Source organism: Drosophila navojoa, chromosome X (genome assembly GCF_054131105.1).
Source record: "Drosophila navojoa isolate 15081-1374.11 chromosome X, UAZ_NAV_1.0, whole genome shotgun sequence".
In the NCBI taxonomy this organism is placed as follows: Eukaryota; Metazoa; Arthropoda; class Insecta; order Diptera; family Drosophilidae; genus Drosophila; species Drosophila navojoa.
In genome coordinates, this window is record NC_142895.1 from 28,068,910 (window position 1) to 28,139,357 (window position 70,448).

Consider the following 70,448-nt stretch of genomic DNA (forward strand, 5'->3'; position numbering starts at 1 on the left):
TAAATATAACATGTTTATGCGCCAGGCATGGTTAGCCCCCAGCACGCGTGGGGGCGCCCTGGCGTCACAGCGAAGTAGCGCAGACAATGAGAAGGAGTGGGAGAAAGAAAGAAAGGGGAGCAGAATCATCGGGCGTGCACTGCTCGAAAAGGCGAGTGCAGAGCCAGCCTGAGTGTCTGTCGATGAGGAATCACTTATGCGTGATAAGGCTAATTTAGCTGTAATTTGAATGAATTTCGCGCCGATTTAACGCGCCAGGCACAGCAGACGCTGCCTCGATTTCGCTCAGTGCATCGTCTCTCGGGCGGGTCATTCGAATTCGAATGAACTACTGAACTCATTCAGTGATTAGTGAACTGTGCAGACAGACTATGAATGCAGCTCTCTGCTCGGTTATGCAATCACTCATGAACAATCTGTTGTGTTCGCATTGTACTGAGCTATTCAGTTGTACAACGCCCAAAAAGGTAGCGCAATTTCAATTTAACCTTTGACACGCTTTCATAGCGCCACTGGCAAACGTCGCTGTCATGTACTTCGTGTCTGCTTCATGGGAAAGTTAATTAAAAGGATTGTGTAATTGCAATGCAAAGCATTGGCAAACTGCAAAGTCAGCCATGAGGCAGTTGGGACTATTTGAGACTGCTTAGAATCTACGACATATCTTGGGTGGGAGCAGGAGATCTTTGGCGACAGAGAATAATTTATTATTTAATGGAGCAAGTGTGAATAAATCTATTAGGCACTCAACAGTCACCTCGCTACTGAGTGAGAAACAAAATTGATTCATCTATATACAGCTGGGCCCACAAAAATAGCACTAAGGTTAACGGTTATTGTCGACTCAGTTTATACAATAGCTGGTCAATCCATTTGAAAAGCTTCATGATTTTTCCTAAGGCCGAAAAGAATCCTTAAATGCATTCCTTGGTTAATTCATTACATCGACTGACAGGTTTGTATGATATTTCAGGCGCAAATCTCCAGCTACAAGATCCTTCAGCTTTTTGGTTAAATGTTATTTCTGATAAGACAAGAATATTGTAGAATTACAAAATTCATTTAAGAATTCTGCCTAGAGAAATTGGAAAATATATTAATTCTTCAACTTTGCTTACCAGATATCGTAATAAAAATAATAAGGGAAAACATTAAGTTTCACACATACTTTGTTGGGCGTTCCTTCTTGCCGCCAATGAAACTAGAAAATTGAAATTATGAACATATACTCTTGCATACGTTCTGAGAGTGTCAACTAGAGGCGTGGCAAATGCGATTAATTTAGATGCTAGAGCTGCAATTCGGGATGTATACTTACGTTGACAAGAGAAGTGGCAAATCGGATAAATCTGTAAATTCAGAAGTTTAAAGCAAAGGTCATCAGTGACCCATAAAAAATTTGCAGACATTTTTGGGGATGCAAATAGAAATTTTGGAGCAAAAAATTACAAAAATGATATGTTTCCGCCGAGGGGGGCGAGATAAGTCGGTAACTAAAAATCCATTTTTACTTCAACGCCAGGTATAAACATAAAGTGGGAGCAAATTTTCATTAAAACGCGCCCGATTGTAGTGATGTCATTCGGTTTTCAATTTACTATATACATACCTATGTAGGTATATTCTCTGTATCTCAATTATAATACATCTAGCAATATTATTTCTGTGGACAGCCTATTTTGAATATATCTTTCTATGAATTTGGCAGAAACAAATGAATTCTGAATTGAAAGTAACGGTATTTTTCCTAATTCTCTTCACTGCATTCTATTCCGTATACACATTTTGGGATTTTATTTATTATTATTATTATTTTTTTTTGTAGCACAACGGAAAAAGTCCGTTGCATTTGGAATGCAGCACTACTATTTGCATGAGCACAACTGAATGCACATACACACACTCACGCACACACGGCTATGTGTATGTATGTATGTACATAATGGTACCTGGCCCGCTCTGCTCGATTGCATTTGTGGTGTGGAAAGAAAAAAACAATTTCTTTTCGTGAGTAGCGCAGCGCAGGACTGCAACTGGGTCTGGGTCTGGGGCTGAGGCTGGAGCTGGAGCTGGAGCTGGGGCTTGGGCGTCAGTTACTAATTCCAGCCCCGCCGCCTCGGCAACATAATTCTTGTCGCAGCCACCTGCCGGGCTGCTGGCAGGAGAAACGGCTTGAAATTTCAATTAAAAACTGTAAACTTTTGCCGGCGCTGCTGCGGAGGGGCAGTGGCGTTATTTTTGAAAAGTTATTCATAACATTGAATCAATGGTAAAAGAGCAAAGTCCAAGTCCGATGCGAAAGAGCATTGTGCATGGAAATTCAACAACGGCCACAGGGCATTTTATCAGCACTCGCCACCGTTGACTTGTATTAGGCTGGCCAGCAGGTGGAGGCAGAGGTGGCGGTGCAGCGCGGGGTGGGTGGGCAGCGTTTGGCCCACTGACAGCGATGAGCAGAATTGCTGCTGACGGAACCCGAAGCCAAACAGGCGCCAACATTATCGCCAGCCAACATTATTCATTATCGTTTGCCCCGCCAGGCGGGCGGGCCATCGCATTGCAAGTTGGTGACATTGCAACAGATACTTGTGCGAGCTCCTGGTGCTGCAGCAGCAGCAGCAGAAGCAGCAGCTGCTTCAAGTTATGCAATGCCTCTTCCTGGCCGCAGCGGGCATTCAAGCTGCACAATGGACCCTCTCCCAGCCACCCGCCGCCCGGGGCCGGCCACCTTTGCCCGCAGCCCAGGGCCTGCCTTTGAGCCACATAAAAGTCGGGCTCCAGACAAAGTTTTGCACTGTCAAATAAAAACGAAACAGCCAACAGGAAAAGCAATACCAACGACGTCGCCGTCGACTGCCGGCGCACAAAAACTTCCGTTTCATCTTGTCCGCCAGCAATTGCTGGCGCCCGTTGCGCGCCGTGTCGACCCGAGCTGGTCATCGGAATGGAAGCACTGCTCCCGCTATCAGGCCAACCAAACGGGCATACGAATTATCGATATCGATAGATGGAGATGTGAAAGAATTCCAAACTCCACAGATGACTTATCAAAGCGAACCATTAACAGTTGAGCAGGCAAGAAGTGCGTGGGCTCACATCCTAAAAAAAACTATGAATGGTGTCAAAGGGATATACTCGATACTAGGTACTCGATACCATCCTTGATATATGTATATGTATATGTAGGTTCATTTAAAAGAAATTCTAATACAAGCATTTCAGCTTTAGTCCATGTGAATGGGCTATCTTGCCTAGAAGTTATTGCTATACCAAAATTGTATGGTATATTTTTTAAACTCTTTCTATTCGCGCTCTTAAGTTTCGTTGCTCTCACATCCGCAACTGTGATTCTGATTGCTACTCGCATTGTTGCTGTTGTGACAATGCAACTGCCGCATTTATGTCTCAAGTCTTGCAGGCGAACATATCACACACCCACACACCCACACACCCGCACACCCGCACACACACCCACTGACCAGCACGTCGCCGCCTTGAAACCTGCATCCTCCGTATCCTGCCGTAACCCGCTTAGGGCTCACGCAGACAGTTGCTTTCGGTTGGCATCAGATTTTCATGGCTCGCACAGTTTGAGCTTTGCATATATTTTGCATTTATGCAAAGACGCTGGGCTCCGTCGCGTCTGTGTGCTCAGTCAGCTCCCCTTGCTGCTCATGTTGCTGCTCCCCGTCCCCTCCCGCAATACAGCATACAAAAAACGAAATGGAGCGCAGCTTGTTGCCCAAATAAAAGGCAAAGCAGCTGCTACGCCCACTGCAAAAGTTTAAACTTTTGTGTTCTATGCGGTTTTTCTGTGACATTTTTGTAGATTTAGCTTTGGGCCTGTTGAACGAGTCGACCAAACTGTGGAGACCTAACCATCCGCCCACAACCCAGCCACGCCCAGCATCATCATCCAGTTTGTTCTGTCTGCTCTGCAGTCAGCTTTATGAAATTTTCGGCTGGCAATCGCCTTTACTTTTTGTATTTTTATTTATATCTTGAGGTCGCTGCTCGCCGAGCATTTGTGGTTAATGAATACTTCTTGAGGGCTAAACGAAAACTTACATTTTTAACAGTTTGCGCCATTTGCAAAGCCGTAGATCTTACAGCAATTGAAATAAGTTTGATGGCTGACCATAATACTCCTGGCTTGACTTGCAATAAATGAAACGCTTTGAGGTTTAGGCATAAATAAGAAACAAGAGTGCTTCAGGCGGGTCTGCTCGACTAGGAGATACCTATGTAGAATTCTTAGGTTAGTTCATAAATACATAACATACATACAGTTGGCATATGAGATACGAGATCACAGCGTTCATATGGACTGACAGATGGACAGAGGAACGGACAGACAGACGGGTGAATGAAGACAAAGACTGGCAGACGGACGAGCGGAAACGTGGAGTGGCGGAGAGACATACGGCTATAAAGACGAACAGACGGATAGATGGATGGACGGACAGAAAGGCGGGCGGTAAAGTGAAGGGACGGAGGGATAGATGTACTTACGGCTGTGAAGATGGACAGAAAGCCGGATAAGTGGAGGGACGAATGGATAGATGGGCATACGGATGTAAGAAAGGTCAGACGGACGGATAGAGAAATACATGAAAGCACTGTCGGATAGATGGACGGAGGGGCGGTTACGTGAATATACGGTTATAAGGACGGACACACGGACGGATGGACAAATATCTGGGTAACACTTAAAATCAACTAAGTGCATCAAATATTAAATAACAATTTGTTAAATAAATTGTAAATTATGTAGATAACAAAATCTGTTTGTCAGCTGTGTATCATAGAAAATCTTTTCTTATTGTCTAAAAATCGTTCGCTATTTATCAATTTCTGTAATATATTGACTTCGCTGTGCCAAATAAACCAAAGCGTTATCATCAACTAGTTATATAGCTCTGTGTAGGGTATCAGCTGTAAATCAAACTTATATATGCAATAATATTATATCTTCCCAATCCAGCTCTTATACTATATATCAGCCATATCAGCAATATCTTATCAACATAGGGAAGCCTTCTCTACAATGGCAACACCAATTGCGTTTCTCTTGTTGCGCCGCATAACGACAAATGTTTATATTATTCCAGTGCACTGCCGCGGGCCGCTCTGTACAGTTCTGCTGTCAAAGAACAACTACTTGGCAAGCTTTGGGGCCGCGAGCAAGCAGCCCTTTTGACCGAATGATGGTAAATCGCTGTCCAAATTGAATATTCTGTTCGTATACCCTATGCCAAGTATCTGCAGTAGGCTATGACAAGTGAAAGCTTAAGTAGGATGATTAAAACAGATTATGGATGCTAAGGTCTCTTCTTGCCTCAATCAAGAAATGTCTTCGGTATTTATGTAATTTGTGTTAAATAAATCCAATGTACTGAGAGTAAGCTTTCTACATATAGAATTTGTATCCTTAAATCAATTGTTCTTAGCATATTATTCGCACATCCCTACTTGGACAGATCTGCAGCACGCCGCTTCTCTCTGGTCATAAGCTTAAAAGTTAACCGACAGATCGAGTTTCATATTCAAAGTGATCTTAGATCTTGAAATGCTGCTTATTTAGCTGAGATTATCGATTTGTTAATAAAAAATTCTATTAACTCAGAATATTCTTCTAACAAGTCGAATAACTGGTTTCAGTTGCTTTCTCCACTGTCTCCTGGTCTCAATTGCTTAGAATAGAATAGAAGGATTCAAAAGATTTGCTAGTCGATCGGTCTCGATTAGAGCTTTTTTACTAGTATGTATATAGAAAGCTTAATTTTATTTAGGGCTTACATTTACGAATGTTTTTCTGGTTTGCTGTTGCTATGCAGCAACTTTTATTGCAATATTGATGTAAAACTAGACTTGTTTGTAAGTACAGAAAAGATAGTTAGGTGTTAGAGACCTTGTTTCATTGTGATGTCAATTATTATATTTTGAATATGACAATATTAGACCTTTGCTTGCTTACTATAGTAATATAATTTGCCAATCAAAATTAAACAAAATCATGTGAGTTTTATTATATAAAATCCGCATTTCCATTTCCAGTTGTACTAAAGGTGGTGAAAGATCTATCCATAATAAGTTTTTGCTTTTTCAAAGGATTTGTTTGTGTTGAGCAAAGAGAATGATTGTTATGTTAATGATAGTATAAATTCAATAAAATATGTAACTGTGAGAAAAGGTTTGGCTATTGTACTAACATCTCGTAAATATATGCACTTTTATATACCTCATTTAATTATAATTATATGGGCATTATGCGATTGCTTAATTCAAAACGTGGCTGGGCTTTGCTGCTTGGCTGCTGCAACTACAACCTGATCTTTCTCGTAAGAGAACCTTGCGATCTACGCTATGTACATATATAATGGAATAAGATTGGGATCGTCTGAGCTTTGCACCTTTTACCGATCAAAGCCATTTTTCTTAATTAATCAAACGCCTAAGCTGGTTTTTTTTTTCAATTGAAAATGAGTTAGTGCAGTTGCCAATCAATGAGAGAGGGAGAGAGAAACAAATTCTGACGCCAGCCACTCGGAGGTCAGCTCCAATCGTGCTGGCTTTGAGTCGAGTGCCCAGCGCCGCTGTGAGTAGTTGATTAAGCGCAATTCAATCGCTGAGTCCAACCAAGCTCTAGTATCAGCACCGGAATCGTGGTTAACTGCAATCACCCATCGATGACGTCACATGCGCTGCTGTCGCTGACACTGCTGCTGGCGGCTGCCCAGCTGAGGGCACAGCAGATGGCAGCTAACAGCGCGGATAGTAAGTAGACCAGGCTGGGAATACGCAGTCATACAACTCTTATCCAATTCGTAGAGGTTTACTTCGGAAACTGCAATACGGCGGACTACGGCTCCGGACGTTGTGTCTACAGCAGCAATTGTGATTTCAACGATGTGAACTTGCTGAAGGCGGCTGGCAAAAGTTTTTGTCGCTCACAGCAGCGCCCTGAGTTGGTGAGTTCAGTGTCGAGAGTGACAGACAGCGGAAGCAGAAACTAGTAGCATCTATGTAATAGACATCATGAGGCTAGGTTGATATAAATTAGTCAATAGGAACTCATCAATCTACATGGACAAACGTCAATATCTGATGATGACTTTCAGTGGTAGGAAGGAAGGGAGAGAGACACGAATTCACTTGGCTGACAGCAGGAAGAAGAAACCAGTAAACGAACGAATCGGAAGAGATGATTATCAGCCGGTAGCAACAGCTACTCTATTGAAGGTTATCTAGAAACACAAAGAGTTGCCAAAACAAACTTGCAAGCTAAGCCTATACCTAATACGCGATCTATGTCTAAAGCTGGATATGATGAGCCTGTAAGGACATTGTCATCCAAGGCCATTCACACTCGACTTGCTCTATCCATTGCAGATTTGTTGTCCGCGTGAGCAAAACGGGTTGCCTTTGCTGGCGGGTCACTCGCCCAAGAATTCCTCCGCAGTGGAGCAGGGAAAGCCCTTCCCAGCTACACCCGCCACGCCCGATGCGCTGCCGAGGCACCCGCATTGCGGAACCTCATTTGCATTCAAGGTGTACGGCGGCCACGTAACGGGTCTTCTGGAGTTTCCCTGGACCACGCTACTGGAGTACACAGTGATCGCCGGCGGACAGAAGCAGCACAGCTGCGGCGCCTCGTTCATCGCCCAGCGCTGGCTGCTCACGGCAGCGCATTGCGTGCACGAGAGCTTCGTGGGCGCCCATCGCAGACTGACCAGCGCCCGGCTGGGCGAGTGGAACACGACCAGCGACCCGGACTGCCTGACGGCCTGGAATGGCCAGCGGGAGTGTGCGCCGCGCCACATCCAAGCAAGCATCGATCGGCAGCTGGTGCACCCGCAGTTCGATGTGGCCAACTTGACCCACGACATCGCACTGCTGCGTCTCGCGCAGCCCGTCGACTGGAGCCAGCTGCCGCACGTGGAGCCAGTGTGCCTGCCGCCCGTGCGAGGCTCGCGCGCCGATCAGCTGGTGGGCAGCGCTGTGGACGTGTCCGGCTGGGGTCTGACTGAGCACGGCAACATCCCGAGCGAGGTCAAGCTCAAGGCCGTGCTCTACGTGCAGCCGCAGGAGCAGTGCCGCGTGTCCTTGCGCAAACACGACTACACGCTCTCCGACGGGCAGTTCTGCGCCTCGGGCGGCATTCACGTCGACTCCTGCTCCGGCGACTCGGGCGGTCCGCTCACCGTCGAGGCGTACACGCCCCAGAGGGACCGCTTCGTCTACCAGGCCGGCATCGTATCCTATGGCAAGAGGTATTGCGGAGCGTCCGACTTCCCAGGCGTCTACACCAGAGTCAGCAGCTACGTGGACTGGATCGAGCACACCATTGAGAGCAACAGCGACGCTGCTGCAGTAGCGCGCCCATAGGCGACAGTTGTCGTATCGCTTACTTTACTATTCTCATCAGCTCAATTCTTTATAGGGATACTCGTTCACAAAGCCACAGAAGCTTGACTTGACTCCAAATATAATTTTCGTTGCTTGATTATGTAAGGAAATTAAATATTGGATTTATCCATTGACTTTATGAACGAGCATTGCATAATCGGTTAAACCCGACTATTAGATTCATTGTATGTTTTCCGCAGCTTCAAAATTCTAAGATCGAAGTTCACAATAATTTCTAAATACAAGACTTGTATGAACTATGAAAGCCAATTGGGACACACTTATGCATATCCACTTGCACTTGGAGGGTCGGCTATACCCTACTACAATGCTTCTTATATTTTTTCCACACTTTCAAGATTCACAACTTTTGGTTTTTGTTCATTATGGTCCCAAGTTCTCACTATTGTCTGACGTATCATGCAAGCTATTTTCGACTGATTATTAGTACCAGCTCCAGTTTTCGTATTTCCAGACACAGGCCTGTCTATACATTTGTAAATATATAACATTTCGATAATTTGAATATGCAAATTTAATGCCGAAATATCATAGACGAACTGATTAAGTAAGCTCTTTTATAATCAATTTCAATGCCTTCAGTGAAAATTATGTCACCAACAGAAAACGAACCTAAAATGCGACTAAAAGTGGACATATTTTGATTTCTGCGCATTGCCGTTTGTCACGATTGATAGATCTAGAGATTGCGTAAAACACACACGACAGAGTGTAATTAACAGGAGTGTGACGTCATTAACTCGACTTACGGTTTACGGTCTGCGGTCTGCGGTCTGCGGGTTGTTAATATAACTCTATGCCCTTAATTATGAGCATATATTGATTGTCACGCAGAGAAAACATTCACGGATCGATCTTATCGGGCGACTTCATAAAATTTTTTAATTTGAATAGTTTTTCGTATAAAAGCTTTGAATGAAATTAGTTGTCCGGCTGGTGGAACACCTTCAATGTCGATAAGCCCTTAGCTAAACACCTTTTCTGTGTGGGGTCATTCCGTAGATAATGCCACAAGACAAATATGATAAATTTGATAAAGAAATTGTTTCATTTGTATATAAGCGATCCGAAAATAAGTTAATTCTATTCTTCAGCTGATTATATTAAGTAAAGTACTACCCGTTGTTATGGCATTGATGAGATCGAACCCTGTGTCCCTTGCACTTTTCATACGACCTAGTTTTAGTCATTGTCTTAGAAGAAAGTTTATGACTTAGATACGAGCTACGGTCAGTCAGCAAAGGGAAAGAACAAGCAAATCATCAGTTGATTGGCTGAAAACTGAAGATTATTCAATTTGATGGAAAGTTTTGATGACATCAGCGAGCTGCCAATCATAGTAGGGTAATATCTCGATGCCAAACATACGACAGTTTCATGTCATTCCCAGCACTGTTCATAAAACATATACATGGGCTTTTATTATTTTTACCCACTCATCATGTGCTAATAGAGGGTATACTTGGCACAAGCATGCACGCAGATAAAACGAAGAAAAGACTGACTCTTTGTCTATCGACAATAGTTTCACTTGGTTTTCAGGAAATTAAGTAAGACTACAAACTGGGTGCTCTGACATTAGTTTTGTTATTTATTAATCCAGTGAATCTTGTTCAATTTACAGAGATCGATTTTGTATGATCTTAATGGATTTACATTTAGAATCTTGATCTAAGAAAGATGAGACGGAATGATCATTATTTGGTATACACATATATAGACTTCGGCTTTCAGATGAGAGGGATGTGGCGTCATTAGTTTGATTAGATTACATGATCTCCGAGCCCTAACATTGGCAAACACTTGTAGTCTCTGAACCCTGATCGAGTCACTAATATCACTGTTCACAATCTTGTATAGAGTAGTTGTACAGTCGGATATAGCCCGGAAAAGTCCATATCTTTATGAGGTATAGGTGTCGTTTATTTGTCTACATGTTCGTTACATGCATTACACTGCTTACACTGTTAATACTATTGCGTGGATGTGCATAAATTAGAATATTCAATAAATACTAAAAACAAACATAGTATAATTACTACAGTACAATTATAATAAATTAAATCGTAAGTGCCTAGCGAATAAAAAAAAAAGTAACCCGAAGAAGACGACTCTTCTCTGCCCCAGCCGACGCTCACTTGTTTCGCGCAAAGATCACGGCGCGCCGACAGCGATCGCGATGATCGCGCATTTTACCCGCCGGACAGGGTCGCTTGACCCGACTGGAGATGAGCAGCTGGCCGGTTAGCGTCTTGCTGCGGGGACTGTAGAAGATAAGGCGACGTGCCTCTGTCGTTTGGCTGTACTGGCCGAGCAGCAGTATGAGAGCACATCCCAGGGCGAGAATCAGGCGTTGCAGTTGCATGTTGATCGGTGTGGCGGAATGGCGAGAGGGCAGAGTTCACTTGGTTTGGGCTTGGCGTTTGCTTTGGCTTTGCCTATTTTCGTTTTTGCTCGGACCGGGCGTGCGGGATTGTTTTCGACGCTGGGCTGACTGTGACTGCGTACGATCGTCGCTGTTGTGGCTGTAGTCGTAATTGTAGTCGACGCTGCTCTGTCGATGTTGTCAATATTTAATGCGCCGCTGTCAGATTAGATAAGGGCATTCCACACGATCCGCTCGCTGATAAGATAAGCAGGGCGAGCTCCTCTACATACCTGCAAGTGAAAACCACATTTGTTGCCCCTGGACTGTTACTGGCAGCGGCCAGTCGCTTCTATTTTTGTATCTTAGTAATGGGCTGCCGCCTGCCACTCACACCAGCACAACGTCTGTGACGAAAGCGTGCGGGAATTCACTCGGCGAATTCCACGACAATGCGTTGCGCTGCGTCCACAAATCGTTTACGTCATGGTCCGTGACACCCAACTTCCGGCCATATTCCCACTAAATTGTTGGCACAATTCCGAATCACGCCTGAAAATATACTGCAAAGCTTTGGAATCGAAAGCTTTGCAAGCGCCAGCCTCTCCCCGTCAGCTTCGTTTCTGCCATGTGTAACTAGAAATATGCTAATCAGATCTAAGGTCGGATATTAGCATAACCAAATATATTACTTATATTAAAAAATCGCAATAGATCGCACTCTGAACTAAATACTTACTTACTTAAATACTTGATAAATACAGAATACTAAAAGTGATCTTATTATATATCTGACGTTTTCACTCAACATATAAAACTCAAGCAGATCGCTGTTTGGAATATATAATAAATACAAAAATACTAAATAAATACTACCATTTTCTCATTGTATTTTCTTTTCAATTACACTCAAGTAGAATAGAACAGAGTGACAAAAAATATTAAGTACTAAAATACTAAATTACCTCTTAAGCATTCTGTTTTCATTGAAGTTTTTTTTACAGTTAAATGGTGCAATAGATCACAGCTTGGAATAAATACTAAATATGTACTCAAATTGTCTCATTATGTGGACGTTTTCAATTACACTCAGGTAAACTAGCGCAGATCACTGTTTGGAATAAATACTAAAGTAATAAATAAACACTTGAATAATCTGGTTCTACTGACATTTTCATTTACACTCAAAAAGAATACAACAGATTAGAGCTTGGAATAATTACTCAAATGCTATAAATACTCAAGGTGATGTCTTTATTTAACTAACGTTGTCAACCAGACTCAAATAGAATACAAGTAAGAACGTTGCCCTCGGGCGTTGCCGACTACAGAATAATCATTCACATCCCATCAGTAATTTAGTAGCTAAGTTTAACTCTACTTGTCACACCTCTACTGGGCGTAGAGACCTCATTTTTGGCCAGTACCTAGAACGATCTAACGGTAACCTAACTGCAAAATTTGGATGCCTAAATGGCGTGCAGACAAGGTAATTGCACAAATTTAATATACTCATTTCACTTTCGCGAATGAGTATAAAAACACTTTATAATTCCGACTAATTACTAACAATTAACTAATTGCTAAAACTAAATACTAATCTTATTATATATGGACAAGCAATATTTCACTTAGAATATTGATTCAATACTTAATCAGCACTTACAAGCGATAGCAACTGTCTCTTAATCGAGATATTAACTCTTCCATTTTATAAAATTTGGCCTTCATTTAAATCCAAACATCAATTTGTTTTAATATTCTGGGCAAAGTTTAATTGAAATAGCACATCGCATAATGAATGAATGGAAATCATAAAAGAATCTACAAATAGTTATATTCCTATTATAAACAAGTAAGAAAGCTCTAGTCGAGACTGCTCGACTACGAGATCCCCTGAACCCTACAAGCAACTGATATTTCAATAATAGTTAGCACACACACACGCACACGCACACACACACACGCATACAAACAAACACACGCACACACATACACATACAAACAAACACACGCGTACACACACACTCACATATACAGGCGATTGCGCTTGGGTTGCATTGCAATGTTGGAAATATAATGAAAACTTATTTGTTGAATAATTTAATTTCTAGACGTACGATCGTAATGAAACTTTCAGAACGTAATCATAATGTTAAAATGTATGTGTATACCGAAGCACAAGTCTCTAGTATTCGATATACGACTTTTACAAAGACGAGGGTGAGGGGGTGAATTTAGGGGTGGGGGGTAAATTTTAATAAAAACCGAAATTGTATAAAATACATCTCTATATACATTTTAAATTTGGAGACTCTAGCTTGAAAGATGTAGGAGATATAATTATTAAAGTGATCTTCGATAATGTTTTTTATCGATAAAAAAGTATCGGAATGAGTTATCGTTTGTTAGTGATAAACTCGATATGCGCGTGATATATACGGACATTTTAAAAAAAAGTTGAAGTCTCTAGCTCTTATATCTTCTGAAATGGACGCGTTCAAACATACGGACAGACGGACGGACAGGGCTAAATCGACTCAGCTCGTCGCCCTGATCAAGAATATATATACTTTGTGGGGTCTGCCACGCCTCCTTCTGCCTGTTACATACTTTTAACAAAACCATTATACCCTGATTTCCCATTTTCAATGGGTTCAGGGTATAAAAACAAGAAAGAAAGCTCTAATCGAGACTGCTCGACTACGAGATCCCCTAAACCCTACAAGCAACTGATATTCCAATAATAATTAGCAAACACACACGCACACGCACACACACACACATACAAACAAACACACGCACACACACGCATACAAACAAACACACGCATATACACACACTCGCATATACAGGCGATTGCGCTTGGGTTGCGCTGCAGTGTTGGCAATATAATGAAAACTTATTTGTGAATAATTTAATTTCTACACGTACGATCGTAATGAAACTTTCAGAACGTAATCATAATGTTAAAATGTATGTGTATACCGAAGCACAAGTCTCTAGTATTTGATATACGACTTTTACAAAGACGAGGGTGAGGGGGTGAATTTAGGGGTGGGGGGTAAATTTTATTAAAAACCGAAATTGTATAAAATACATCTCTATATACATTTTAAATTTGGAGACTCTAGCTTGAAAGATGTAGGAGATATAATTATTAAAGTGATCTTCGATAATGTTTTTTATCGATAAAAAAGTATCGGAATGAGTTATCGTTTGTTAGTGATAAACTCGATATGCGCGTGATATATACGGACATTTTAAAAAAAAGTTGAAGTCTCTAGCTCTTATATCTTCTGAAATGGACGCGTTCAAACATACGGACAGACGGACGGACAGGGCTAAATCGACTCAGCTCGTCGCCCTGATCAAGAATATATATACTTTGTGGGGTCTGCCACGCCTCCTTCTGCCTGTTACATACATTTTAACAAAACCATTATACCCTGATTTCCCATTTTCAATGGGTTCAGGGTATAAATATGCAGAAATACTAGTTAACGAGGCAATCTAGTAATATTATGCAAAGCATTCATTGCCAACCATAATATAAACTTTATGGGTTTCAGTACACAGATCGGCACTATATTTTTTATCCGAATACAAACTGATAAGATTTCGAAGATATTTTTCTTCGGAAACAAAGTGCGTCATAAGAACTTTAATAGTCTGAGAGAATCAAGAAATTAATTGTTTCTATTGAACTCCCAAAATCTATTCTTCGTTCCCTGACTAGAATTGAGTCATTTTACATATTAAATTCTTTCATAAAAAAGTGTAACTCAACAAAATCTTCCACCATATTGTGCTACGAAATATATATTATAAAAAAGCTGAAGCTCTAGGTTCCTAACCGAGGCAAGACTGATGCTAGTAATCAGTCTAATGTATTCATTTACTAAAGAATTGAGGTGAGTACAAGATAAATGCAGCTAGCTCAATGAGCAGTTTGTATTGACTTAAGATCCAATATTTACTAAATATTATTCAGACATTCAAAACTATCGATATATTCTTGTTTTCTTGTACGCTTATCGACATACAAAAAATAAAATGAACCATAATTCCAAAATTGATTAATATCAACAATATCAAACATTCTAGCAAAATCTGAATCAGTACATAAGTTCAAATGACTATCTATATATTATCTCTTTTAAGCTTTCAAATATACTTACCAGAAAGTATACTTACCATAATATTTTAACAATCATTTAAAATAGTATTTGCCTAATCTACTAGAGTATTGAGCTAAAATATAGAATAAACGTTTATTTTTTACGGTGTGTTTATTACATTCGAATTCAAACGATCCTGAGCCCAGAGAGAATCGATTGCTCAGCTCAGCTGCTCTTTTCTGTTTTTATCTGTTTCGATCCTCCTAACTATTTCAAAATGTCAATAAAATGCTGATATGCCAGTTCAACCGTTAATTTCTCTACTGTTTTGAGATACAAGGTTCAATCGTTTCGAAAAATGAAGTTCATATGTCCTTCTCTCCACTGGTGCGGCTCAATGTCTTTGTTAAAATTATGTATGTAAACAACGCTGAATGTCTATCTCTTTTGCTAACATTATTCTCATGTTAGGTTCTGTTAATTATAACGGACATTTCTTCGGGTATGCTTTAAGTCCATATTCGGCTACCTGCGCTGCAGCGTATATGCTTATGTTATTTTTAGTCTCTAATAAACCTCTGAATCGAATAGGTTATGGGCCCAGGCAGCGAAAAGTGAAAGCTGTGCTGGTGATTGGAAAAAACATATATGAGACTCGATTAATTAGTTAAAGCGTGTGTTAAACTAATTTGTGCAAAATGAGTTCAATGTTTGCAATTGAGAAACTAGATAGTGAAAACTATAGTGCGTGGTCAGTGCAGATGAAAAGTTTGTTAATTCATTCTGACTTGTGGTCGGTGACATGTGGCCGGTTATTGAAAAATGAGAACGATACAGTGGAACAGAAAGCGTTGTTTGATAGCAAAGATGAGAAGGCTCTAGCTAGCATTTTGTTGTCTGTAAAAGCATCGCAGATAAACTGTATCAAGCATTGTGGAACCGCGAGAGAAGCTTGGATAAAATTGTCCGAGATCCACATGCCTTCGGGACCCGCGCGTAAAGTACAGTTGTTCAAGCAATTGTTATATATGAAAATGTCAGCTACAGACAGTGTACGTGAACATTTGGATAATTTTTCTAATGTCGTAGAAAAATTATATGAAATACAAGTGAAGGTGGCTGATGAAATGCTTGTAATAATATTATTAGCAAGTTTACATGAAGAGTTGGACAATTTCGTGGTCGCTATCGAAACACGGGACACATTGCCTTCATTTAGCGCTCTAAAAATCAAATTGTTGGAAGAAGGAGAGAGGCGCAACATAGGCGAAGTAGGTGCAAAGGGCGAGAATACAATTTTTTCGTCGCGTCCAACAAACGGTAAAAGGAACAAGACAAAGAAAGACCCGAAAGACGTGAAGTGTTGGCTGTGCGGGCAAAACGGGCATTTCGCGGCGAAGTGCAGATTAAGAGAGAGAAAGATTGATAAATACAACGAAAGCGAAAAAACGACCGAAAAGAACAGTAAAACGGTTTTTTCGATGTTCTCTTTTCTTGGAAAAATCCAATTGACAAAAAATGTCTGGTGTGTGGACAGTGGTGCTACGGCTCATTTGTGCGCGGACAAATCAATGTTTATTAATATGCGTGAGCACAAAGAGAAGATAAAACTAGCAGGCGATAATTACATAGAAACTGAAGGTTGCGGGAATGTGTTGATTAAGTGGAAAAAGAAAACGATCGAATTGGCCGACGTTTTATATGTGAAAGAATTGCAATGCAATTTTATATCTGTGTCTAAAGCAACTGAAAAAGGGTTAAAAGTAATTTTTGAGAAAAACAAAGTGTTTGTTAAAGACGGTAACAATGACACTTGGCTAGTTGCAGAAAAACATAACGATTTGTTTTTATTTGAAAGTAGTATGAAAAATGTAGTTTCAGCTAATGTGAATGCAAATATGAATCAATTGGTGAAATGGCATGATCGGTTCGGTCATTTAAACTTTGATAGCCTAAACAAAATGATTAAAAAGGGCATGGTTAATGGACTTACAGCTAGTGTGTGTAATACAAATGACTTTGTGTGCGAAACGTGTGCAAAAAGCAAAATTTGCGTGAAGAAGTTTCCCAAAGTGTCAGAAAATCGCTCGACAGAATTACTAGCTTTAGTTCATACAGACATTTGTGGTCCTATGCGTACGACATCACAAGGTGGAGCGCGTTATTTTGCAACATTTATTGACGATAAATCGCGTTATATGTCGGTGTACATGCTAAAAAATAAAAGTGATGTGTTTGAGAAATTTAAGGACTTTAAAAGATTAGCTGAAAATCAAACTGGAAAACGCATAAAGGCTATAAGAAGCGACAACGGGCGTGAGTACCTGAGCGGTACATTTGAAAAATTCTTATCGAGCCATGGTATAAAGAGACAACTAACTGTTCCCCACACTCCACAACAAAATGGTGTGGCGGAACGCGCCAACAGAACACTGGTGGAGATGGCGCGAAGTATGATGGTGCATGCTGGAGTTGGTGAATCTTTATGGGGCGAGGCGATAATGACGGCTGCGTATCTACGCAATAGGGCTGAAACCGCAGCTTTGATTGGCAAAACTCCATATGAGGATTGGTATGGGAAAAAACCGAGCGTTTCTCATCTAAGAGTATTTGGTATGGAAGCCATTGTATTAAATAAAAACCATAAAAACAAGTTTTCAGCAAAAGGCAAGCAGCATATACTGGTAGGTTACTCTGAAACCGCCAAAGCTTATCGTCTGTACAACCCTGTCAAGAGAAGCGTTGCGTTATCCCGAGATGTTGTGTTTTTAGAGCACAAGTTCAGGAAAGGATTGGAGCACGACCAAGGATCATCACGTGAGTCAGATGTGCTAATCCTTGAGCCAGGGGAAAAACTTGATTGCGAGCAAAATGATGAAAGTCACGACCCTGATGAGCAGCAGCAAAGTCCAGCTATTGATAGACAGTGGCAAAGTGATAGCGAAGAAGATGCTGAGGAGGAGCAGGTGACAGCAAGAAGAGGTCCAGGGAGACCACGAATTGTTCGCACTGGGCGTTCAGGTCGTCCACGAAAAGAGTACAATGTTCTGAATGTACTAGACGCTCGAAATGTTGTTGTCCCCACATGTGTTAGTGAGGCACTTCGATCAGAACATTGTGAAGACTGGAAATCGGCGATGCAAAAGGAGTATGATAGCCTGCAAAACATTAACACATGGAGTCTGGTCGATCTTCCCGCAGGCGAAAAGGTTATTGGTTGTAAATGGGTTTTTACCACCAAGCGTGATGAGCATGGCAACGTTCAGCGTTTTAAAGCTAGATTAGTCGCGAAAGGATGCGGACAGCAATACGGAGTTAACTACACGGAAACGTTCTCTCCAGTTGCACGTTACTCCTCAATCAGATTGGTGATTGCGTTAGCTGTCGAGCACGGGATGCACTTGCACCAGATGGATGTTTCTACAGCATACCTGAACAGCGAGCTACACGATGACGTGTATATGCGACAACCAGAGGGTTTTATCGACGCTGATTATCCCAAGCGCGTACTGAAGCTGAAGAAATCGTTGTACGGCTTGAAACAGAGCGGTCGGGAGTGGAACCAAAAACTGGAGAGCACTCTTTTGGAGATTGGTTTCGTTCCATGTGCAAGTGAACCATGCATTTATACAAACAAAAACAAAGGGTATTTAAATATTATTGTTGTATATGTTGACGATCTTTTACTTGCATGTACCAGAGAAGAAGATGTGGCCCACATTAAGCAGCTCATATCAAACAAATTCGATGTGGTCGATGGTGGTGAGCTGCACTACTTTTTGGGAATGGAGATTGAGCGAAATGGAAAGACTGGTAGTCTCTCCATAGGCCATAAGCAGTACATTGATGATCTGCTGAAGGATTACGGCATGCAAGAGTGCAAGCCAAGCGCGACCCCGTTGGAAATTGGCTTCCAGACGAGGTGCGATGATGTTGACTGCGGCCAGGTGGATAAAACACGCTATCAATCGCTCATTGGTTCGTTATTGTATTTGGCGTTGACTACACGGCCAGATATAATACACTCTGTGGCTAAGCTGGCGCAGAGAAATGCAGATCCGCACAAGGAGCATGAGGTTGCAGCCAAGCGGGTATTGAGATATCTAAAAGGTACCTCACATTTGAGACTACACTATAACAAAACGGGTGTGCCTATCCACTGTTTTGTTGATGCAGACTGGGCTGGCGACAGTGACGACCGGAAGTCATTTACGGGTTGGTCATTCTACCTTGCTGGAGCAGCAGTCTCTTGGGAGTCAAAGAAGCAGAATTTAGTCGCTCTCAGTAGCACAGAAGCCGAGTACGTGGCACTTTCTACGGCAGCCAAGGAGGCGGTATATCTTAGAAAATTGATCAACGAAGTGGAGCTCGGGCCAATCGCAAAGGTGCTGATTTATAGCGATAATCAGAGCGCACAATGCCTTGCTAAAGATGCAAAGTTTCATTCGCGTAGCAAGCATATTGAAATAAAGTACCATTTTGTAAGGGAAATGTACAAAAATAATGTAATATATATAAGGTACATTCCCACAGATGAAATGATATCAGATGTATTAACGAAGAATTTATGTAAAGTTAAACATGAGAAATTTACAGGAATGTTAGGGTTAAAATGATACATTTTTGTAAAGTGGACATCGCGTTGAGGAGGAGTGTTAAAATTATGTATGTAAACAACGCTGAATGTCTATCTCTTTTGCTAACATTATTCTCATGTTAGGTTCTGTTAATTATAACGGACATTTCTTCGGGTATGCTTTAAGTCCATATTCGGCTACCTGCGCTGCAGCGTATATGCTTATGTTATTTTTAGTCTCTAATAAACCTCTGAATCGAATAGTCTTTTTACTGCCACGTAAAATATAACTAATTCCTATGTAGACAAATAGCTTACTGGCACTTCAATACAAAAGCTTGTTCCGACCGACTATTTCGATACGATGTAAGCTATTGTGGTTCGAATTGATATGGTCTGTAAGGTATACTATGTACATAATTAGCCACGAAGATATCTTCAAAAATGTAAAGTGGGGCAGGGGATCTTTATATATAATCCATTGTTAAGTCGGCTAAAACAAAGGGACATTGCCTGATCTAGTTTTTGTTTATCAGAAAAACTTTCATTTGACTCGGTAAAAATATTCAAATTTGGCTGTCATATAATTTTTGGCAGAGCTGACGTCAAGCTGATTATGCAAGGACTTCTTATCTTGCAGAAGAAATCTAAGAAATCTTCTACTTATATTTCATAGAACTTTTTCTGAAGTCAACTTGATTGAATTATAAAAACTTTATGATCATACACACATAGCTAACATCTCTTTATTCTATTATTAATCGGACTAGAATCTGACACAGATCTGCTCTTCAAATCACTTTCAGCTTGATGCATGAATATATAACGCAGAAAAGCAAACAATCCATAGGTGAGGACACTTATACGTATATTGACCTCTAATATGAAATTGGATTATTCATTATAGAACTCGAAGCTGCAGAGATACTATATGCTTGAAATTGTAAAGGTATAGCTATCACACAGAGATTACAGAGATTTTCACAAAACCACTTTACCCAAATACCCATTTTCAATAATGTTTAGAGTATACGTTTTTCTGTTTTTTTTTTTTTTTTTCAGGGAAATAAATATGTTATGTTATTTAAATTCCATGATCAATTTGTAATGTTGTAACATGGTTATGTAAAGGTACATATATCATTAGGAACTATTTAACCAATAACCAAAAAAAAAAAAAAAGAACATAAACTTGTTACAGATATCCACGCAACTGTCTTTGGGGTAGGTAATCGTAGGGTGTGATAGTAATGTAATAAATAGTGCACTGAACGCGAATAAATAGATTTGATGACGTTTATGTTTAGTTTCTGAGAGAGTTGGAGATTCAGTTGATAGCGCTTAACTGTGTCCGGTCGCGATGTCAACACCGCGAGCCATCTGAAAGAGGCAAATGCAGAGAGTTAAGCACACTCGAGATAAGACACCATTGGCCTGGGCCTCAATACACACCTGAACTGTACGATATTAGACGGCGACAGTTGCCCCGATGGTCTCTCATGTGGCACTTCTGGCAGGGCTTCTCCAGGCCGTGCGTGGCCAGTATCTGGCCCCGGGCAATGCCTGGTGGCGCGAAGAAGATCACACGGCGCGATTCACTCGGTGCTGGAGCACACAGCACGACCACGAAGAGTAGGCACAGCGCATACAGAAGCAGTTGATGGATGCGATGCTGCATCATGATCTCGCTCTCTCTTTTGGTTGATGGCTCCCTCTCTCTCTCTCTCTCGATATCGATCTCTCTCGTGACAATGCACTCTCTCCCCTTTGCTTTCTGTGTTCAAACTTAGTTTTCTCTCTCGTTGCTTGCACTTTCGTGAGAATGTGAAATTGTGTAATCGCTATGGGGGGCTGGAGCTCTAGTAGGCCTGTTCTGGTAGCAACCGAGTTATACGCTCCAACGCCGTCAATTAACTGATTATATACGATTTGGGCAAGCAGTTCTTAAGTAAAAGTGGCCTCTGCCTGCCAGCCGAGCATTGGCGTCGCCTCCGACTGGGTCTTGATAAACTATACAGGCTACCCCACTGACTGAGTAACTGTGGCGGCACCCTGTATGGGCGAATCTTATCTGAGAGCCGCTACTATGTCATTCGCAATCTGGGTAATTGAATGTCTTGCTTTGCTTTGCTTTGCTTTGCTTTGCCTTGCCTTGCTTTACGTACTTAACAAATATTCAACGTGACAATGAAATCAGTGCACGAAGCCCATCTTCAGCTTAGATATCGGCGCACAGAAACGAAGCTTATCATCAGAATTAATTGATATATTGCATAGAACGTGCGGCAGCGCTTCTAAATATAAAAGCATTTGGCATCGCTTCAATCGAGCAGATCCTCGAAAATAGTATATGAGCTAATACTTATTTTTTAGTAAGAGCCTCTATCCACTTGTAGATCGCAAGAGACGAAAAAGAAACCAGAGTACCGAAGAGCCAATACCCTGCACCTTAAGTGAGCTACGAAGCAGATTCAAATTCAACAATAATTCACATCTTATTCCAGGTGTAATTTTTTGTCTGATATCTCTTAAGACTTTTATTCTGCTTTATGGTGTTTTAGTCGGGTTTCCCTATAACTATCATACAACTATTATTTTTTTTTAGATAAAAATTGTATTATAATTTCTGTTATGAAATAGAATAAAGAGAAGCAAACGACTTTTTTAATTGCTTTGAGAATTCAATGAAATAAAATTTATATTCTAATTTTTCAAATGTTTATTAGACTCTTAAATAAAATCGTATTTGAAATACATAAAAAGGTAATTTATCGTGTGAGTTTAGCATATGCTTTAAGGCCGAAACGAATACGAATTCGCTGTTGCTCAGAACAAATGTATATACATATATGAGATAGCGATAAGATGAGCACAGTATTGATGAATGAAATTTTATTGGCATGGTATAACACACAATTGTTTGTGAATAATAACCTACAATAATTATATATATTTTATCTAGACCTATACGTTTATTAACAGCGAAAACTTTAAAACTAATATTTTTCAGAATAGTTAATATGAGTTGCAAAACATTATAATAGATGTAGAAAAGTAGCTTGAGCCTCGGGTTGTCGACTTCAAGATACCCTGCAGAAGATAAAAATATTGAAAATTATGGCATTGCGACAACTTTTCAATCAGCCCACATAGAGATTTTATTGACTACTTATAAAAGCTAGTCTCCATTCTATTGTGTCTCTAGTACAAAGTAATCCCAAAGGCAATTCTAGCAACTCCTAGTCGCATATATTGAAGATAAAATATCTCACAATTTTACCAGAAATAGCAGAAGTAATTGGCTAGATTTTATTTTAATTTATTGAATAAAGTAGGGTATAATATTATAATATTAATAACAGTTATTGTAAGGTAAACTAAAAAAAAAAATATAATATTTGTTGGGGCTATAATCGTGTATGTATAGAAATCATATTTATCAAATAAGTTTCGGGGATGTAAATTTGAAGATGGAAAATTTTAATTTGTGTGAATGTAAGATGATAAATTAATTTAATAAAAACTCATTACAAATTGAAGGACTGATTGCTTGACACTCTAGTCCAGGGTATTCGTTAGACGACAAGTTCCAGGTGGCTTACATTAAATGGTTTTTGTTTCCGATCGGCTGACGAGTCAACAGAAAGCTAGTTAAGCAGCAATCAGCAATTGGAGATATGTTTTCCGCATAACCATGCATGTATGTACCTTATACAATGTCAAGCATAGTGAGCGAACTGAGCCATATTAGAGGGGATCACCGCAGGCAGACGTTGGCGATTTATTGTGTCCATATTGTGGGCCGAAAACACCGCCGGCAGCATGACTCGCTGGGCCACGATCGATGTAGTCAACTGCTGTGGTTGTCTCATGGCTTTCCCAGAAAGCCCCCGGGTACGTCACAGAGCAGCTGCTATAGCAACATTATTCGAAATTTCCAAAAATGTGATCAAGCCAGTGGCAGCCAAATGCTTCATTATCGATTCGAAAGCGCACGACTGAGTCAGCGCCGTGCGGTTGGTCCCTTTATCTAGGAACATTGTGTATCTTGTAGTCGTGTATTTTGTATCTGCATTGGTATCTATGGAGTGTCTAGCGCAGTTCGTGAAATTTCGCGTAATTTCATCATGACAAATATGGGTTGGCTGTGGTCTTGTGACGTCGTGCTTCTTTTTAATATTTTGTATAAACATAATGTATTTGTTAAACGTTAATGGGTTCTGCATAAGCGATAAGGTAACGAGCCTCAGTCCAAAGGTCGCTACACAATCTGCAATCGGCACCGAGCGAGTCAATTCATGAAAATTCGAATATTCACACGGCCGGTGGCCTCACTTACCCGGCGGCAGCGATTGTGATGATCGCGCATGTATCCACGCCTGCAGCCCATCCGCCGTGACTCGAACAGCATGCCCCTGCCCACAGCATCTTGAGAGCCGTTCCGCTCCGCCAAGCTCTCATTGCTGCTCAGTGCATTGAAGTAAATCACGCGTGCTGCACTGCCACGCAGCTGGCACAGCATCAGCGCTGCCCCGAGCACGACCAGCACGGCCAGCCGCCACAGGAGTCCCGAGCGCAGCAGCATCTTCGTTCTCTTAAGCCAGCACGTCGCTGTCTGACCACCGTTTAGCACGCGCCCAGAATCCAGATTCAATATGGACCTGGCTGCTGACACGCTCAATCTGTGTGCTCGCCTCTCCGTCGCGCCACCGCTCGCTCTCCCTTCGCCCAGTTCGCCCAGTTCGCCCAGCCGCTTATCAGTCTGTTTACAGTTAAGAAAACACTCTCTATACACCGTTCAGCTAATCCAAGCAGGCCGTATTAGCTTGCCCGCACTCGACACGAGAGCTGCAAACTGAACCGAGAGTCGAGCAAAGCTCCCGCTGATGCTCACTGTTTCCTTGCTATATCGGACTGCTGCTAGTGTGGGATGCCTGCTCCAAGGCTAGAACTGATTGACTGTCGCTAGAATTGAGCCTAGCAGTGCATCGTGCAGTCGGTTGGACTCGTTGGCCACGCTTCTGTTTTTGTCAGCGCTGATTAGAGATCCGCCGTCAGCTAAGACACTGCGCAATTGATTGCTTCGATTTGATTGCATACTTTGCGGCACATCATTCTATTCGCTTTACAGCGAACAGCAGCAACAGCTGTAACATTTTCCAATTGGGGTGATAATACGGCTGAGAAAACAATCGCTGCTCTTCTGTTTATGAGCATTTTGTTGCTACACTTGTAATAAGCTTTTATTGAGAGCCAAGAAATTAATTAAGAAAACAAGTAAGAATGCTGCGGGCGAGCGCTACCGACAGTGGAAACCGTTTTGATATAGCAGGCGAGAAGGACTCTGTAGTATCTTTGCTTTGGAGTCAAATCATTGCCCAACATATAAATATATATTTTTGTAATATTCATAGGCCTAACAATACACAATAACCGCCTAGGATTGCACTGAAATCATAATTTGGAGTGCAGCGTAAGATATCTGCCGAATTTTGAATTGTATGCCACGCCTTTTGTCTGATACTATCAACCCACGGGAATAAGCATACCAAAATTAGAGTATCTAGCCCCATTAATGTCGAAATGGCTTTCGTTCATATGAACGGACAGACAGACAGCAAGACGGACAACGCATTTCACTTGGTGAATGAGTATAAAATTCACTTAAATTATAATGTCTAATAAAAAGCTTTGTTTTGAACATATTGTTGCCCAGGAGTATAAATTGTATTTCATTCGTAATAATAAGACTAATGTACTAGTTGCATGGGTACTATATGTATATATAGAGCTATGTAGAGGGTATACATAAGAGATGTATCTGCCTCGAATGGTTTGAGTTTGAAGAAGAAGAGCATTTGATCACATCCCTGCATAGCATAGATACATATATATATAGTTGAAATTTCATTAAATATCTTTTCTCTGATTTTAAGGAAACTGGACTTAACTGGGTTCCTGAACCAAATAATTGGAACATCTTAGCAATATCACTATGTATGGATATGGGACTAGAGCACATTGCGGTGTACGATTATGTGCTAGAGATTAAGTCTTGAGTTTTTCTGACCTCTGACTTATTTAGCAATTACAATGACACCCAAGCTTATGCTATTATACTGGAAGTCAGATAATGAGTTGGAATTGAAAATCCAAGTACAAAGGCACTACGTCCATATCCATGTCCATCCATATCCAACTGCCTCTATATTTGCTTTGTTCATTCAGATCTCTAAGCGTGTATATGGCGTATACGTAATGGTTCTTCGATATGCCCGTGGATCATACGCAGCTTTGCCATTAACTGTTTGTGTTCTTGTTTTTATTTGCGTTAATTTACATAGAGTTGGCTCTCAAGACCAAAACAAAGCAGGAGGTGGCCCATATATGAAGATGATATAAATAAATAACAGTAAGTCGTCTCGATGCTCACGTGAGCATAATTATCCGTGTATCCCGTCCGAGAGTCAGCGCTGCGTCGCACAGGGCTCCGCTCGATAGATGCAGTTGCCTGGATCGACTGTGATGAGCTCTGAGAAACAAAAGAGAGAGAGAGAGAGTGAGAGGAAATAGTTGAGCTGTCCAGAGTCTAGCGCTTATCAGTGCTCACCTGGCGCCGGCGAATCCTTGCCGCAAGCGCGCTTGCCACGCCTGCAACGCGAGTGCCTCGACTGTGGCTTGGGGCCCTGGCCCTGGCCCTGGCCTGGGGCATCGGCGTCCTCGTCGGATGTTAATGGTGGCGCCTGCCGGCAGCGCAGCTGCGACTGTTGACGCTTGTGCGCCGTGACCTGCACGTCGCTATCCGCGGGGCTTTTGGCCTGAGGTGACAGCACGTTCTCGGTGGAGGAGTGCCGCTGCCGGCGGCGGCGCTGCCGCACGCGACTGAAGCTGTCCTCCTGGACGACGAGCGTGCCCGCCTTGCTGCTGCAGAGGTAGTAGCGCGGCCTGTGCTCCAGCTCCTGCTCCTGGGCGAACTCGGGCGATGAGTGCCGCCCGCGCGTCATGCTGAACCGCTCCAGAATCGAGTGCTGGCCGGAGCTATGCGAGCGTCGATAGCGACGCTTCTCCCGCGGACCGGACGAGGAGGAGTTCGCCGTAGTGGTCAGCGTCGACGTGGACGGCGGCGTGGGGTACGCCTCCACCGGCAGCCGCTCGCCGCGCAGCGAGCTCGAGCGTCGCGAGCTGTCCCCCTCACGCGGCCGCCAGTCGGGCAGCTCGTGGGTGCTGAACTCAATGCAGCTGCCGGCCAGCTGCTGCCTCACGAGCGAGTGCGCCTCGCTGCTGGCCGTCGCCTCGCCTATGCTGAGGCCATTTAGCCTGCCGGCGAGTCGCGCCTGCTGCAGGCTCCTGCTGAGGCTGCTCGAGGCCCGCTTGCGCCTGCAGTCCTGCGCGCTGCTGGGGCGGTAGGTCTGCTCGCTGTGCCCATCCGCGTTCACCAGCAGCGCGCCCGTGTGGTCGTAGAGCAGTATGCGGGGCAGTGCTATGTTGCTGCAGCTGCGCGAGGTGCTCAGCTCCCAGTTCCAGTGGCTGGGCTTGCGCAGCTGCAGGCGCAGCAGATTGGACAGCGGATCATACTCGTCCTGCTCCGCCTGCTGATCCAACTCCTGCTGCTCCTCGTAGTCGGACGTGGGGTCTGTATTCAGTTCTTCCTGTTGCTGCAGCTGCTTTGACATTGCTCTTGGCTGAGGCAGCGCTGGCAGCTGGCTGCCTTTGTTGACGATTCCACCTGTTTGCTGTCCGTTGCGCGACGCACCAGCCAGAGAGTACGCCGTAAGCGCTTTTCCTGGCCGCCCTACGGCCTGGCTGGCTGCCAATTTATTGTTTATCTCAGCTATGCTAACAATTATACTATATTGTATGTCTTCTATATATACATATATGTATATGTATATGTATATGTATGTATATATTAACTGCCGTCTCTCTTTCTCTGTGTGTATGAAATGAAAGGCGTTTCTTCTTTGTTATTTTTTTTTCCTTTTTTTTTTGCTCCTACCCACGCGCCGCGTTCTTGGATGCTCTCATCTCTGGGCTCTTAGTATGCGGGGTATATTTTTAGTAGGCATTCACTGCCGCTACCTGCTGCTGCTGCTTGCCTTCCCGTGACATTTATGTAGGTGTGCCACTTTCGGCAACAACAACAACAACAACAACACTGCACAACAAATTTGTATGCACCTTCAAACACAGTTTCATTCAATTTGTGTAACAAGAAAAAAAATCATACACACACACACACTCGCGCAAAAAAACAACAAATATTTTTAGCTCTGAGAGCGAATAGTCCGTCTCGCTCCAACGTACGCGGCGCTCTCTCCCACGGCCGCTTCGCTCGTCGTGCCTTCCCGCTCTCAGTGTTGCCCTCTCTCTCGATTCTGTGCGATCAGCTGGTCGGCGACTCGTGCTCGTGTGTGAAGCGCGTCTGCCCGCCAGCGAAAGCAGCCACCAACTGCTCGAATCGCTGCCCCCGAGCAGTGGCCGGAGCAGCAATGCTCTAGCCGCCAATGCGGCCAAGTGGGTGGAGCAGGAGCCGGGGCAACATTAATTTAATGCCGCTGCGACTTTGCTTCTTTCACGCTCTCTCACAATGCCAATGGCTTGCTGCTTGGGGCAGCTGTTTTCTACAAAGACTATGAAAATGAAAAAAAAAAAAAAAACAAACAAATGAAAAGCTTTTTATACCCTGTAAGAAATCTGAATAAGATTTGTGCATGCCCTATTATTCAACCGAATGAGTTAGTGAATTTATGCTAATATATGTACATACATATATCCACATTTGTATATCATAATCCAATAATGTAATGTATTTCTTGTCATACGGCATAAGAAACTTTGACTTTGACCTCAAAATACATTATTTCGCATTGTGGCCAGGGTATCTCCAAGTCGGTTCCTATCAAGCATATTCTGATCTGTTTTTCGATTGCAATGATGAAAATGCACAATCATACGACATATGTATGTATGTACATATGTATACAGAAATATATTTCCACTCTCTTCCATTGTTTCAGTTAGCGTCCCCTAACTTTGATCATACCAGTTACAATTTCTCAATCCCTCGTACACCTGTGAGCGCAGCTGCTGCTTAAAGGTCACCAATTCAATGAACACGCCCATCATACCCTTCCGGGCTGTCGACTGTGACGTGTCATGCGATGCGATTTGAGGGAAGTTGATAATTTCTTGTACCTATTTCTGTACCTTGGGCACTACGATGAATATAATGCAAATCAAATTCAGCGCGATGCACTTGACTTAAAATTGATCTCAATATACCCTGTAGCCTTTGAAGCTGGATAGGGTATATAGGCTATTAGCTGGTGTGAAGCGATTATATGTATTGAATTAATTCAACGTAGTAAAATAACTTTTTAATCTAATGAGTTGCTTCAATACAAAGATATTAAATTTAATATAGATTGATACACATATTTTATGTTAGACCCGCTGAACATTAATGAATATTTTGTGTAATTGATAAGCTGACTTTATCTTTGGTTAAGAACTGCAAAATTTAAACATAGCATAGCATAGCAGTTTCGACATATTTATTACTGAGACATGAAAATTCGATAAATGAGTTTCTGACATTCTTCTATATAAGCCTATGTTGTATATCGTATAATTTTAGCTTAAATCGTGAGCCTGAGGCTGAAATCTTGCATTGAATCGTTATGGAGCGATATCGCGAGAGCGATAGATAGAGGTAGAGAGCGAAGGAGAGAGAAAGAGATGGGGGTAGAGAGATCGAAAGAAAAGGAGAGGGAAACAATGGGAGAGAAAGAAATAGAAAGAAAAAGATAGAGAGGGAAACAGAGAGAGAGAGAGATTATGAGAAAATGAGAATGCGAAAGGGAGAATGAGACAGAGAGAGAGAGAGAGAGAGAGAGAGAGAGAGAGAGAGAGAGAAAGAGAAGAATAATGAGAGGAGGAAAGGGTGGGAGAGACACAAAGAGAGGAACAGAAATCTATATAGAGAGAGACGCAGATAGATAGAGGGAAACACACAGAGAGAGAGAGATAGAGAGAGAGAGAGAGGAGAGTTCTGGGTGCTGCTTGGTGATTAGGATATTTGGGATATTCGTTGGATCGTTAAACAGTACGCGGTTGTATTTGATACTTTAACACTTACACTTTAAATTAACGGAGATGCTATATTGATGCTCGTTGAATCAGTTTTGTAATCTTATTGATAATTCGAACTATGCTTGAGTCTAGTTCTGGTAATGCGTATTCTTTTTTTTCGATTATTTTGACATGACAAAGCCAAAACAAAAGTAAAAACTGCAAATCGCACCAAGTCGACTTAATTACCTGCTGTAATTATTAGAAACGTATTATGACGCCAGCCCAAAAGTATGCACTGTCTGTTAATGCGGCGTTGGGTCAATAGGCTATCGGACCCAGCTATGGGCAGATTTGATAACGAAGTCAAGTCGATTCAAGTCGACGAGCGGCGGTTCTTAAGTCAGTGCTTCGCATACTGCAGCAATGGCAAAGCTGTCAACTTTCTTTGGTCTGATGCTGCTTTGCGGCTTTAGCCTGTTGCTAGAGTCGGCGGCATATCCGGCCGATATACCCCCCAACCCTGTCAAGTATAGGCGCTACGTTCGTCATTATCCGTCTGCCGTGAATCCGAATCTGGAGGTGTATGAGGTGCGCGAGATTTACGTCGTGCGTCGGCCAACCCTGCCGACAAAGAAAATCAAGTTGTTGGATGACATTGAAATGGAACAGCGCATACTATGTGACTTTGAGCCCACATTGCCCAAGTGTGAGTGGGCCAGCGAAGCAACTAATGGCCGTGAAGCCTTTTGACCCTCTCATTTCTTTTCTCGGCAGGCCTCAAAAAGGGTAGTACGCCAAGCAACAGTTGGTCCGGTGACAGAGCAACGAAGAGTACAACAAAAGCCACCACCACCACCACTACCACCACCACCACCACCACCACCGAGGAGCCCACCATCGCCACGACCGAAGAGCTAATGCCGAATCTGTCCAAAGAAGAGACGGAGGACGGGTACGACTTGGATGAGGACGACGAGGAGGACAACGAGGATGTTGTTGATGACGCGGATGCTGACCCCGATCGATATGTCGATGCCTTCCTAAATCCCAGCGGCAGCATCGGCGGCAACGATTTGACCAAATAAACTCTTTCCACTTGATGACTGCTTCTTGCAATCATATAATAAGCTCAACATGAATTTAATCAACGTCTTTGTATTAGTGCATTAGTGTAGGGTAATCATGTACAATTGTGACGAACATCAGACAAGGCGAGTTGCCGATTCGATCTGGTTCCGTCAAAAAACAAAACAATTATGTCGAATTAGTTAAGTATCTTTCTCGATCTGATCTATTATTTCCTACTTTTGGCTGTGAAAGTAGACTGGGAAGCTGAAACTTACTTTATTATCAGTAGTGAGAGAGTCTTGTGGGCTCTTGGTATCATCGAGTATGACAGACAGATTTTCAATAGATCTAATCGGTAGACAGATCTATGAATTATACGATAGAAATGAAATCGTTATTGACATGAATTTTATGCATATTGTAGATAGTAAGGAATACACACACTTATAAACACCTGTGTGTCGAATTAGCTTTCTTGTTGATTGACTTTCTTAATTGTATTCGGATGTATACATTAGCTAAAGTTCCTGGTATATTACATAGAATAGAATAGATCATGACATTTATTTAATGACATTTATTTAATGACATCGTATTTAATATTTGAATTTACGCAGTAATTTTTAAAGTCCTCAGCTCCCATAGCATTTAAGTCAACTCAGGTCGATCAGGAGGAGGAGGCTCCTCCTTCTACCTACCACTTACATTCCTTATAAAACCGATATACCTTTACTACCTATTTTCAATGGGTTCACGAATGGGTATAAAAATGTCAATCCTTAGCTCCAGCGAGCAAAAATAAACTATTTATTTCGGTTCGATCGGTTATCAGATGGCCCAGAACTTGCTGTCCTTGAAACGCACTAATTAGGAAACGCCTAGCTCGTGGGCTGCAAGGGTGATAAGCAGAATCACAAAGTGCTCAGACACTGACTCGCTATGGAGAATAAAGAACAAATAAAGGAAATCTTTAATATTGTTTGTTTTACAATTTTTTTTTTTTCTTTTTTTTTTTTTTCCTTTTGACAGTGAGTTAACAATAATTTATGAAAATTGATAAACAGATGTTCAATATAATAGAAATAAATAAATGTAAATACAAGTATTTGTTTTCCCATTCCACAGTGAGTAAACGAAAATTTATGAGATTTGATGAGCCAGTTGTTTACATATATATAAATAGAATCGTGGGCTTAGATCCTGAAAATCATATTGAGATCTTTTTAGGATTATACAGAAGCAACGTTGGCGCTTTATAAACTGCGCAGTTTCCAAGATCACGTACTTGCGTGTGTGTGATAGAAATTCATATATGAGAACTATGGAATGACTATAGAAGGCAAGATTGGGGTATCATCAAATCGTGCAGTGCCGATTAGAGCACTCGTAGTTGTTTATCGCTTATGCGAGAAGTGCGTCTAGTTGAGCGCATTGAAAACTGGAATGTGACAAATGAAATGCTTGTGCGTAGCTCTGATCATGTTTCCCTAGTATACAAAAAAGCAAAACTGGACTCAAGTGAATGCGTAAGCCGAGCGTAGGAAGATATTTTTGATGATCCCAGTCTGTTCAGCATAAACAAACTGTGAGTGAGTGTGCCAAGAGACATGAATAGGTTAGATACGCTCTATACGATGCTCTACAGGGGCCTGAGGCGCTGCCTTATCAGAGCTCAGACACGGACGCGAACAAAAGGCGAAGCTGCAAATAGATTTGGCATAGCTATGCTCAGTTTTTGCTTTATTTTTTGCTCAGACATGGAGAGCTTAGATAAGGTAATCTATAGTAGATATATGACGGCATATTCGGTTGCTTGAGATCAGGTAGGCATATTTGGATGCTGCAGCTGGAAGTCATCAGGCAAGCGGGAATCACTCTTTATTAGGTTGATGTTGTTGTAGACTCTGTAATTGAATTTGCACTTATGAATCAAGAAAAGCGAACAAGCGACTCTGACTGCGACTGCGACTGCGGCTGCGACTTGGCGTCAGCCAATAAATTGAATTAAGCGGAAAGGCGAAGGCATCTGGGCAGCAATCAAACAGACGAACAAATGGCGACAATTTTTCTCAAATAACGGTGCTGACTTGTTATGCGATCGCCATTGTTGTTGTTGTTGTTGTTGCTGTTGTTGTTGCTGTTGTTGCCTTTATTTATTGTGCTATTACTGTGCCTCGGCTGCCACTACCGAGGGAGTAGATAAAACGCGTGGACAGTCCTCGCTCGCAGCCAGTCAAGCGCAGTCGATTGTCGGGTTCAGTGTGGAAACGGGCGCCTCAGGAACTAAACGACAACGGGACTATATCCATTATTGTTCAAATTAAACATTAACAAATCGACATGCGGCAGTTATTTGTAATTGGTGTGCTGACGGTGCTCCTGCTGGGACTCTCCCACAGCCAGGCGGATCTGCTGGACTGCGAGGAGAAGGTGCCCGCCGTGCTGTCCGAGATCGGGGACAAGTTCTCGGAGATGACGGGCAGCAGCAGCAGCTCGGAGCATGAGGTGCGCGACTTCTTCAAGAGCGTCGGCTGCCAGATCAAGAAGGGCGCCAAGAAGCTGGGCGAGAAGGCCAAGGATCTGGGCTCCGACATCAAGGAGGGCGCCAAGAAGCTGGGCGAGCGCGCCAAGGACTTGGGCAGCGACATCAGCGATCGCATCGCCGACTTCCGTGACAAGCTGTCCAAGGACTCGGCCGAGGACATGAGCAAAGATCGCGGCTTCCTGGCCAACGTCGAGATCATCAATCCAGACCTGCTCAAGGGCGAGCAGCAGTGCGGACACGGACACATCCTGGACGCCTTGGGCAACTGCAGCAAGTTAAGGAAGTGATGCAGCCAGCCGAGGTCGAAGCTTCATCTTATTTTTTTTTTGTGTGTTTATTATTTTTTTATTTTTTGTTTTGTTTTCTAAGTAAAAATAAAAGCAAGCGCTTTGCAACATAAAGAGTTAACTATTCTTTATCTATTTCAATGTCTGGGTACCATATTATATCACAGAGAAACGACCATAAGATCTACTTTCAGCACCATCTCCGAGTACTGGGGCCGAGTACTAGCCAGTCGAGTATAGTCATGCATATCAACAAAGCTATCTAAATTGCATTTTCGACTATCGGATTGTGGAAATAAATGTAGTCTGTGCATTTGCCACACTTCAGCCGCTTTGCACCTGGACAATTGAACATAATCAGAGAGTTGACTATGCAAATTATCGCCAGAAGAGATATGTCTTTATCCAATTGGGTATTCCATCAGCATATTCTTCAATTGACATGGCCAGCTGCTTGGCTTGGCTGGCTTGTTCTCAGGCCTATTTGTCATTCCCGTCGATCATAAATGAGGTCGGCCTACCTAGCTTAAGTAGAATTTGAGAGTCTCGAGTGTATTTGACTTGCAGCCGCAGCCAGACTTCCCTTTGCATGCACTGGCGGCAGCAAGCAGAGTATATTGGTTGCAGGCCCAAGCATAGACTGAAGATTTTATACTTCGGGCTAGCTGTCTCCTCAGCTCTTTCGGCCGAATTTCGCTTTGCTCGAACATTCCTGGAGCAGCGTATTTTCTGGTCGATTGCACCCGATTTGAAAGTTCTCGTCGGCTTTGTCTGGCGTCTTACTGGCTTGACGACTTTCTTAAAAAGCTCGCCATCGGCCGATCTGTAACCCATCTGCAGCTGAAAGCCAAGCTTGGGCAGCCCATTGCTGCCGCTGGCTGCAAACAAGTTTCAGTCAGGTTTTTGGTCTCAGTTGCTGCACACGCCACAATTCAGACGCCAGACGCCACAATTTAGACACCAGACGCCAGACGCCAGAGCAATTATTTCCGACTATAAAGAAAACTTTGCTGCAGTTGGAATGATGACTCAGACGCGGATGCCGCTGATCTTCCTGGTGTTGCTCTGCTTCGGGCAGCTGCAGGCCGCGCCCATTATCTGCGGGCCAGAAGGGCAGGCGAGTGTCAAGTCGACGGAGTCCGCCGAGGTGACGCCCAAGCCCAGCGAGGTGAATCAGTTTCTGCACAATGTGCAGTGCACGCTGGAGAAGGCCAAGCCCTGGATCGAGGACCTCGAGACGGAGGCCAAGCGCCTCGAGGAGACAGCCAAGCGCGTCGGCCTGAGCATCGTCAATCGCTTCGGGGATCTGATTGACTCGCTGCTCAGCACGGTCGGCAACAGGAAGCCCTCGACAGGCGCTGATTCCGCCAAGCCCACGACCCTAGCCACGCCCACTGATAGCACAGAGCGCGACGCTGCAGCAGACGCCGCTGTGGAGGCTGGACAGGTGACGCATCCCACAGAACCGCCAGCGAACGGCCTCGCTCCCAATGAGGCCGAGAATGAAATTACAAATCAAGAGCCGCTCAAGTAGACGCGCCTGCCACAGCGAATTTATATATACATACACGATTTATATATACATACATATATTTATTTATCTAGCCTTAGATTACTGCTAATGAAATGTACTCGTAGTCTTAGATGTCATACGGTGTGAATCACAAACCACAACAAAATGATTTTATTTTTGTTCTTTATTATTATTTTGTTTTCGGCAAACGTGTAATAAATGAGTGAGTGCACTCTGGACTCGAGTGTGCGACCACGAGATACCCTGTAAACAAGTATTCTCTTTTCATCTGTGAATATTTACATATGTAGGCAATGAAGTATGCAGATAGATATACATTATATATTATATATAGTATATATACATACATATTTATACAAATTAATTCATTCATACATACATATACATATATGTACATATTCAAATGTATGTGTATAATTCCATATTTATACATACATACATACATACATACATATGTATGTATATATGTATGTATAATTTCTTTGATAAATCCGATATGCATAATAGAACCCCGTCTTAAACAGCGCCATCTAGCGTATTTCTGTTAAACGCCGGTTCACTTGAAGCTATGTACACGTATACATATATATGTATACATGTATATGTATGTAAGTATAAATATACCTACTTAAAGATACACATATTCTCGAAATGTCAAACATTCCGAAATGCATAGAAGTTTCCAGTGTCAAGCAGCGCCATCTAGCGTATTTGTGTTCAACTTTGTCAATTACGTCGGATTGTTTGATACTATATATGAAAGATTAGTTTAAACAGTTTGCATATTCAGCCAATTGGAGATCATTCAATGATAACATCTTATGGATATGTCGCAACCTGATCAAGCGATTAGCATCAATATCGAAGCTGACGTTGATGGGCACACTGTAAGTAATTTCTTAAACTATTGGACTGCTTCAGTCTATGCTGAATGGATATTTTGGGATCGTTGAGTTTCTCTCATTAGCTGCGCTCAGACTCGGTCGCATTTTTACTAATTTGCAATAGGTCAACTGGGATTATTCTGAAACATAGACTAAGACAGATTGGCCCTAGTTTCCAAGTAAACCAAGATTTCATATATGTACATATGTATGCCAGATACAGATTTGTGTGTGTAAGATCGAAACTGTCGGGTCTATTAATTAGTGGACGTCGGCTTGTCGGAGAGCGGGACCAAACGGAGGCAGTTCCACGAAACGCTGATAAACCGGTATGGCCCGCCAATATAAGCAGCGCCGTGCGATTGCGAGTCGAGTTTTTGCGTCGCTCAGTCGCATTGCCAAGCTCGTGGAGAACAGTCCAGCAATAATCAAACGCCAACATGAAATCAAGAATCATCTTTTGCGCGCTGCTCTGCCTGGCGCTGCTCAACGGCCAAGCGCGCGCCGCCGACTGCGACGAGGCCAAAAATCCGGAGGACAGCGACTTCAAGCACTTCTTCAAGAGCATCAGCTGCAAGGTGAAGCAGGGCGCCGAGGACGTCGCTGATGCGGCCAAGCCCTACACCGACAAGATTGGCGAAGGCGCCAAGGAGCTTGGCAGCTCCGTGGTCGAGAAGTACAAGGAGCTGAAGCACCGCCTCACCGACGATGCCTCCACGCCCAAGAGCACGCTCGTCGCCCAAGTCGACGCGCCGACGGAGCGCGTGCCCCTGGCGCCGATTGCGCCAACCGTGCCGGCTGAAATTATGGGCAACGCTCAACCCATTGGTAAGTTCTGACTGCAGCTATCCTGACACCAAACTCAATAAATGCTTTCTGCTTTTACCTTTCAGCTGGATAAATGCTATGCAAGGCCAAATCCCATATATACAGGACTTACTTATTGTTGACTTAGCTTACCCTTGTCTTTTTTTTTTCAATCCCTATTACATTTATGATATTTGTTCTAAAATAAGAAAACAAAATCTGAATCAAAATTATTTTTTGTTTACTCATATGATTATCGCGATTTCCTTGTTGAGATCAAAGTCAGCTAGAGCACTGTTGGCGTTTGGGCTATGCAAGGATGATTTGAGCTTTTTACTTTTTGTAATAAAATCCAGTTGACTACGTACGACGCGACGTTAGCAGATCAGTGTGAGAGAACATACTTATATACAGAAGAGAACTGTATATACAGAAGAGAACTATTTTTGATCGATTATGGACCGGATGGTTGTTGATGGCTTAATAATAAATAATTTGTTGGTACCATCTTCCAAATGCTTTTTTTTCTACATTATCTTATAGCCTTCATTGAAGACCTCTAACTAGAGCAAGCAATTATCGATTTATAATATATCGATATTATGATCATTTTTTTATTGATCATTGCAACTTGTTTAGCTTTATCGTGTGAAGCTCCAGCTCGTACGAAGCGTTAACATTTCGAAATATAAGTATGTTTAATCATTGAATAGATATTATTTACATATTTATATGTATATAACAACATATATAACATTTTCAATAGGTTCAATGGGTATACAAATTGCTGTGGACCTAAAATATAGACACCAGAAAATAACCTGAATCTAATATGGTCAAATATGATACTACACCGAGTAAAGTTCTGGAGCCTATACTGTATCTATTGGCCATTTTTAAATTCAGAATGGAAAATTTAGACAACAGAATCGAATCTCTGGTTCAGATGATGTCCTAAACATAAAAATAATTTTAGATTCAGAAACACCTCTCACCAAAGCTCTCCTCTGTTTATCCATTACTTACTCATGATTTGTTCTATGAAGTCATCTAATCGATAAAGATTTTTTAGTCCAGCTGAGGATTTAAGGTATTACTCACAAAAATGGTTGACACACAAACAAAAAAAAGTAAATAAAAAAAAAAAAAACACAAAAACTAAATGCTCTCTGCTGAGCACGTCTTCGATAAACAACTTCCTAGATTTTCTCATTGCCGAATGCAAGGTAAATAATACAATTAAGTCACCAATAATTGAATCAGCGCACTTTCTGGCTGACAAACTATCGTATTACCAGCATCAGCATCTGCAGCCGGCCGACAGTCGTTTTCGAAGATGTTTTGCTATTGCGCATCGAGTGGAAGCCGAGCGAAATGTTCTCACTTGTCATAGCTAATGTAATTCCTGTCGCTCCATTGTCAGTGGCTGGTTGTGCAACAGCTTAAAGTGTTAATTAGCTTTGCGTGATTTGATTGAATCGGGCTCGCGCTATTTTGTAATCATATTTTAGTGTTTGCCTCTGAAACGTTTGGATTTTGCAATACCCTGCCTACTTCGCCTCTCTCCCTTGCCGCTGCTCTTACCCAGCATCGTTGGGATTCGGTTCCGGGGGTCATTGTAGCCGGGAATGCATAATGCGTAATCACATTTAGCCTTTGGCTGAATGGAACAATAAAAGTGCTTGACCTTAGCAGTGTCGAGTCAGCGCTGAGTCGAATACTGAGAACTTATTTACTGTAGGCTTAAATGTTAATTAGCTTAAAGTCTGCTCAAGCTTAATGCTAAATACACATACATGTATGAGCAGCACTAGCACGCTAGGGAGTTATTACTAGAAGCTAGCTGAGTCTGCAGCTCGACTATTATAATTCCTAGAGTGTCTACTAGTCGATCACTTGATATTTAACATATTCTAAGCAGAATAATTGATGAATTTGTTTTGTTTTTGTTTATTTTTTACATTGATTCGCTTATGATTAAAGTTGTTGATTTTATTTGTAGCATTTGATGCTGTCAACCTTCAATTAGTTTTAATCGACACAATTCAACATACGCTGTGCATACAAATGTAAATACATATACACCTTCATATACAGACAGACACATGTACATACATACATATGTATGTCCATTTTCACGTGAAGTAATTACAGCAATTATAAGTAGTTTGTACAAATGCTCTACACATATACACATATACATACATACATACATACATACATATGTTTGTCATGCTAGCTAACAACCAAATGGTATAATTTGTTGCCAACACACTGATGCACATCTGTGTATGCCTGTGTACGTGTGTGTGTGTATGTGTGCGTGTATACAACAATAGCTAAACGTTTTGACGGATTTAAAGCCACTTGCAAAAAAAGCAATACAAAACAAAACATATATGACAAGTGATCAAGTTCTCCAGTTGTAAGCTTTAATATTTAATGTGCCATTAAATTAACAAGTGTACCCAAAAAAAAAAAAAAAAAAAAAAAAAAAAATTAAAAAATTCGCATATAACAAATATGATTCATATGACACTTATATACAATTGAGTTTAATTGCGACAGCTTATGAAGTGAAATGTCATTTGTCGCTGACTAAATTACGTACAGCATATTCGAGTTATATATGATCAAGATGGAAGCGATTAAGATCTTAACATAAATTGAAAACATTGAATTGTTCACAGTGAAAAAAGAAAAGGATCAAGTCTCTAACTTGAAGTACTTATCACCTTGCCACGCCCCTTTTGAACTAATCTCAGTGGGAGTATAATTACAGTTTGCATACCCAAAGGCCATTGGACGAAGCTATATATAAGAATCTACCACAGTTTGCATCTCTTCAAAAGCTTCCAAAGAGTCGATAAGAGTATATATGTATATAAATACATATTTATATATATATATATGTATGTATGTATATTTGAAACGCTTGAACGAACAATAGCCAAAATCAATAATCGAAATGACAGTACTCTCATAAATTGAAGTGATTATGTGGAGTGTTCTCAACTAGGAAATGCACTTAACCCAATATGGAAATCGCTCTACATAAATATCATGTGGCTCCATTAGCCAGAGTTGACCTATGGCTAAAAGCAGTTCTAAGTCGTTCATATCTCGAATGACTTTTAACCTTTGGAGTGCTGCTTCATTGGCAAAAAAAAAAAAAAAAAAAAAAACCCTCATAAATGACAAAAACGAAATTAATTAAAATGATATACGTATGAAAACAAAAAATAGAAAACTTTTTGCTTCTGCTGCTGGTAATCGAAGCCTGACTTCGTGATTGTGCTGCTGCCACTGAGGCACTCTAGTGGAAAAATAAGCCAAAACAAAAGGGACGATAAGGAATATTTAGGGCTAGACAGACCAAAGAATACCCCGCATGAAGTAAGCACTGGAAGGGAAGACATAAGGATATTGTATTATATAATAAATATAATACTAATGAGAGAAATATTTACTTAAATTACGGCAGGAATCATCTATTTCATAGAGTGCTGCATCTTTGCAAACATGTCATTCAGAGCGGCTTCTTCCGACTGCCAGAGGTGTTGTACAGGGTACAAATATTTCTCACACATAAGCACAATGCGGTTCTGTACACACACACCCACACACACACACACACATACAATGTTGCTGTTCTTGGCTGTGAAATCGAAGTAAAGTTTGAAATAAACCCAAAGAGCAGAAGCAAAGGCAAGAGCAAAAGACCGAGCCAGTCTGTGTGGCACTCTGCGGCAGTCCCGAGTGGCAGAAGGCAACTCGCATAGTTAGCAAAAACCACTAAAAGTGTCATAATTCGATGCCCATGAGATGCCTGTCTCGAAAGTACGTTGGCCAAAAACTTTGACGCCGATAATGAGTGCCAGGTTGCGTCTGTTGTTCTGCCAATGGCAGAGCGCCTCGGGCCGGCCGACGATGCATATCAGCAGTCCGTCCGCTTTCAGCACCGCCTGCTGACCTCGCCGCATAGCTGTCACAGGCCGTCAGCTCCTCACCGACTGCGGCCGCTGTCCACGCTCCTTGCAGCGTCTGCAAAGTTGCACGAGCATCGATTCGAGCCGAATCGACTCGAGTTGAATCGAATCGCATCGCATTGCTTCGATCCGCCTGCAGCTGGTCCTTGTTCCCAAGACTGCATTTCGAGCATTGCTTTACAGTTGTTGACATAAATCAAAGGCAACACACAATCCTCCAATATGAAGTCGGGCGAGCCTCCCACACTCACTCTGAGCATGCCGTAAGTTTAAGCAATTTATACTGGAATACTTAAAGACGAATAATGAAGAGACAAGCATTCCCCGGAAAATTCTTAGGAGCTTCGAATTATGGTTAAAAAAATTACTTGTATCTTTATTCAAGGGCAAAAAATCTTCTTCAAAATATTCATTTTCAGGTAAAAATTTTCAGGATTTTTAATTTCCTCCGTCCGACTCTGCATCCGTCTGTTTGTGCGTCCATCCGTCCGTCTGCCTCATACAGATGAGTGAAAACAAAACCAATATACTTATTTCACTTTTGCGAATGAGTATAATTAGTAAATACTATATCTGGCACCCTAGAAATATTACCATTCACTTCTAAATTATTGTAAATAAGTTTTTAGTTCTACAAATTAAAAATTCTACAAATGGCGAATTCCATTAATGTTGAAATAATACCTTTTGAAATTTCTGAAGCTTTCCTAAAGTGACTTAGTCTGTTCCATCAGCTAGAGCGGAAAATGACTTCGATGCCAATATCCGATTCCATACATTTGTCATCTATAGCTTACCTGATATTCATTTTTTGCTCATACAAATCACCGTCATCCAGACTGCGGCTCTTCCCTTTAGATAAGTTAGAAACCTTCAGCCAAAACAAAATGGTAATTATTGTAAGAACCAGAACAATCTACAAGAGCTATGTACACCAGCTGTTAGCTCCCTTCAACGCAGTTTATTCGATGGAAATTTGTACAATAAATAGTTATGGTCAGAGATATGTACAAGGTCTTATGCTAGCTCTGAGCTCTAAATGGTCTTCTACGCTACTTATAAGTTAGAAATAATAACAACCGTAACATATGTACACAGGTGAGTTAATTAACGCGCTATCAACGCCCACAAATAAACAATTTGTATAACAACTACAAGAATTAAGGCAGTGGAGAAGAGAGGTTGTGGGAGCTCTGGTCTCAGCCCAGGCCGAGACTCTTCAGCTTGTTCTTCTTCTCGACGCCCACGCTGTTGGCAAACTGCTTGTCCGCCTCCATTTTGTATTGCTGAAGATTGTAGTGGGTCGCCTGCAACAGAGCAAACAGAGCGAAATAAAGGCGTATACACGACCATGGACAGGCGACTTACATTGAGGGCGTCTTTGAACTCGATCTGGGCCAGGCGCTGTACGCCGCGGAAGTTACGACCCAGGATACGGCCCAGCTCGTACCGGGAAATGGCGAAACCCTCTGTCGTTGTTCTCACTGTCTGATCATCTTCGTCACTGGACGGCTGTAAGTGAAATATATGATATGATGAATTATATAATCAATATAACTCATGAATAATTAAGAAAGTTACATTCAGATGAAAAATAAACAATTTTTTAATTGAGGAACACTTAAGAAGGAAACCTGCAACATTTGCAGTTGCCTTTTATTTTCATTTTCCGCAGAAGGATAACTCGAATGTCTCACTCATAAGTAATGTCGGTGGTATTTGGCAACTATTTTGAGATGCAAATAAATAAATAAAATAAATATGAATAATACAAACAAAGGGTAGGCATCCAAAAAAAAAAAAAAAAAAAATGAAATTATCTGTAGGAAACTTGAAACTGAAATTACGAGCTTCTTCTGAGCTAAAAAAAAAAAATAAATAAAATGAGTCAAATGAACGAAAATTGATATCGATTTGAATCTAGGCCAGATAAACTTAAAGTTTTTTTTTTCCCATAACTTTAACTCATAATAATTATATAATAATTACATAATTATATATTATCTATAAGACCTATAGGCTGATTTAGAATATTTGGATATTTATAGTTTAATTTTGTTAATATTGTATTTTCTAAAACCTTGAGAAATATGGTTTTCCGATTTATCCTTCTACCAAGTAGCATACATATAATTAATTTTTTTATTTATTTATTTTTTGTATATACTATATATTTGTTATCTTTTGCTGTCAAGGCATGTATTTATTAAAAAGAGTATAGATATAAAATTGTTTTCATTTTAGGAAGGGACGGAGCGCATTGCTAAATACTCTGAAGGAGCTGACAAGGAACTAAGTTTTCGGTAACAATGGGAATTTTTCAAGCTAACCTATGCCCACATATAGATACATATAAATATCTAGTATATACCAAAGCTACTTGGCATCTGTACATCTAGCGTCTTACCAGCCTTTCAGTTGTTACCCTTGGCTGAGATGTCGGTTTCGCTGGGGCGGGATCGCTGAACTGCTCATTTACGGTGTTGTAGATGTCGTTCAGAGTGTTTCGCGTGTCGGTGTATTGCTGTCGGGTAATGTAAATACATGAATTTGTAAAGAACTCGTTAAATTACAATTTAGCTTGGCTCACATACATCGACAATCAGATTTTTGGTTATGACCATTTTCTGAATGAAGTCCCAGAAGATGCCCCGCTTGCTGCGACTGTGCGGCTCATCGCTGGCAGCCACTGGAAGTCGCTCCTCCTGGCCAGTCGCAGTAGCCAGGCCCAGCACCAGCAGCCAACTGCCTAGCAAAAGCAGTGCTAACAGTCGATTGGCTCTCATATGACTCATCCTAAAAATTAAGAGCACAGTTGCAATTTTAACAATATTCATTCAACTGCCGTATGCGAACAGGTAATATTTTTTTTTTTTTTTAATGGTATGGCATAAAGTTGACTCAGTGAACAGACTTCAGCCGAGTATTGGAGTATTGGACCATCAATCAATCATATAAAACGAATGAGTACGAGAAAACATGTTGCTTAAAAGGAAAAGTAAGATTTATTTGCTGCAAGAATCTTTCTAGTTGATAGTTGTAAAATTGTCAACTTAAAGATTGTTGGTCTGTATCAAATGAATACGTTTTCGTAGAAATTTACTAATGAATTCGAAACCAGAGTAATCTATGAGATTTCAATAATATCCTATGATGTAGAATATGCCCTAAAAGCACAAAAATAATAAATTATTGAACATCTGAAAAGATCCCGAGTTAGATATCCTTGAATATCTTATTTATTTCCAAGACTGTCCAGAATACGTTATCCGATATCTAGATTTAGATTATATTTTAGATTAGCTTAAAAGATAAATTTGTCGGGGCGCTACGTTTTTCATTAATGTTTTTCACTATAGTTGCGCCTAATAACGAGTTCCTGGTGTCGCTTAGCTCTTTTATAAAGCTCTTTCTTGCTCAATTGTCTATGACCTAGTCTTCACCAAGCTTGACCAAGTCTCTCTTCTTCTGTCAAAACCTCTAGTTCTGCTTGTATATTCTTGTTCATCGAAAGCATAGCAACCCTGTGTGAAGGACATTACTAGCCGTCTCGCTCTCACTCAGCGACACCCGGAACCGCGTTCATCAGCAGCTATAGTTATCTCTCTCCTAGGGACAATACATTCTTTAATTGCACTACAATACTAAATCAATCTATTATCGTGAATTGCCAGCGTAATATCCCACTGACACGACAAATATAAATATTCTAAAATATCCGATATGATAAAAAAATATATATATACATTATTATATATAAATAAAATTCTCCTTCGTATTCAGTCAGTTCAGGAAACATGTCATTCTCCAGTTTAGAGATTTCATACTTAAATATGTATACGTGTATAGGTATATAGCTAGAAAGCACATTTGACTAAATTCACCAACTATTTTAGATCCCCGATCCACTTGAAATTCAATTGTTCACTTCGAGTTTTCATCCTCGACTTGGTTGATAACAAAGCTTATCACACTCGCTCTCACGCCGAGCTGTTTTATTGGCCCTAAAGTGGGGCAATATTAACCTTTTATTGCCAGCCGACATGATGAAGGGCCAGCAATAACAAATTTACCTAAAACGATTGGCAAATAAGTGCACAACAACAGATTTCAGCTGCCGCCACGGCGCTCTGACAGTTGCCATTTGCCAAATTGACAAATTGCGCATACGCCGCGTGAGCGCCAAGCAAGACTCACACTGCTGTTGGGCAGATTAATAACCTAAACATACGGAAAGGCATCAAATAAATTGTATCACATTTATGGAAGCTCAGCCAACACCGACCAATGATTCATGCCTGTCAATTGTGGGCCATGCATAACTCTTTACTCGTAAATATTTGCGCTCAATTAATATTTGCGAAAGGTTTCTCTTTAGCTTTATCGAGTGTGGGGGGTGTGAATGTGTGTGTGTGTGTATTTGACTAAGTATGGCATGCACAATGCATAATTTCAATTAAAATCACGCCAATTACTTAGGAAGTCAACTAGAGTTGAAGGCTTAGGGATCTGCATTTACCTATCTCGCATTGCAGGTGATAGACATGCATATGCAATTATTGCAGTGCTCACTCAGACACACACACACACACACACACACACGCATACACGCATACACGCACATATGATAGAGTCTTGGCAAAGAAAAAAGAAACAAATTCATCATCGAGAATGTTGAATATTGTTGCTGTTGCTGTTCCCAGTTGGCCGTGGCCGTAACTGGCAATCCTTTGGACCATCGTGATTGCTTTAATGCTACTTAAGTGCTTAACTGTTTGCCAGACGGGCGCTGCATCGGGCCCAACAACGACGACGACAACAACAACAGCAAAACGGAGGCGAGCGAGGCATCGAAAGTAATACACATAAAACCAGAAAACAAACAAGCCAAAGGAAAAAACTACTTCAAGTGCAAACTTTTCCTTTTGGGCTGAGCAAAAACGAAACGAAACCAAACGCAATGCAACGAAACGAAACGAGACGAAATGAAATGAAATGAACAGAGTTGAGAAGCGCATAGAAGCCCTCGGCGGGCAGCATGTATGTGGCATTCGAATGCATATCTAGTGCCTACACATATATAGTACATATATAGGTACATATATGTATATCGATTGCTAACTGCCGCATAAGGCAATCAGTAGAAAAACATTTCACTCTGCAATTGACTTTCATCACAAAACTTGCCAGCTCAATCGAGATATGTAAATATGCTGCTGTCCGCATATGATATCTGCATATAGTGTCTTGAGTTTGTCGACAGCACAGAGAGCGAGCGAGAGAGAGAGTGAGAGAGCGAGGGAAAGGGATAGTGGCCAGGTGTTGCGGCTCTCATGACCAAATCACGATTGTTGACAACCGCAAGCCTTAAGCCAAGCTACTGGCCACGCCCCGTCCCTCGCCCGACTCAAGTTTGCATTGGCAACTTTGTTGCCGTTGTCGCTGTCTCTTGTCTGCTGTCCGTTGTCATTGTCAGCGTCTTCGTCATTTGGGCAGCAGGCTGCAGCAACACAGCAGCCGCTGTGCAACTGGAGTATTTTAATTATACCCTAATGGCGCATAACAGCCACCTCTGTATCTGTCTCCAGCTTCCAAGTGCAGCCCCCACTTTGCCATCGCCAGCTGGGCCAGCAACGAGCTGTGAGCTGCGAGCTGCGAGCTGCTCATTACGCCCCAAAGAACTTCATTGGCTTCGGAATCCCTCTGCCGCTGCCACTTTCCACAACTTTGGCTATTTTTCGAATAGCTATTTGCAGCCCGTCCTGTCCCGTCCAGCCCGTCCACCCCACTGTTTGCAGGTAAATTTGCACTGGCCCGCAGTTAGGTGCAAATCTCCTCTCCCCCTCCCTCTCTCTCTCTCTCTCTCTCTTTCTCTATCTCTGTGAAAACTCTGCCTTTTCGACTTGCCAAGTGTAGGGTATAAGCTGAAGGGCTTATTGTCATAGCCAAAGCCGAATCTGCAATACGAATTGGTTTTTCAATTATAGATTATTAGTATTACGACATTTTTCTAGGCATTATTAATCCATACAAATTGTACTTCTCTATTTGAAAATTTGATTTTAAAATGTATTATTATCTATCATCTATTGTTCCTATTCTATAATCATTTAAATAATATTTTCTACATATTTCCAGGGCTTATTGCTATAACCAAAGCTGAATCTGTATTATATTATAATTTTCAATTATAGATTATTCATATTAAGAGATCTCTCTAGGCACTATTGTAGCGAACTCTACTATAGACTATATATTTTTCTCTGCTTGAAAGTGCGATTCATATTATCATCTATAATTGATTTAAAAATATGTATCGCATATCATCTATTGTTGTTCCCACTCTAACAATAATATTTTCTCAATTTTTCTAGAGCAAGGCATTTGGGTGTAAGCGGAAAGGCTTATTGTTATAGTCAAGGCAGCATCTACAATGTATTATTTTCCTGCTATTTTCATTTCAAGTGAATTCCATTATATTTTATAATCATATTGGAATTTGCGCTGATTTCGGCCCTATATTATATTCATATATTTAATTAGTATATACATGTATACATAGCTTGAGCAATGTCATATTTGTTCAGTTCAGACTGCACAGTATAGAATTTAGCAAGTACTGTTATTAATTTATACTGCAATCAGTTCGCTTCCATTTAAATTGCAATTTAAATTTTCTAAATTATCATTGCAATTTGATCTGTATGCACTATATATATCTAGTTGTTTTTTGCCTCCATTTTCATATAATAATATTTTGGCAAATTTGCCAGAGCAAGGCATTCGGGCTGCGCTCTGCTTGGCAGAGATTTTCCTGATTTTCCTGTTGCCGCCTTTCGCTTACTTTTGTTACCAGTTTTTCGGCAATTCTCGTTGCACTTTTGTGCACGCTTTGATTATTTTATTGCCACCCCAGCCCGGCACGGCCCGCCCGCCCCTGTGCAGACCCAGCCACGCCTGAGCTGAGCATTGAAACAAACTTCATTTTGAAATTAAAACTTTTTGGCCAAACGGCAAACGGAAAAGCGACCAAGGCAATCGCATTCTTGATTTTGTTTTCCAACTGGCTCATCAACTGGCCAACAAAACTTTGTAATTATATCAATGAATAGCTGCTGCTGGTCAGACAAGCAGCGTCCGTAAACGAAGAGAAAAAACTGGCCGACGTGTGTCTATGTGTGTGTGTGTGTGCGTGTGATAAATTTATTCCATCTGGCATGAACTCAAGCATTGCAATAGTCAAAAATCAATCAATTTTCTTATGCTGGTGCGAAATTTTTGCATTGCATTTCAATTAAATTAAATTTAATTTGATTGTGGCCAAGGCAAGGAGCACCAACAAGCGAGCCTAGCTCCATCTCCTGCGCCCCTCGCCCGCACATTCACATTCACATTCACATTCACATGCACATGCACATGCTCATCTAACGACCACTGTCCACATGGCTTTCTCTATGCTAGCAACGATAGCTCTGAATTGCTTCGTCCGTTCAGGCAACTTATAATTTTAATGCTCGCACACATACTCATGCACACAGTCGCACACACGCACACAAAATGGCAGAGACGTCTTCTTGGAGAGGGAGATAGCGCACGTCAGGACAATTTTGCTTGGATTCTCGCTTCATTTTGCATTTGCATGTTAAGTACCAATTAAATAGGACTTAAGACTGAGTTAAATGTTGACGATATGTTGCTACGCCAGCAGCAGCAGCAGCAGCAGCAGCAGCATCAGCAACAGCATCTTCACTCTCCACCACCAAGACATTTACAAGCAAACATGTTTATTTACAGACACACACACACATCCTTCATTTGGGCATATGCTGCATTGGCGCAACTGCTGAAAGTAATGTCAATTGAAAAACAGATATCATAACTAGCTATAATATGAACAAATCCAGAAGCTCTGTACTGCACTCGGGTATATTGGCAATGAGTTCTATGGCATATCATGTATGACAATAGTCGTCACAGCAAGAACTTATGAATTATATCTCCTAACTTAGGCTAAATATAGGACACAGCTCTCTATCTCTCTCTTTTCGCGAAACAGGCAATACATTTCAATGGTCGTTAATAAAGTTCATCATTATATTATATGACCTAGATATTCCAACCAATTTTAATCAATAAATCTGTAATATTTAAAACATCCTTGGGATACCTAAAATTATTCAAATTATTATAATTATTATTTTATCATATATATAGTATTATTTATTTATTTTTTTGTTATTATTATTCTACTCGTATGCAAAGAATGTTTTTCAATGTTTTTTAATCAATTTGTTTGCCTATAGAACACTCTACTGCTGATTCCTCGTTTTTATACCCTGAACCCATTGAAAATGGGAAATCAGGGTATAATGGTTTTGTTAAAAGTATGTAACAGGCAGAAGGAGGCGTGACAGACCCCACAAAGTATATATATTCTTGATCAGGGCGACAAGCTGAGTCGATTTGGCCCTGTCCGTCTGTCTGTCCGTCCGTCCGTCCGTATGTATGAACGCGTCGATTTCAGAAGATATAAGAGCTAGAGACTTCAACTTTTTTTTAAAATGTCCGTATATATCACGCGCAGATCGAGTTTATCACTAAAAAACGATAACTCATTCCGATATTTTTTTATCGATAAAAAACCTTATCGAAGATCACTTAAATAATTATATCTCCCACATCTTTCAAGCTAGAGTCTCCAAATTTAAAATGTATATTAAGATGAATTTTATACAATTTCGGTTTTTGTTAAAATTTACCCCCCACACCTAAATCCACCCCCTCACCTTCATCTTTGTAAAAGTCGTATATCAAATACTAGAGACTTGAGCTTCGGTATACACATACATTTTAACATTATGATTACGTTCTGAAAGTTTCATTACGATCGTACGTCTAGAAATTAAATTATTCAACAAATAAGTTATTATATTGCCAACACTGCAGCGCATCCCAAGCGCAATCGCCTGTATATGTGAGTGTGTGTGTATGCGTGTGTTTGTTTGTATGCGTGTGTGTGTGCGTGTATTTGTATGTATGTGTGTGTGTGTGTGTGTGTGCGTGTGTGTTTGCTAATTATTTTTGAAATATCAGTTGCTTGTAGGGTTCAGGGGATCTCGTAGTCGAGCAGTCTCGACTAGAGCTTTCTTACTTGTTCTTTATTCTCTTTTTCCTTTCTCGATCTCATTCCCTCCCTCTTTTTCTACTCTCTCTCGCTCTTTCTCTACCTATCTATCTATCCATCTATCTTTATCCTTCTTTCATTTTTCTCTTTATATGTGTCTCAAGCCCTCTATACTTTTTGATATCCATTCTAATCTATCTATTCCTCGCCCTCTTTCTCTCTATAGACCTCTACTTTTTCCCTACGATTTTATTTCTGTCTCCTTTTTGTTCTTCTTTCACTTCCTGCCTATATATGGCTGTTTTCTTAGGGTATCCTATATTTTGCCATCCAGTTTTGATTTGTATTCAATTCAAACTAGTGAAACCATAGTCCATTTCCGATTTATTTACTTACGCTACATATTGTGGCTTGTGGTATCTAATTGAATTAGGCATCTCTCTGGTCCATTAGTCTTTAAAAGCCTTTCCACTAACAAATATATGTACATACATTCAAGTATAAGTATATTTAATATAATATTGTATTGTACTCGCTGATAATGAATAATGAGCCAATAAGCTCGGTTCAATACTCTCAGAATGTGAAGAAAACGTCCTTATGACAATTTCAATAATCTCCTAGACCTATTATCTTGTTTATTGAAGACTGCCTCGGCATCCCTTTCTGGCTCTTATGCTGGCTAATCTGTAACACTTTGGCATTCATACAACTACAGTTGGTACATATTGGTACATATATGCATAGAAAATAGGAAGAACATTCGATAAATTGGATATGTACGTAACCATTATATGAGGAAAGTTTCCACAAGAAGATATTCAAATTACAAATGTCTCCCTTCAATAGCACCGCAATAGTTTTCTTTTATACATTGGATAGGCGGACCGACGGACGGACAAGCGAACGGAGAGGCGAATAGATGGATAAACGGTCGGACTAACGGAACGAATTATAATAAGCTAAGGCCGCTCAACGCCTGGTACTGCCTGCTAGTCAAGATAGCTTCAGAATTTGCCTTTCCGTTGATTTAATTATATTTATATCATACACATGCATATATATAACTGTATTTGATTGTCTCTCACTCATTTGTATATACGGATGTATATCCGCTTCTCCATCAAGCCGTCGGAGTATTGATTTTCATTGGAGTTCGTGTGAAAAACAATGAAATTGGAAATAAATGCAACATTTTGGTTGCTCCTTGCCGGCATTGGCATTGGCTTAGCTGGGGCCAATTAATTTCGTTACAGCCATATGTGGTTTTATTGGCGCCCAAATGACGCTCCCAAGTTTCTGGGTTAGCGTGCGAGAGGCGAGTTGAGCTTTAATTGCGACCTGGCGCTCAAAATACTTGCTATAATTAAATTGGAAAGAAATAAATTCAAATGCTCGGCCCGGCAGCTTATGGCATATGGCAGTGCTGGCCCATCAAACTGGCAATAAAATGTATTTTTATTTAAATTAAAAGATGAAGGTCGAGGAGGCGATCATAAAACACAACTACAAACCGAAACTGAAACCGAAACCGAAACCGAAACCGAAACCGAGACCGAAAACGAAACCGAGACTGAGACCGAGTCTGAGGCCAGGAGCGAGACCGAGACCCAGCTGCCACATAGAACGGGTTGCATAATAAATGCAAATAATGCTTTACGACGATGGCCCCAGAAATAGTTGCCGCACCACCAAAAGGACCTGCCACAATTGACCATGTGTGTGTCACGTTTTAAGCATATACATATGCGTTATGTGCATATGTAGGCGTGGTGTTTGGACGTGTTTTTCGGCCGGCACCTGCCCGTGGGCCCAGCGCAAATAAAAACAGCACGAAATTTCATTTAGCGAATGGATAGCGATTCATAACTGTCGTATATTAACAGCAACTAATGTGCGGCTCGATTGAGCGAGAGGGGATTTGCTGTACTTGCTGTACTATGCAGAGTGCATTGGGGCTGGGGCGGCGCCACACCTCAAGCCCGAGCAGCTCCATCAGCGACGACGGCGACAATCCTATCGCAGGCGTCAGCAATATATATACCCTGGATGGGACATGCAGGCGACGGCGTGCTCGCCTCACGCAACTCATAAAGGTGACCAGTCCAACAGTCTATATCCCTCACTTACTCACCCTCTCCTCTTCTCTCTCTCTCTCCCTCTCTCTCTCTCTCTCGCACACACACACTCTCTCAGTGGGATATGTTATTTATTTTCTGGGCACGGCAGGGCAAGGCGTTCGGTTTCTGTAAGCTCAACCGGAAAATTGCTTTTCTCGCTGAGTAGTCGCTGGCCGTTGCCGTAGCTATTGCGTTTGCCTTTGCCTTTGCCTTTGTGTTTGACTTATGTTTGTGACTCTAATGGCCGCCAGACAGCAACATCAAACAGTCAACAGTGGCGAAGACAACAGCACAGAATAATCGGCTGGCCGCATCTAATATACTCTGCCAGCCCAAGGCAGCTGACGGCACGACAAGGACTTTGGCAAATATATGGAGTTTACTTGGCATAAGCTAAAAGGCCGAAATGAGGTCGATGGAACCGTTATCTGATCCTGAGCTATTGCTAACACACATATGTAAGCAATACCCCAGTTCTTATAGAGTGATCAACTAAGAGCTACGGAAATGGACGAAAAGTGGTCGATAAAATCGTTATCTGATCCCGAACTATTGACAACGTAAACAACTTATGCTTCAGCTCACATAAACTTGGAACATCATAGTCATATCAGAAAGGCAGCTTTAACATAAAGACTAGTGAAAACTTGGAATATATTTATCGATATAATATATATATTTGAATTCCCGATTCCCTCACAGCCAAGACTACATCTGAGTGATCCCTGATCACTGAATCCCTTCAGCAAAACTGATGTTATATTAACTTTGCGAAACAAACGATTCGTAGAAATCTTTAATTATAATTGATAGAACGATGGGTTTTATTTGATATTGATATATCGATAGGTGACTTCTTATACCCTGAACTCGAAGCCCGCTGTGCTTTATTCTGTAACCTCGTTTTAGTTTCCTATCTATAGCCTCTACAAAATAAATGAATATACGATTTATTATTTCAAACGAATCGGCAACACAATCATGATGGCATTGACCTAGTATAAACTAGTATAAGACTTGATTGATTGCTTAAGTTTAACTTAATTCAATAAAAAGAAAATATATCGTTTTAAGTAAGTATGTAGTAAGAGAGTGCATGTATCCAAGTTTGAATAATGCTGACTCATGCTAATAGAGAATCAAGTTTGATGGGTCTACTTGAGAGTGGATATCTCAATCTATTGCCATCTGAATCTCATCTCAAGACCCAAAGCATTGAAGATGCAATCAATCCGATCTGAGATGATCTCAAGTTTGATAAATCGTTAGTTTGCTTGGTTAGCCATCCATGCATCTAAGGTATATTCGACCTAGTGCCCTATAAACTTTCGGCCCAAGTCCGACGCACTTCACAATGCTCTTTCGCTCTGTTAGGGTATGCAATAAGTAAACAAATACAAAAACAACTAGCTGGAATTGGTTGCTTGAACCCGTTTATTTCCTTTATTTTTTCTTTCTTCATTTTTTTTTATTTTTCTTTTCTTTTTTTTTTTTTTGCTGCGAATTGTTTGCGCCGCTGTAATTAAATTTGCGCCCGCAATGCAATCGGCGACTGCAGCGCGCATCGCCTCAAATTTAATTGTTATATTAATATTATTGCATGATACTCCCAGACAGGCAGACAGACAGACAGACAGGCAGGCAGACAGCAGACGGCAACGGGTCGGCTACGTGATCGCAGAGGCGCGCTTATAAATCACACATTTCGTATACGCGGCGTGGCACAGGCTCGAAGCGGAGCTGTGCTCGGAGCAGCCATGTCCGGCACGTCATTCTAGCCTGGCAATGTACGTGCCAACTGTCAGAGCAGAGTCCGGGCAGAGTCTGGAGCAGAGCAGCAGTCCGCAGCCACCGAATGGCTCAAGAGCAGCCTCGAGCAAAAGCAGCTCAATAAATAATAGATACACATACGTGTCTATCGAGCGGCAGGACATGTGTGCATGTATGTGTATGTATGGTATGCAGAAATATGCTAGAAGTCTAAGTAATGCCCACATTCCACATTCATACATTTGATAGAATTCGTTCTACCTGACGAATTGGTCAACGGTGTCCAAAGGTAAGCAGCAAAACTACAAATTGATCTGAAACTGCTAGCTGAATGCTTAGACAGATAAAAGGCGAAGGGCTATATATGTAAATACTTACATTCAGTTCGACTCATATTACCCAAAAGCCAAGATTTATGCGTGGCTCTATTCATAGATCAACTAGTCTTTCCCAAATCTTTCAATTTCAATCATGAATGAAGTTGAAGCATCAAATAAATAAATAGAGAAAGGAGATAGTTACATAGTTACACATTATAGTGAGTACTGAGTATTCGGCAGTCGGCTATAGCCACCTGTCAAACAGTTACCTAAGCAAATGATGTGCTGTTTGTAGTTGGCTTTGGCATGCTCGAAATTTAATTCGGGCCGGGTGGCACCTGCTAGACGATCTATGAAACAAAGCAAACATGAAAAAATAGCAACAATCAGATTCACAACGGGTGGCTCCGACTGCGCCATGCTCGCCTTCAACTATCTCAGTAAGCATACTCTACTTAATTTGGCTCATTTAATGTGGAAAGCAAAAGATTTGCAGTTATGCTGTTATTCAATTGGGCAAGCCAATATGCCCGTTGACGCACGCTTAACGAGCATTTAAACAACACACACTTAACCTTGATTTTTATGGTATTCGAGTCGACTTGGTGACTCAATAGACATTGACTTAAGCAGCGTTAAATATGCCGAGGTCAGTGAGTTTTTTATGAGTTATTTTTTATTTTTATTTATTTTTTCTACTATTTACTGTTTGGTTTTCTTTTTTTGCGGATTGACCAACAATAACAACAAGTTGGGTTAATCGTATTGACATCTATTACCAAATTGAGCCAAGCAAAACATAGTTTTAGAGGAATTCGCCAACTTGTTTAAATATCTCTTTAGGAGCTTTGCAACTGCAATTGTTGACTTCGATTTGCAACTTTTTCCGAAAGGGAGTAAACAAGTACAAATGTATGTTTATATGTAAATCGATGTTTCCTAAGTGTCAATTGCGCACGTTGCGAATATCACATTTATTTCACAGTGATTTCTACCATACTCTGATTGATGTTTATCTATGATCCATTTTCGATAAGCCTCTCTTGACTTCTTGCATATGTATAAATAATAATAAATAATACTATTGTAATTACACCTTGAGAATTATAGCCGTATATTTATAAATATTACTATTATATTCACACCATCATATTTATTCATTAATTGGATTCATGTGTTCTTATATATGTGTGTATATAAACCTTTTGGATTACTAGGATCAATCCGAAATATCGAGTTGATAAATATATCGATCAATTGATATTGCACTAGATGAGATTATTATTTTTAAAGATTTATTTTTGTTTTCATTTATCACATCTATCGATACTTCAATCAATATTTATCGATTATCGATTATCGACGCATGCATGTATTTATTGAATGCATTTCGATTAAACTTTTGCCCCTGCTTATATATACATATATTAATAAATTCGGGCTTCAAGCTTTATTATGTACATATACATTAGATTTACATCTTCTATATCCTTCCTTCCCACACTTTCATAATTCACAGAACACAAGTCACATTCGATGGCTGATCGATTAATATCGAAACACCAGCTGGCTAACACATCAAGACAGACAGCAATAATTAAAATATAAATATTTTGGATCACATTGCGGCAAAAGAAAATAAACTCACTCGCTTTCACTTGGTGCACACACGAAACAAAAATAAACAAAAAAGTAAATAAATAAATTTATTTAGAAAACTTAACAAAAACAAAAAGAAGAAGCAAGAGATTGCAGTGTAACCGAAAACGAATTGAATTTCAGGGCGAGCACCGAGCATAAAAATGTTTTCGGATTACTTGATTTAAACGCACGCGAAAGAGAACTAAACGCAACGACAACCAAATTGTTTAAGCTCTATGCAGCCAAATAAAAAAAGTAGCAGAAATAACAAAAATAAGTAAATTATCCACAGCCGAGCTGACAACGTCGTCCGAACCGGACTGCGCACAGTGGAGCCACCTTCGCGTCACTTGTCACATGCCAAGCAACACATGTAGACATGTAGACTCGAAAATAAAGGGAAATTATGAGAGTTACACTTAATATATATGTTATATAATAGAGTTAATGGAGGAGTATATTTTCATATTGAAATTGTTATTTAAAGATATGCATATGTTATATTATCATTTGCTTACTATTTCTTTATTATACTTATTTAGAAATAATATCATTAGAAACACATTTTATAAATCGCTATACATATTAAAGCTTATGCTCTCCATAGTTCACACTTCAATCAGCATCAGACCACTGTGCGAAGCCAGCAGCAGCGAGCGACGAAGAGCGCGGACGATGTCGTCTTCGGGCTATTCAAAGTGCAGCAACGGCATCTACGACGGCTGCGCAGCTGACTGAGCAACGGCAACGGCGGCGACTGCGCAGCAGTGCCGCTGCACCGCATTCAGCACATGGAGCAACACACCACCCCACCCCACCTCTGGTCCAACTCTTGTAAAGTAGTAAACGGTGTAAGCGGCACCAGCTACACATATAGCGACTATGTAAACGCCAGAGCAGGTTTCGCTTTTATTTTGTGTTTATTATTATTATTCAGTTATGCTCTTGCATAAGAGCAGCCGGCGAGCAATAGCGAGAGTACATGCATACATACACGTATGTACGTATGTGTGTGCTTGCATGTGCATGAGTGATGTAACTGTACATGTACATACGCATAGGCTGCCAAGCATAAGCGAATGAATGAAGAGCGGGCGAAGAACAACAATGGAGAGCTTAAAGCTCACGGCTGGAATGCTTGACTAATGCAGTTGACATTTGTATGTACATATGTACATACATATATGTAGTTGTAAGTATGTATGTGTATATGAGTATGGGGTGAAGTAAAGATCGCAAATGCTCAAATGACTTCAAGCTATAACTATTCACTACAGTATGCATAATGCCGTCAACTAGTCTTGGAATAAAGTTACGAAAAGTTTAGCTATGAAATCTATTAACGTATGGATGAAGTTTCGCCCGCATATATGTACATACATATGTACATATGCACATATCATTACCTCTTAAAAGCCCAATATGGTGTGTTTGTTTTTAAAGATGTTTTCAGATAAGAGATCTCTAGATATGGATATGGATATAGATATGGATTTTCGTTTGATTAATCAATTTTGAAGATATTTCCATTTGACTAATGTATATTCATGCATATGAGGTAAAAATCAGATCAATTTCAAAATCTGCATATGTGTAACTATAACTGCATACACATATCTGTATAACTAACAATATTGCGTATGTACATATGTATGTATTTATATCACACTGCCTAAGGTCAACAAGATGTTTTAATTAAGTTGGGCTGAGAGTAGTAATGGCTATATTTTTATACCCTGAACCCATTGAAAATGGGAAATCAGGGTATAATGTTTTTGTGTAAAAGTATGTAACAGGCAGAAGGAATCATCGCAGACCCCACAAAGTATATATATTCTTGATCAGCACGATGAGCTGAGTCGATATAGCCCTGTCCGTCTGTCCGTCCGTCCGTATGAACGCCGAGATCTCAGAAGATATAAAAGCTAGAGAGCTGAAATTTTGTGTGCATACTCGTGTATACCATACGCAGTACGAGTTTGCTTTATTTTTTCGATAACTCATCCGATAACTTTTTTATCGAGAATAATCGAAAAATTGATTTTGTTTTTTGAGCCTCATCGGAGTACTATTAGATGTAGAGACTTCAGATTTACTGTGTATATATATATGTAGAATACAAACATTTTGTAATCAACAGATTTTGGATACCACGCCCCCCAATTTGTAAAAAACGTATTTCAAGTACTAGAGACTTGTGCTTTGGAATGTACACACATTTTGATCATATAATTACGCCCAGAAAGTTTCATTAAGATCGTATGTTTACAAAAGAAGTTATTCACCAAGTAAATTCTCATACTATTGTCCACACTGCAGCGCAGCCCAAGCGCAGTCGCTGCTTACTGCGCAGTTAGCAGAGCGCAGGCGCGTGAGGGTGGATGCATGTAAATGTATGTGTGCGTGCATAAAAGAAGTGCAGAATGATAAGAATATCAGCTTGGAGGGTTCAGGGTATCTCCTAGTCGAGCAGTCTCGACTAGAGTCTTTGTCTCTGTTTTATTTTATATTTATTTTACTTCAATGTAAAATATTGCAAATTTTTGTCAGTTACATTTCTTTGAATTTCATTTGTTAACACATTTTATTGATTACGAGCAAAGTGTCAAAACATTGATAAAAGGCAAAGCTTTTGGCATTTGCTGTACTTACTTCTTCTAACTTTCGTGTGTTTAGAAAAATATATCTTTTAAGTTTTTATTGATGGGATATTCTCTTAGAAAATGTTGTCTGAAACTTTTAGCTATTTTCAAGATGTGTGTAGGCAGGGTATGCTATTTCGAGTCGAGCAGCCTCGACCAGAGCACTCTTGGTTGATTTTATTTAATTATTCTTTTTAATTTTTTTGGGCCGCAGTCCAGCTGCCCCGCCCACAATACGTTCCGTCAGCTGGACCAGAGATGACGACCAACTGGGCCTAAACAGCAAAGGCCGGCTGGCTACATGGCCCCAATAATAGGCGAGACAATTTCTGATCAACTTTTATGGCGTTTGGGGGCAAAAATGCCAACGGACTTTGTTAGCCTGGCCAATTCGCATGGGGTGCGTAGTATGTGCTCGCACCTGCTAAAAGCGATTAAGGGCTGGATAAAAAACTGTGCATTTGCATATGTATGTATGCAAACATGTACATATGTATATTTGATTTGTGTGTAATGCGTTTCAATGAAGCTTAAGTGATTTGCTCTTCGGTTAACTGTAACTCGCTGCGCAGCGCCATCTGTTGTTCGCTGCGCGTCAACTAAGCCGCGCAAAGCCGCACAGTTTGCTGCGTGTGGACCCGTTCCGCGCCGCACCATTCCGTTCCGTTCCGTTCCGCTCCGCTCCGTTCCATTCCGCTGTGCACTCGTCGCAAATGCAATATGCATAACGTAATATGCAGTTGGCAAAATGTCGGCTTTTGGTATTTGTAAAAATATTTTATCGGCTTCGTGTTTTCAATATCTTTGCGAATTAAAAATACATGTATATTCATTTGCGTGCCACAAAACCCGTCGAAACGAAAGGCAACAAAAAAATGGTCCAAAACTGCTTTGGCGGGGCGTGCCGTACCGTCGTATACCCTGTGGCGCTCTAGTAAGTGAAGCGAAACGAAAAACCTGAAAATATTTTATGAATGGAAATCATCGAGTGGTATAGCTACAATTGACCGACCACAATATTCCCTATATGTATTTATGCATCATTTTTGAACAATTACCTTCACTCGAATTATAAATATGAATGTTAATAACTGCTTTTATAGGGTATACCTAACATAAATTTTCATCTAAAGTCTATTGTTGACTATTTCTTTTCAATCTAAATTTATTTTTGAGTGAAAATATACTCCAAAGTAATATATTATCGGCTTACGGAATTAGCTGCGAATAAAATCTAAAATTTGCACTCGAGCGTTTCTTTGAATACCCTAGGCAAAGCAAAAATTTTGGCAGCTATGCGCTCTCCTATCAAGGTCAAAAGACAAACTTTGTTTTGTTTTGATATATGTATGTATCTTATTTATTTATTTTATTTCATTTGTTTTTTTTTTTTTTTATTTGCTGGTCACTAGCAAGAGATTATAGCGGACAACTGTCAACTGCTTGACAGGCTTAAGCCATCTGCCCATCAAGTCATCAATTATTCCAATGCTTCCAACGACCAACTGTTGCTTTGGCACTTCCAAGAGCTCTCTCGCACGCCTGCCGACGTTGGTCGAAACTCACCACAGCGACGTTGCCACGAATTGCAAACTCAACTCAAAACTTCGGTTCGTGCTTTCAGTACGCCGCAGCTGTTCGTGTGGGTGACATCGATGTGTGTGTTCCGCGGTCGCTCCTGAACAACTCCATCCACTATGAAATTCTCCGTCGACTATTCGACTATGCTGCCGGCTCTATTTACATAGGCCACTTACTCACCCACACGCACACCCATCCACACACACTCACACACACATGTACATATAGATAACAATGAAAATATAATTTTAGTGCCTAGTAAAAATCCATAGTGGACATCACTTTTGTTACGCTTCGCTTTGCTTTGCGTGCAGCCAAATAAAAGATAATAGAATTGGCAAAAAAAGAAGCCGAGGCACACAGAAAAGAAGAGAGTGGCAGAGAGAAACCAGAAAAGAAAAAAAATGATAATAAATAGTTGGAAGAGCTAGGACTTTTGCTCTATTGTATGGCTAGCCCTTTTTTGTTTCATTTTTTTTTTTATGAAAGCCTCCCCGAAAATCAAAAAAAAAAAAAAAAAAAAAGAAAACTATGAAAATGATATCGACGCGGGCGCTAGTCAAATTTAATTTCACGCTTAGGAAATTCTTTCCGTTAGACCTCGTAAAAAATATATAAAATAAAAACGAATTTCTAATAAAAAAAAAAACTAAAAAAGAAAGAGAAAAAAAGAAAGAGGCACACACATTGACTTGAACCACTCGAAGTTTTGCCACTCGCATGAGCAATGGGTCGACAATACACGCATATATAGATTATCTATCATAAAGATATACACATGTGTATTTATGGTAAATGTTGCTCGTGTCTATGCACATTCCAGTTGGGAATTAGAGCTTTACATTCATATAGTACTAGTGCTGGCCATTTGGGTGCTCAAAGTGGCTCAGGTCATTGAACATCGAGAGAGCAGTCTCGAATCACAATTGTCTCAGCACCTAGAGCTATGCAGCTCGATACATCATTGTATTTATGGCATGCAGAAGACAATATTTTTTAATGTTCTACAACAGAGAACTTTTAGAGGGAGAGAGACAGAAAATATATAGACAGAGAGATAGAGAGAGATATTGAGAAAAAAGATATTGCGAATATAGCGAGCGGGAGAGAGAGAGAGAGAGAGAGAAAGAGAGAGCGAGTGAGAGAGAGAACAGTAGATTAAAAACAGGTTGGAGAACTGATAATGATGAGTGAGAGATTGAGATAGAGGGTCTCAGAGATTGAGATTCTCTATCACACAGATATCAAAAACCAGAAAGTACTCTAGAGTACCCTTGCCCATGATCAGGAAGGATTTCTTCTCACACCGCCCATGTGCAGACGTTCACTTAAAAATCTTCCCATGGATCTATAGCTTCTTTCAGCTATACTAATATGTATTGGGTAATCCCAATTCCAATCGAAGTGTCCACTGACTACGACATGCCCGCTATTCAGGTACAACTGCCGCCAGGACATGCAGCGTATACAAACGCTCGTAATTACGGGGCTTAAGGCGCCTTCGCAGTGCCGGGGATTAGCCCGATGGCCGCACCCAAGTGATGTACATATATTGTATCTCTATTAACCTCTATATTTATACCTAGACAATGGGTTTACGGCGTATAATTGCTTGTGCAAGCCAACGCACCTAACAGGCAGCAGGTGGCTGTCCTCATGCCATTAGGAGTGCGCAGCTTATAGCTTCTATATAGAGCTATGGATACAGAACGTAGAGATTTACTTTTATGGACTTACGGTATTTTAAATCAAGCGAAACAACACATTATAATAACAACGAATATGTATTATATTTTTTAAACATTTTGAAATACGTACATATATAGAAGGGAGTTACTTAATTGAATATGAAATATTTACCGAAATCGAAAAATAAGAATATCGAAAATATATGTTTAAAACTAAAACAGTTTAAGTAAAGCTCAATTCGATTTCTGAATGACTTTTTTTTTTTTTTATTTATATGTTTTACAATCAAATCCAAAATGTTTCAGTTTTAACGAAGAGTTTTTTTCAGCAGTATTTTTGCTTCTGCAATTCTATATAATATCTGCTTAGAGTGAAAGGGAAAAGTCTACATATATATGTATGTATATACATATTTATCCAAGTGTATATACATATATGTATAGATAGACATATACGCTGCCATCAGGCTGGATATAAACAATGAAGTTTGTTGCTCACTTTTATGGGCAGCCGCATTAACATCAACGCACTCGTTGCCTGCTGGCGAGTCTTTTCAGCCAATTTAAGTGTCTTACAATTTTGCGCATTGTCTCCGCTTGTATATACATACTCATAAGTGTATGTGTGTGTGTGTTTGTGTCAGTATGTATATATATATATATATATATATATATATATATATATATATATGTATGTGGGGCTTCTGTCATTGCTAAGCTTAAGTTGTTGCAGCATTTTGTTGTCACTGCTGCCGCTCGGCGCCTGGTTAAAAGCATCTTAGCGCCGGCAAAAGCATATCAACTGCCACGGCACGAGCCCATGGTCCACATCGGACACACACCCATACGGACACACAGACACATGTGGCAGTGGCAGCAACACGTTGAGCCTCGCCCACAGAGGCGAGTTAGAAAGAGCTCGAGGACGAGTTGGAGTGAGCGAAGGATAGCTCGTCCCAGTCGCAGCAGTCGTAATCTGCTGCGTTTAGTTTATTGCCGCCCATTTGTTAAAACAAAGCGCTGCCAGCGAGAAGAGTTTATGATGCGCTTTGCTTAAAAGTTATTAACTAAATTGTATACGCTTGAAATTGAATGCTGCGCAACGGCTCTTTGTTTTGGCCGGAAACTTAATCGCTTCAAGTAGAGCGCAGGCGAGCACTCTGCAATCATCGCAGCATCCAAGTGAGACAAAAACGCCAACAACAAATGCAGAGCCAACAGGAGGACGAGAAGAAGGACGAAGAAAGAGGAGCAGGAACAGAAGCACAAGCAGAAGCTCCGGCATAAGATGTGCCACGGGGCCAGGTGCTCGGGGCACCTGAGCGGCCAGTAGCTGTGGGCTCGATAATAAAGCAAAAGTTGCAACACAATATTTCAGTGTCATTAAAAATCCAGAGCACACTGAAGGGCAGCCAGTGGCAGCAGCAGCCGCAGCAGCAGCAGCAGCAGCACTGGCAGAGGTACCGGCAGCAGCAGCAGGAGGCGTGGCATCAACGCCAAACCATGCATATAAATTGTGTGCAGCGACAGCAGTAAGAAATTGCCAAAGGCAAAGCGAAAAAGTCTCTCGCAAGTTAAGCGAAATATGCAACGTAAGATAGAGAGAATCTACGCCCCCCCCCCCCTGCCCCCACATTCACTCTTTCTCTCCCCTCTCTCTCTCCCTCTCTCTCTCCTCTCTATGCATTTGGAGGTGTCACAAAAATTTCGTTCAATTGGTTTCATATCTCTGGTGTTTTATCTTCAACTTCACCATCTTTTTTTCGCCTGAAAAGCAATTTTTAAGCCATTTCTAAGACGGCTGCTACAATTTGTTCTCGATAGTGAAATACCCTGTAATTTATATAAGACTTTCTTAAAGAATAAAGTCACTTCCTTATATCAAATGAAATCATTTCCCTTTTTAATGGAATCTGTAGCAAATGGGCAATAGTTTCTTATATATATTAATTCTAGTCTAGTAAAATATATGAATGAGATCAAATATATATAGCTTAAATAGCACTAGTTGAGCTCAGTTATAATTGGAAGCAATCTCTATTGGAATAAAATCAAATAACGGTTCATAGTGGAACAGTATCAGCTCAGTAAGCCGAAAATATCGCTGTCACTTATAGTCTCATCCACAATTTCATAAATCGATAAATATCGATTTTGCAAAATATGTAGGAAAACATTTTCAAACTCTATTGCTATAGATATTTAGTTGAGGCAGAGTCAGATAGAAGCGAATTACTTCAATTTATGTAATTCCAATTGGAATAGACGTCGTAGTGTAATTTAGAGAGCTATGCTGATAAATGTGGATATCGAATGCGTTTTGCTTTGAGCGCGGCCAATGGCCTTATGACGCAAAGATATTTCACACCTGTGGCAACAACACGTAGTTTCGTGGGTAGTTAGGGGGCATGGAGAAATGTTTTGATTCACGGCTTCACATCTGAAACTTTCTGATAACTTTCGGTTGTAAAATGAGCCAATCAAGAATTATTACTACAAATTCTTGGCATAAATGAGAGACATGCCAAACACTAACAGAAATTCGATATTCGCTATCTTTTGGCTTGATTCGTATTTCCATTACTTATTGAATTTAATTTAATTTTTTTTTTTATATATTATTAAATGTAGATATTAATACAGAAACGTATACATTATGGTAATTTCCATGATATAATTCTGTAAGATTATATTAAATGAGGAATCATCCTAAAAGTTGTTTAAGAAATTTTACGTGAGATGCAATAATCTAGTTAGAGTTATGTCAGAGGAGATTGTAGATGAACAGAAGGATTTTATTTTGACTTATATGTATGAGTGAGGGACATGCCAAGATAAAGTAAGTCAATCAAAAACCAAACAAATTCGTTATGCAGGAACTCGTATTTCCTTTAAAAATTCATTTATTAATTTTAATAAATATAAATATTAATGTTAAGCAACATTTAATTTGTTGCTCATCATTGGCTGGCAAACTTGAGGTGAATTAATATTTGACCTAGACTTTTCTTCGTATTTATTTCTCTTCCTATCTCTCCCTCTCTCTCTTTCTCTCTCTCACTTTGCTTTCATTATTTTAATGACAGATCTATTAAATGAACATATTTTGTGGTCTACCAAGAAACAGCACAACCCTCTCTCCCCCTCACACACACACACATACGCACTAGTGACTTGCATTGGTCAAAGCGATTGCAGCCGGCGTCATCAGAGGAGAATGTGAACAGGAGAAGGGCAGCATTTGTGTGCATTAGGCAGTCGCCGCTGCCAGCTGCCTGCTGCCTGCTGCCTAATCGAGCGACTCGTGCAACATGTTGGCCAGGTTTGTCGAACATTTTTGCATGTGTCGTTGACATTCTGGCATTTGTGGTTGGCCTTAAGCTCGCTGTGAATTTCAACTTGTTGCTGGCTCAGCTGCCTCCGACTACATCAATTTGTATCGTGTCGGCTATGAAAGAAGCAGGAATGGGTTCAGTTGTCCCACAGTTGCTCTACAATCGCCTTTGTCTCTCGCTTGAAATCGACTCTGGGTGGACTGAGTGAAGCCAGAAGTGAAGCCGGTCTACCGTAGAGGGATTCCCCTATTTGAAACTTGGCTTAGAATTGTTCATGTAACTATTGATACCTTTACTCCAGCTTAGACCCGGATTCTGTCTTCATATAGAACATATTTATAGCACTGCTTCAGTTCTAAAATTTCTATGCATAATTTAGCCTCTGTCGTGATGAGGTCGGTTGAACCTAACTGAATATTTAGGATTATGAGTATTTCACAAGAGTAATGTCACTCGATCTTATTCTTAATGAAAAACTTGTATCCTCTTGAAAAACTTTGGGTGACAAGCCATCGTACTCCTTTCATATATTCCTGGAGTGCTTCGATAGTGTGGGGCTTGTTGACGTAAGCCTTTGAAACTAAGGAAAGAAGTCTGGTTCGGTTAGAAATGAGGGGCTAAGCGGCCCAAGTGCAGTTTTAGTGCAAGACGAAGAGCTGGTTTGGAAGGGGTTTTTCGATAATTACTATTCGATTGAATGAGAGAGAGAGATAGAAAAAGAGAGAAATGTATTTCGAGTACTGCTGAGAGGTGGTTAGAGAGATTATTCGTTCAGGGTCGTTATGATTTTCAGAGGACTCACAGAAGGTGAACAGAATATGACATTCTTGAAAGTATACGAAGTTGGAGTCTGGCCGTGACCATCAATCGGATTTCTCAATCGGACTTGCTTCAAGAAACCAAAAATGTGATAATGATTCTGATTGATTGGCAAAGGAGCTTAATGACAGAGTTCCAATGGCAACGTTTAGTATACCCAGATGTAAGGAGATAGAGAGAGCTTCGGCTCAATCTTTTTTTTGCAGCTGTTCGACATTTGAAACTATGCAAAGCATGTTTAGACAGTGTATTCGCCGGCCGGAGCACTTTCATCTGTGTTCAGCTCTTTTGTTGTGTGGGGCCGCACTGGGGACTGGCTTGCTGACTTGTTCAGCTCGTTGCTGGGCGCTCGATTGGCGGATGTGCGCTCTTAGTAGAAATTGCATTTTGAAATTGAGTGCAGGACGCAGGACGCAGGGCGCTGGTCGCCGAACACTGTCCAGGGACTTGGAAGGCGACGCGTTAATATTTCATCTTTCATGCTCACTTGCATTTACACCTACATTGTGGGCAAGACTTGGCCTGGCCTGGCTTGGCTTGGCCTGGCTTGGAGGGGGCCGCGAGCGGGTGGCCGAACAATGGCCAGACCCCACGGCGTGTAATCAAAAGAAAACGTTGCCTTCGGCTGCACGTCGCACATCGCACATCGCACGTCGGACATCGGACGTCGGACATCGGACGTCGGACTGGGGACGTTGGACTGGGGACGTTGGACTTCGGACGTTGCAAGTCGCAATTCGCTAGTCGCACGTCGACTCTGCAGCTTGGCCGTCTTCTCGAGCGCCGGCACGGAGGGCGTTCCAGAGCCAGCGACGACCATGACGCCGACACCAGCTGCGAGTTATTTACAGGCAGTGGAGGGCCTTTTTTCCAGAGACGGCCAGCGAAAGAGCGCCAGAGCGCACAGGCGGGCAGCAGCCAAAGGAACGTCCTTGTACAGCTTTAACACATCGCCGGAAGCATTTAAATGTGTTTTTGTGTAAGCGTGTATCGTCCAAGCAGCAAGCAGCAAGCAGCAACCAGCAACCAGCAACTAAAATATTTCCGTTATTAAGCTAAAGAAACACTTAACTTTGCCAGGATCACGTTGGGACGTTGGACAGGTGCGCCGTGCCGTAATGCCGAGGGTGCCTACGTCAAATGGCGTATGGGATCTTTGCATCGTAAACAGAACCTGTTATTACACATACACACACTGAGCGAGAGAGAGAGAGGGAGAGAGACACATACACATACGCATACCCATAAGCTGCGCACTTTATGTCCACTTTCTATCCTCAAGTCTCCTCGACCTATGGAAAAGGCATTCATGAATAACTTCGATTCAGGGCCGGAGTTATGGTACTGTTGTCTCAAGCTCTTACCAATAGAGATATGGGTTCTTGAGACATCAATAAGCCTAAATTGAGACATCCATGATTTAGCATTCTCTATGCATTTCAACTCATCATGTTCGGGAGTTGGATGAATGAATATATGAAAGCTTTAAATTGATACTTTCCTTATGTTATCCTTACTTTAAGCTCCAGGCCTTCTTGAGCGGATCTTGACCTATGTATAAGTCCCCATACTATTCCTCAAGTCAATTGCAAATACCATATCATAATAATATCCTCTCACAAACTCAGACTGCTCAGTTAATTTATTTCCCAATAAATATATAAATGAAAGTAATAATTAGTACACTATACACTATTATGGTCTTATCTATTGTGATTCTTTATGATACATACCAGACTATCCTGAATTAATATATTTCAACATAACGGCTAAAAAGTGAAAGTAAGTACATTTGTTTTCTCTTTTTTTTGTCTTTTTTACCCTGAACCCATTGTAAATGAGAAATCAGAGAATAATGGTTTTGTGAAAAGTGTGTAGAAACTATATATACTCTTGATGGCGATGAGCTGAATCGAAAAAAGCCCTGTCCGTTCGTCCGTCCCTGCACTCGAGTATACCAAGTTTATCATATTTTTTCAATAGCTCATTCGATAGCATTTTTATCGAGAATAATCGAAAAATTGATTTTGTTAGCAGGACTAAAGCCTTCTTACTTGAAATGTATTTGCCTTGGTAAATGAGCGGCTCAAGAGTTTCCGAAATAGCTAGGCTGCTTCCAAAAACTTGTCTATTTTTAATAATAGCAAATAATCAGGCATGCAGTAGTTCTTAAAGAAGTTGACACGTTAAGTTAATTCAGAATGCACCCTACATCAGTCAACCATACCAAGGCCGACTGTTGCTCGGTCAGGAATACCCGACCGCAACACCGTCAATAGTCCTGTTAGCGTTCTTACTTTTGTGAAGTGCTCATGACTGTTGTGTCTCTTGTTGCTATTGTTGCCATTGATATTACTGATGTTGCTGCTGTTGTTGTTGCTGCTGCTAGCAGCTTCAGTGCAAGCGCCACTGACATTGATGATGATTATTGGGAGTAAATAGAATTGAAAGTGCGCCCGCCACTGGCAAAAACTCGCTTTGGGCTGAGGACACGTGAGCTGCTGCTGCTGCTGCTGCTGTCTCGTACACACTGAGATACCCAATACCCGTACCCCTTACCCCTTACCCATTACCCGTTACCCGTGTGTGCTCCTCTGTTTATGTCTGTGTGCGTTTGCATAATGCGCGCAAATAAATTGCAAAATCAATTGAGCGGTAAAATAGTTTTCCTAACAACTCGTTGCTATTGAGTGAAAGTCCTGCCCTCCTTCAGCTACGGGCACATCATCAGCCTCAGCTTCAGTCACAGTCACAGTCACAGGCACAACATCAACATCAGCATCAGCTTCAGTTTTAGCTTCAGCTTCAGGCTCTCTGCCTCAGTCTCAGTCGGGGCTTTAGTAACTGTCACGCCTATTTGGAACGCCCTCAAGTTGAAATTGAAGTCTGCAGCCAATGCGAATTACAGGGTAGAGCCGCCGCCTGCCGAGCCACACAATGAAAACTTTCGTTCGTCGGGCTGGCAACTCGAGCACAAGGCATCCACATGGATCCACTGGAATGCGCTGAATAATAAGGACGCCACTCCTCGGTCTACAGGCCATGTAAGTGACCCTGTCAATCAGGCGTACATGTAACATAAATACTCAGTTCATAGTGTATATACGGAAAATCTGTAATAGAGTGAAGTGGAGTACTTTGGATATTTATCTGTATATTAATGAGAAAAAGAAAACGATTTATCATTTCAAGAGAACAATGCGATTTGCAATGTGTGAAAACGATGGCAATGGCCGCGATTGATTGAATTATTTATGAAAAATATTAAAGACTGCAATAAAAGGAAAATCACTCTTGTCATATAAAGAAAAAACAAAATATATATATATACGTTTACAGTATTTATTTTGGCAGCGCATATTAATTGTTGTTGTGAAAAACAAAGCGGGTATCATGAAACAGCTTTATTGTATTCAATTTTATAAATTGATTTCTTTTATTTGCATAGAGCAACACACAGGCAAACAAAATGTAAATTCAAGGAAAACCAACTGTTTGTGGGTATGCTGTAAGCCGAATACCCTGGCATATGCTCATCCTGTAGCTGTCCATAGACCAGAAAGAACACTTTGATTTCTAATCGTCCCAGCGATATACATATATGTATGCATTTGTCTATATATTTCAAGGAGATTCACTTTGCAATAATCGAATACAATGCAAAATTTTGCATTTCCCTGGCCCAGTCCGTCAGACGATTGCCACACGCAGCTGCAATAACAAAGATAACAATATCCTTTTATACAATCAGACAAACAAACAAGCAGGCTCTTCGTAGCCGTAGCTGAGAGGCCTTTAAAGCAGCAGGAGGACGCAATTGAGTTGCAGTAAAGCACAGCCAAAGCCCAGCTTATTGCGAACTTCAACTTTGGATGGAACTACTTGACCAGTCCCTAATGTCGTCTTCAGCGTAAGCTGAAACTTTAAGAAGTTCCAAGCGAATGGAATAGAGGATAGAGTCCTAGGCTTGGGGGACCCATCGGCAATGAGGAAGTCGAGATCAGCTGAAGACTGAATTGATATATAGCTGGAAGTGTTTTACTTCGTCGAAGTGCCAGGTGAATTAATAATGGGTAGGTTTTACGGATGTGTGATCTATTACAGGAACTCTATTCAAAACCAGGATATTCAGTTCAACAGGAAGTGAATTCTCAGATTGTGTCAATGATGTCTGATAATATGTGGTACCTAGGAGTAAGGGGCCTTTTCGACAGAAAGAACACTATTCAGTTTATATGCTATGAACAAATTCATAGAACTTGAGCATCGGTCAAATGAGATCCTATTGGGAAAAGAAAAGCCAAGACAGTTGGCATGCTCTTAAGATCTAGCCAAGTGGACCCATATAAGCTTGCAGTAATTATTGCTGTGGATTCCGATTATAGCTGTTATATCCGATGTCGTGTAGTACATTAAGTCGCACAAGTAACGTGGAGTTGTGCCATAAATGAGTCTTATACTCTATTTATGAAACTTTGTTGACACGAAAGCCAAGCGCGCCTTCATTTTAGATGAAACTATGCAAATGTTGGATCTGCTGCAATTAGGGACACGATATCGAATGCAAAGTATCGATCATGTACTCATAAGAAGCATCAAAAGAAAAGCATCGTACTTATAAAAATATCAAATCAAAAGCATCGATGTTGCAAGGTATCGGATGAAATGTTTATTAAATCTAGGATATCTTTCATGTTTTTTTTTTAAATAAAAAGTTACAAGTAAATT

General features: G+C 40.9%; 10 protein-coding genes across 11 annotated transcripts; 5 read left to right on the forward strand and 5 right to left on the reverse strand.

Annotated features, from left to right (window-relative positions):
- The first annotated feature begins 6,553 nt into the window (after positions 1–6,553).
- Ser7 (serine protease Ser7) lies at positions 6,554–10,523 on the forward strand. The gene is made up of 3 exons (XM_018110071.2): positions 6,554–6,777; positions 6,832–6,971; positions 7,393–10,523. Exons 1-3 carry the CDS (start codon positions 6,690–6,692, stop codon positions 8,386–8,388), a joined length of 1,224 nt encoding a protein of 407 aa, XP_017965560.1. The 5' UTR covers positions 6,554–6,689; the 3' UTR covers positions 8,389–10,523.
- LOC108657466 (uncharacterized) lies at positions 10,332–11,440 on the reverse strand. The gene has a single exon (XM_030387273.2). The coding sequence runs from the start codon at positions 10,793–10,795 to the stop codon at positions 10,565–10,567; it is 231 nt and encodes a 76-aa protein (XP_030243133.1). The 5' UTR covers positions 10,796–11,440; the 3' UTR covers positions 10,332–10,564.
- A 9,210-nt stretch (positions 11,441–20,650) lies between these two features.
- Positions 20,651–21,938, reverse strand: LOC115564765 (uncharacterized). The gene is made up of 2 exons (XM_030389454.2): positions 20,945–21,938; positions 20,651–20,872 (listed from the first exon to the last, which is right to left on the reverse strand). Exons 1-2 carry the CDS (start codon positions 21,171–21,173, stop codon positions 20,856–20,858), a joined length of 246 nt encoding a protein of 81 aa, XP_030245314.1. The 5' UTR covers positions 21,174–21,938; the 3' UTR covers positions 20,651–20,855.
- Positions 21,939–23,659: 1,721 nt separating this feature from the next.
- On the reverse strand, positions 23,660–24,215 carry LOC115564764 (uncharacterized). The gene is made up of 2 exons (XM_030389452.2): positions 23,832–24,215; positions 23,660–23,762 (listed from the first exon to the last, which is right to left on the reverse strand). Exons 1-2 carry the CDS (start codon positions 24,075–24,077, stop codon positions 23,754–23,756), a joined length of 255 nt encoding a protein of 84 aa, XP_030245312.1. The 5' UTR covers positions 24,078–24,215; the 3' UTR covers positions 23,660–23,753.
- Positions 24,216–25,792: 1,577 nt separating this feature from the next.
- LOC115564760 (uncharacterized) lies at positions 25,793–28,102 on the reverse strand. Its single transcript, XM_030389447.2, has 2 exons — positions 26,103–28,102; positions 25,793–26,024 (listed from the first exon to the last, which is right to left on the reverse strand). Exons 1-2 carry the CDS (start codon positions 27,163–27,165, stop codon positions 25,960–25,962), a joined length of 1,128 nt encoding a protein of 375 aa, XP_030245307.1. The 5' UTR covers positions 27,166–28,102; the 3' UTR covers positions 25,793–25,959.
- Positions 28,103–29,934: 1,832 nt separating this feature from the next.
- On the forward strand, positions 29,935–30,710 carry LOC149090765 (uncharacterized). The gene is made up of 2 exons (XM_089264879.1): positions 29,935–30,272; positions 30,341–30,710. Exons 1-2 carry the CDS (start codon positions 29,990–29,992, stop codon positions 30,649–30,651), a joined length of 594 nt encoding a protein of 197 aa, XP_089121005.1. The 5' UTR covers positions 29,935–29,989; the 3' UTR covers positions 30,652–30,710.
- Positions 30,711–32,804: 2,094 nt separating this feature from the next.
- LOC115564762 (uncharacterized) lies at positions 32,805–33,580 on the forward strand. Its single transcript, XM_030389449.2, has one exon. The coding sequence runs from the start codon at positions 32,975–32,977 to the stop codon at positions 33,464–33,466; it is 492 nt and encodes a 163-aa protein (XP_030245309.1). The 5' UTR covers positions 32,805–32,974; the 3' UTR covers positions 33,467–33,580.
- Positions 33,581–34,216: 636 nt separating this feature from the next.
- LOC115564761 (uncharacterized) lies at positions 34,217–35,166 on the forward strand. The gene has a single exon (XM_089263381.1). It carries the CDS (start codon positions 34,488–34,490, stop codon positions 34,998–35,000), a length of 513 nt encoding a protein of 170 aa, XP_089119507.1. The 5' UTR covers positions 34,217–34,487; the 3' UTR covers positions 35,001–35,166.
- A 1,071-nt stretch (positions 35,167–36,237) lies between these two features.
- LOC115564763 (uncharacterized) lies at positions 36,238–37,200 on the forward strand. The gene is made up of 2 exons (XM_030389450.2): positions 36,238–36,712; positions 36,778–37,200. Exons 1-2 carry the CDS (start codon positions 36,325–36,327, stop codon positions 36,783–36,785), a joined length of 396 nt encoding a protein of 131 aa, XP_030245310.1. The 5' UTR covers positions 36,238–36,324; the 3' UTR covers positions 36,786–37,200.
- A 4,410-nt stretch (positions 37,201–41,610) lies between these two features.
- On the reverse strand, positions 41,611–55,962 carry LOC108657787 (uncharacterized). Of its 2 annotated transcripts, none has more exons than XM_030389893.2 (5): positions 55,663–55,962; positions 43,275–43,476; positions 43,088–43,204; positions 42,049–42,192; positions 41,611–41,987 (listed from the first exon to the last, which is right to left on the reverse strand). In XM_030389893.2, exons 2-5 carry the CDS (start codon positions 43,473–43,475, stop codon positions 41,880–41,882), a joined length of 570 nt encoding a protein of 189 aa, XP_030245753.1. In that variant the 5' UTR covers position 43,476; positions 55,663–55,962; the 3' UTR covers positions 41,611–41,879. The 2 variants fall into 2 exon arrangements, with proteins under 2 accessions (XP_030245753.1, XP_089120430.1); XM_089264304.1 differs by lacking the exon at positions 55,663–55,962 and adding an exon at positions 55,217–55,234.
- Between the last annotated feature and the right edge of the window lie 14,486 nt (positions 55,963–70,448).

Excerpts from the sequence above, each read along its gene's own strand:
- LOC115564763 (XM_030389450.2), top strand. The coding sequence starts at position 36,325 with ATGAAATCAAGAATCATCTTTTGCGCGCTGCTCTGCCTGGCGCTGCTC.
- LOC115564762 (XM_030389449.2), top strand. The coding sequence starts at position 32,975 with ATGCGGCAGTTATTTGTAATTGGTGTGCTGACGGTGCTCCTGCTGGGA.
- LOC115564761 (XM_089263381.1), top strand. The coding sequence starts at position 34,488 with ATGATGACTCAGACGCGGATGCCGCTGATCTTCCTGGTGTTGCTCTGC.
- LOC108657787 (XM_030389893.2), bottom strand. The coding sequence starts at position 43,475 with ATGAGTCATATGAGAGCCAATCGACTGTTAGCACTGCTTTTGCTAGGC. Across the intron at positions 42,193-43,087 it reads GGGTAACAACTGAAAGGCTG|CCGTCCAGTGACGAAGATGA; the intron begins GTAAGACGCTAG and ends TTTCACTTACAG. Across the intron at positions 41,988-42,048 it reads AGTTCAAAGACGCCCTCAAT|GCGACCCACTACAATCTTCA; the intron begins GTAAGTCGCCTG and ends GCTCTGTTGCAG.
- LOC149090765 (XM_089264879.1), top strand. The coding sequence starts at position 29,990 with ATGGCAAAGCTGTCAACTTTCTTTGGTCTGATGCTGCTTTGCGGCTTT. Across the intron at positions 30,273-30,340 it reads TGAGCCCACATTGCCCAAGT|GCCTCAAAAAGGGTAGTACG; the intron begins GTGAGTGGGCCA and ends TTTTCTCGGCAG.
- Ser7 (XM_018110071.2), top strand. The coding sequence starts at position 6,690 with ATGACGTCACATGCGCTGCTGTCGCTGACACTGCTGCTGGCGGCTGCC. Across the intron at positions 6,778-6,831 it reads GGCAGCTAACAGCGCGGATA|AGGTTTACTTCGGAAACTGC; the intron begins GTAAGTAGACCA and ends TCCAATTCGTAG. Across the intron at positions 6,972-7,392 it reads CACAGCAGCGCCCTGAGTTG|ATTTGTTGTCCGCGTGAGCA; the intron begins GTGAGTTCAGTG and ends TATCCATTGCAG.
- LOC115564765 (XM_030389454.2), bottom strand. The coding sequence starts at position 21,173 with ATGATGCAGCATCGCATCCATCAACTGCTTCTGTATGCGCTGTGCCTA.
- LOC115564760 (XM_030389447.2), bottom strand. The coding sequence starts at position 27,165 with ATGTCAAAGCAGCTGCAGCAACAGGAAGAACTGAATACAGACCCCACG. Across the intron at positions 26,025-26,102 it reads CAAGGATTCGCCGGCGCCAG|AGCTCATCACAGTCGATCCA; the intron begins GTGAGCACTGAT and ends TTTGTTTCTCAG.
- LOC115564764 (XM_030389452.2), bottom strand. The coding sequence starts at position 24,077 with ATGCTGCTGCGCTCGGGACTCCTGTGGCGGCTGGCCGTGCTGGTCGTG.
- LOC108657466 (XM_030387273.2), bottom strand. The coding sequence starts at position 10,795 with ATGCAACTGCAACGCCTGATTCTCGCCCTGGGATGTGCTCTCATACTG.